This window comes from Borostomias antarcticus (assembly GCF_949987555.1).
Source record: "Borostomias antarcticus genome assembly, chromosome: 22".
Lineage (NCBI taxonomy): Eukaryota > Metazoa > Chordata > Actinopteri > Stomiiformes > Stomiidae > Borostomias > Borostomias antarcticus.
The window spans coordinates 19967785-20038624 of NC_140255.1; the positions used below are offsets into that span (position 1 = coordinate 19967785).

A 70840-nucleotide genomic window follows, 5' to 3' on the forward strand; every position below is an offset into this window, starting at 1 on the left:
ACACACACACTTACATACTACGCACAAACACCCGCCCCCACACACACACACTTACATACTACGCACAAACACCCGCCCCCACACACACACACTTACATACTACGCACAAACACCCGCCCCACACACACACACTTACATACTACGCACAAACACCCGCCCCCACACACACACACTTACATACTACGCACAAACACCCGCCCCACACACACACACTTACATACTACGCACAAACACCCGCCCCCACACACACACACTTACATACTACGCACAAACACCCGCCCCCACACACACACACTTACATACTACGCACAAACACCCGCCCCCACACACACACACTTTCAAACATAACTTACTAGTGTTGTTCTTTATTACGTAGATCCATGTACTATAGACTACTCCAACCTAAAATATACTGTTTGAAAAAGTGTGTAAAATCAGAAAGATAGTAAATATAACTCAAGCCCCTGCAGTGCATGTTGGGAGATGTTGTGATCCTCCTGGTGAATCCAGTCTACCCATGTATAACCTGACCATACACAGCCCTCGCTTCATCTAAACATGGCCTTGAACGAGAGCCAACGCCAGTCTCTCTGTTTCAACAGGCAGTTAAGAGGTGATGAAGTGGTGAGTTGATGAAGTGGTGAGTTGATGAAGTGGTGAGTTGATGAAGTGGTGAGTTGATGAAGTGGTGGTCTATTTACATTGCTAACGACAAGCTTTTCAAATCATACATGTCATCATGATTCACTAAGACCTGAGACAAGATGCTGGTTTTTTTCTTTCCAGACCCAAGCACAGTTAGTGCATGGTTATAGATGGTTATAGATGGTTATAGATGGTTATAGATGGTTATAGATGGTTATAGATGGTTATAGATGGATATAGATGGTTATAGATGGTTATAGATGGATATAGATGGATATAGATGGTTATAGATGGATATAGATGGTTATAGATGGTTATAGATGGTTATAGATGGTTATAGATGGTTATAGACCAACTAGCTCTAAAGTCCACTGTTTTCAAACAAAACTGAAATAGGCTGCAAGACAATAACAATGCAAGCTATACCTGCACTGCCGCTGGGCCATGCTATATAATACTGATCTGGGGTCTGCACTGCCGCTGGGCCAGAGGTACAGTCATGCTATATAATACTGATCTGGGGCCTGCACTGCCGCTGGGCCAGAGGTACAGTAATGCTATATAATACTGATCTGGGGCCTGCACTGCCGCTGGGCCAGAGGTACAGTAATGCTATATAATACTGATCTGGGGCCTGCACTGCCACTGGGCCAGAGGTACAGTCATGCTCTATAATACTGATCTGGGGTCTGTCACTGCCGCTGGGCCAGAGGTACAGTAATGCTATATAATACTGATCTGGGGCCTGCACTGCCGCTGGGCCAGAGGTACAGTAATGCTATATAATACTGATCTGGGGTCTGTCAGACCGTGACCATGTGTGGTATGAATTTGGGGCAAGCTTATTACCTGTGTTTGAGGTTATTACCTGTGTTTGAGCTCGTCTTGGGCTGTTTGCTGTGAGGGTGAATCACACCAGAGACCTGACGACCAGAGAACACTCACATGATCAGACAGCAGGCCGATCCTGCAATGAACACATGGAGTCATACTGTAGGTGGTTATAAACTTGTCCAAAAAAGTTTGGAAATGTGTGTTTGGTTGATCGTATCTCTGTTGTATTATTAGCATTGTATCTTATATCATTGGGAAGTCTGTTCATTTCCCTTTACGATGATGTCCCATATGTGGGCGTGGTCCCAAGTGACATGTCCCCAATCTCCCTGCCAATGTCAAACGGTTTATTCTGCTGTTGGTACGGACTCTCATTGATTTGAGTTGTTTGCGGGATTGGATGATTGAACTCTCTATCAGTAACAAGGAACAAACAAGACATATTGGTCATTTTACTCTTTATTTAACAGTCTTAGTAGCGGGTGGAAGATGGTTCACAACATCCTGGCACCTGCTCCTCATCCTGGCACCTGCTCCTCATGCTGGAACCTGCTCCTCACGCTGGAACCTGCTCCTCATGCTGGCACCTGCTCCTCATCCTGGCACCTGCTCCTCATGCTGGAACCTGCTCCTCACGCTGGTCACCCTGCGGGTCCTCAGTGATGTAGGGGGGATGAACCGGTCTTCTTGAGGTGTTGTCTTCTTGGGGTGTTGTCTTCTTTGGGTGTTGTCTTCTTGAGGTGTTGTCTTCTTGGGCTGTTGTCTTCTTGGGGTGTTGTCTTCTTGGGGAGTTGTCTTCTTGGGGAGTTGTCTTCTTGAGGTGTTGTCTTCTTGGGGTGTTGTCTTCTTGGGGTGTTGTCTTCTTGGGGTGTTGTCTTCTTGGGGTGTTGTCTTCTTGGGGTGTTGTCTTCTTGGGGTGTTGTCTTCTTGGGATGCCCGCTTCGCGGTCTGTCTTTGACATCCCAGGTTTCATGGAGCTTTCAGTTTGGAGATGGAGAGGGCTTACTGAGATGGTACCAGGGCTTACTGAGATGGTACCAGGGCTTACTGAGATGGTACCAGGGCTTACTGAGATGGTACCAGGGCTTACTGAGATGGTACCAGGGCTTACTGAGATGGTACCAGGGCTTACTGAGATGGTACCAGGGCTTACTGAGATGGAGAGGGCTTACTGAGATGGTACCAGGGATTACTGAGATGGTACCAGGGCTTACTGAGATGGTACCAGGGCTTACTCCAAATAATGCTGCAACTTGCTTCTGGGGAACACCAGCTTCAACCTGCCCTATAGCATGGGCCTTATCCAGGGTGGATAAACATGGCGTGCCAATGCTTGGAGCAGACACCAAATGAGAGAGAGAGAGAGAGAGAGAGAGAGAGAGAGAGAGAGAGAGAGAGAGAGAGAGAGAGAGAGAGAGAGAGAGAGAGAGAGAGAGAGAGAGAGAGAGAGAGAGAGAGAGAGAGAGAGAGAGAGAGAGAGAGAAGAGAGAGAGAGAGAGAGAAAGAGAGAGAGAGAGAGAGAGAGGAGAGAGAGAGAGAGAGAGAGAGAGAGAGAGAGAGAGCAGCACCCAGCAGGTCCCATATAATGCACCAGGTGCTGCCAATTAGGTGTCAATCAACCAATCCCCCCAAACCACTCAGGACAGAGTCACACCAACAGGAGAATTAACTGACATTGGCAGGGAAATTCTGCACATTTCACTTGGGACCACACCCACATATCAGCTGTGCTGCTCATCCCACAAATGCAGGATCCTTACAAATGGGACATCATTGTAACGGGAAATGAACAGGCTTTCCAATGATATAGGATACTACTAATAATGATATAGAATACTACTAATAATGATATAGAATACTACTAATAATGATATAGGATACTACTAATAATGCTAGTAATACAGTGGCACTGGCAACAGAAATATATCATGGGCCAAACACAAATAACTTTTTTGAAAGGTTTATGAAGCCTTTTGAAAAGGCCAGAATGTGATATTTGAGATTCAATCATGTCAAATTAAGAATCACAACATGAAACTATTACTAATATCCAACTTTAGGGCAGGTAGAGGAAAAAGAACGCACTTCTTTTTTGGTCTGTCTGAATGAGACCTGGAGCGACATTAAACCATGAAAACATCTTCCTTACCTCCTTACCTTACCTAAAATCCTCTACGTACAGTAGCCTAGGCTATACCTGTGTTTTTAGTGCATTGTTAGTCATACCTAATAAGACTACCTTTACGAACATGCTTTTTTCATTGTAATGAGGCAAATGCATGCAATCAAGTGTTTCCAGCGGGCTGCATTCTTCATCTATCATCTTTCATTCTTCATCTATCATCTTTCATTCTTCATCTATCATCTTTCAGTTAGATAAACAGTCTTCATCTATCATCTTTCATTCTTCATCTTTCATCTTTCAGTTAGATAAACAGTCTTCATCTATCATCTTTCAGTTAGATAAACAGCTGGTGTTACATGTGCACGTGGAGGAGACTTCTTCAAAAGTGATAGAAAGCTCGGAGTTAGAGATCGGCTGATTCACCCCAGAACCATGGAACTATACCCAGAACCATGGAACTATACCCAGAGCCATGGAACTATACCCAGAACCATGGAACTATACCCTGAACCATGGAACTATACCCTGAACCATGGAACTATACCCAGAACCATGGAACTATACCCAGAACCATGGAACTATACCCAGAACCATGGAACTATACCCAGAACCATGGAACTATACCCTGAACCATGGAACTATACTTTACGTCGACCATAAAAACTATATACCAGCTAACGTTAGTGATCCGTCAAATCAGTGAAAAGCGAGGCTTTAGAGATGCGCAGCTAACTCAGAACATGTGCTCGCCTAATGTCCACTTTCAGTCACATATTTTACACTTAAAACAGCAAGAACGTTATAGTCTAACCAGTCGGTTTCTTAGGAGAATAACAGGCAAACAGCTACTTGTTTATCTCCTGGAATACGTTAAGCTAAAGCTAGCTCACGTTAGCTAAATTGAATGTGTTTAAAATCGGCACATTCCGGTTTTCTGTTCCTACCTTCAACAGCCCGACCGCACATCTGGTTCAGGGTCTCCCGGAGACTGGGGATCAAAACATCTGGATGACCTCCGTCTATCCCGGGACAGTCCGCGTCTCTCTACTTCAACCCGTTTCTCTCAAACACGGTGACAACTCAACTAACGCGTGTAACTAAAGCGTGTCGCATCCACTTCAATGCAGATGCGCGCAGACCCGAGAAGTTATGCGAGTAAATCTCTGCTTGTGATGAACTCCCCAGCAAACACGCAACGTCAGGGAGACGTTCAGATCACGTCTTAATAACGTCCTGGTCCAGAACCCCGTGTGTTCGTCTGCTGGACCCCTCAATATTCACACGTCTGGCTTGGACCCCTCTAAGACGTCTGTGGACGTGCAGAACGGGTCCAATATCTGAACGACTAAAATAAACTTTCATTCTGGCTCCTAATTGGATGTCTTTGGACGTCCGAAAAAGACAAAAAAGACATCTAAAAGACGTGTCTTTGCTCAGTGGGTCACGAAACGTTTTCCAGCCAGATGACAGCAGAGCGAGCTGGTCTATCTGCTGGTCTATCTGCTGGTCTATCTGCTGGTCTATCTGCTGCACCGTCTATCTGCTGCACCGTCTATCTGCTGGTCTATCTGCTGGTCTATCTGCTGGTCTATCTGCTGCCCCGTCTATCTGCTGCACCTCACACACTAACCTCCTCCCTTCCCTGGTACAACTAGCTCCTATAAGATCATATGTCAGACAAACGAGATACTTTGAACATGCTTCTTTGTGTATTTTATGTTTAACATGTAGGGCTAGGGTATATTAAATAGCATTGGCCTGTTCTGCTTTTATAAACGTTTTATTCACCGGTCTGCCTAGATGATTTATCAGGGAATCAATATGAGGCTATATGCTACAAAAACAAGTAAGCAGGCTAAACATAAAGGAAATCAATCTGAAATTATAAACACTTACATTGCTACACGGGCATAACCTTTGTCAGAAGATGCTGCCAGAATGTATTTCTTCTTTCCTTCCACTTTCTACTCAGTGAAGATCTAACTATACTCCACAAAGACTCGAGAATAACTCAGGTCTTGACTTTTGACTTCACAGTAGGGTGATGGTGGTGAAGGAGGAGGAGGAAGAGGAGGAGGAGGAGGAGGAGGAAGGCTTTTGTACGTAGCCTAAGTCTGGTCAAATTCCTCCGGTATCAGCTATTGTTCGCACAGCTTTGTCTAGGAATTACATTTTTACTGTTCCTTCTTTAGAACCCGATAAAAGTTCTTAATGGTCTGGATGGTGACCGATTTAGTTCGGCCCTAACAAATCCCATCTTTAGGGAGGTGAACCTGTAAGGAAGGTGTGAGTCACAGGGTTGCTAACACAGACACACCCAGGGGCGGGGATCCTGGGGGGGTCAGGGGGGACATGTCACCCCCAATATTTGAGATCATTAAAATTGTCACCCCCAATATTTGAGATCATTAAAATTGTCCCCCCCCCCCCCCAATATTTAGATTGGGGTAGTGGCATTCAAATGACCATACAGCCGCGTAGAAAGATGACCCCCCCCCCCCCAAAAAAACTCTTGCAAAATGTCAATGTAGGCTTGGATACAGATCCTGCCACTGGACACACCCACTCTATGAGGAACTATGTCTCACGTTAAAATGTTATTTGATCGAGGATATAAGAATCAAATCAGAAGACCAACTCCTGGGAGACTTAGCCTTGTGTTTACCGTTTCAGAAAGATTTCTCATCAGAATGCTGAATTAGGCTATTGAGACCTAGAGTCTAGTGGATGAGATTGGTTTTGAATTTAGTCTACAGAAGTTTCATATCACAACCAGTTTGTGAACAGTAGGCTACTGTCTATTTGAGACTGAATGAACCTGGATGTCTCTACTCTCTATCTTTACCCCTATGCCTCAACGCTACCATGAATTGGAAATCCTTCAAATCAGACACCAGGGCGTATCGTCTCCTATCTCCATCTCTCTCGCTGTTTGCAAATTGACTGCTACTGAATTGCTTGGGAGTGCGTCCCAGAGCAATTAGCTTCACCTTTGGCCAGCTCTGCACATAGGCCTATTAGGCAGAGGGCAGGCAAGAGGAATCGAACACAGAAAGGGGAAAACACTTAGGAGCCTAATCAGACTGATAGCATTTTGGCGTCGGAAGCACAGGGTTCTAATTCAAAGTGACCTCTTAAAAGGCACAAATCCCTTGACTGAGTTATCTTGTACCTCGGAGGGAGTAATTGAATGGAAGGAAATCAATGGGTCATCCGCTGCCCAATCACCAGAGAGCATTGGCATTGGAAAGTGCTTCGACAAGTGGGCTCCCTCGGTTCTAGTGAAAGAGGAGGGGCACAGCGGATAAAGAGGAGGGGCACAGCGGATAAAGAGGAGGGGCACAGCGGATAAAGAGGAGGGGCACAGCGGATAAAGAGGAGGGGCACAGCGGATAAAGAGGAGGGGCACAGCGGATAAAGAGGAGGGGCACAGCGGATAAAGAGGAGGGGCACAGCGGATAAAGGAGACGCTACCTGGATACTGACAGGGAGAAAGGAGGGGGGGGGTCGCTACGGAGGGATGGCTGATCTTAAGAGATTTGATTTGTCATCAATCTTACGTTTTGTTGACATTAATCCGATTTTCCTTTCGATCACGTACGTCACCGAGGTCACCGACAACTGGATATTTTGCCACGTCTTACTCTGCTTATTTGACAACAATAGACACAGATTAATTAATTACAGGACCTCGAGGGCTTTATTAACCACACTGCAGTGATACACACAAATGAATGAGTGGTGACACACACACACACACACACACACACACACACACACACACACACACACACACACACACACACACACACACACACACACACACACACGCGCATTTCTTCTATCCAAGTTGGACAAGGAGAAGCGAGAACCAAGTGCAAGTCAAGTCAGTCCAAGTGCTGTTCTTCTGCATGTTAGGTTCTATGTTGAGGGAACCCGAGTGGGCACGAGGAGAACATGCAAACTCTCAGCCCATGCGGGAATCGAACCCAGGACCTCCTTGCTGTGAGGCTACGGTGTAACAGGAGCCACCGTGCCACCCATGAGCAATTTGGGGTTCAGTGTCTTCCTCAAGGACAATTCAGCACACTGCCAGGAGCTGGGATCGAACCGGGAACTTGTCGATTCCCAGCGGCCACTCTACCGGCTAAATGGCTAAAATTTCAATATCGATATAAAAGATCAATTCCAATTGAATCATCTGTGATCGGCTACAGTGTGAATTGGCGCAAATCAGAATAAGCCAAAATGCAAGAGAGATGAATAACTGTCTGTATTCTGTCTGAAAAAGGATAAGTTGTTACTATTAAATCTTACTATTAAGACTAGATATGTATGCCAAGTGGATTCACTCTGAGGAGAGAGAGAGCGAGAGAGGGAGAGGGGGGGGGGGGGCAGAAAATGACAGAAGACAGAATAAATAAACAGAACTATCACTCTCTAAAAACAGAGAATGAAGTCTCGGAGCAGAGTCAGTCTTGCTGAGTCCCACCAATAACTCTGAGTTCTTGTCAATAACTTGTTGGGTTCAGCAGCAGCCCAGCTCTCTTCAGAGTGCACACAGTGACACAGAGACACACAAGCACCACATGTCATCTGGAAGATTAAAACACGGGTGTGATTTCAGATCAGCAGTAGGCTATTGTTGACAGGGAGGATAACTACTTTATGTCATGGTAACGTGGAAGTTCTAATACTTTTTTTTGTAAGTAAAAGGTGCACACTCTGATTTTTGAATTTGACAGATGAGTCCACTTCAAAGAACCTCAATAATGTGTTTGTGATGGTGTGACCTCTGCTAATAATCTAAAACGTTTAATTTTCTGGTGGAAATATATTCATTTGGCGCCATCTTGTGGTTAAAGACCAAGATGACGTGAGAGGTCAGCGTTCTATCAAACTAGTTGCAAAATCTATGCAGCAGCTACTGCGTGCCCTTTTATCAGTGGGCAAATACACTGAGTAAGAATAAATTAAGACACTGAGTAAATACAACAAATAATGTTTAATAAAATCCCATTCTTCACATCCACATCTGTTGAAATGTGTTCCGGAGGGATCAACATTTCCTTTGTCATAGTGGTGCATAAAATGATTCATATACTGGCATTAAGGCACATCAAATACTTCAACAAATACTTCAACAAATATATATCAGTTTTCTTTGGGCTTTTCCACTCAAAAGAACAAGTTACAGCGTGAAGCAGATGTTGCCAACATCTGGTTCTGAATAGGGTGTTTATATGCTGCTTAATCGAGTCCAGCACCAATTCACTTGATTCAAACATGTATCAGGTGGATGACCTGAATGTGAAAACTATGAAGAAGTGAATAAAGGGAAGACACAGCAGGGTTTGAGGACGTGTTTGAGTAAAGAAGCAGTAAGAAAGAGAGAAAACAAAGACTTAGTTAGTTCATGGCTTTATATTCCTGTTATTATTACAATATTACATGACAGACATGATCTTATTAAGATTGAGTACACACACAGACACACACACACACACACACACACATACATACACACACACACACACACACACACACTAAACAGACTAAAATCTTTAGACACAGATTAAAACCTTAAAAACACAGCATTGAGTCTCTTTAAGTTGAACAGTGAGGAGGATCAGTTCAGTATTGCAGGAGGAGTAAATGCCGGTCAAAATAAGTATTGCAGCAGCTATGAAAGCCAAAACAAAAAAATACACACAAACACAAGAAACACAATCAATACATTAGCTTTGAACCTCCCTGATATAACACAAATAGGTATGTTTTTTTGTGTGGCCTGTAACACCAACATTCATATCACATTTCAGTTTGAAAACCTGAGGTCTTTCTGTGTACATTACTATTTGCCTGATAATCAGACAGAATTGTCAACTCGTTACCCTACATTTCAATGAATGCGGTGGAGTGGGCAGATTCAAAGGTCTGGCCAGGTAGCAGTACTGTAGCATTCTGTATAACCTTGTATTAACCTCATAACGACCAGCAGGGGGCGCAAAGGGGTGTGTTTTCCAGTAACAGGCAGGTTATTCTCTTCATGTCTCTGTAAACCCTCAGAGCACTCTGAGCTCATAAAACAGACAAGTCAAATCAAAGACAATCTTTGCAGTTACAGCCTCAGGCCAGTGATATCTTGTTGTAAGTTTTTTCCTTGTCATGTGAACTGACCGAGCAAACCTCATGACCCTTATTATACAGAACTATAATTTAATGACATCTTAATATTTTCTTCTCAAATATTAAATCAATGTGATTTACACAAACACAGTTAGTGTTTCACAGCAATGTAGGTGATATGATAAACATGCATATATGACCATTTCTATTGCTGTAATGAATTAATTGATGCTCAATATACCTTTCTCCTTTCCCTGAGAAACAAAAAGTGAGGTTTGATGTTACTTAAAATCTAGGAACTCTACTGCCACTATGGCCAGACTGTACATCTGCAGTAAATCCTTACTTATCAATGACAACACAACATCCAGTTTTGTTCGTTTTCATTAATTGAGAAAGCCTGTTTGATTTGATCGAACAGATTTGATTGGTTCAAGAGTTTTTGAAAAACCAAAGTATTCAAACGTTTTTGGAACCCAAACTCCTGTTTTGTTTTTCACAGCATTTCAGGACATTCAACACACGTCTTTCACACGGTTCGGATTACAAGTCGACTCTTGATGGTGACCTGAAAATACTGTTTGGATTAACGTGGACCAAGGCTGATAATCTTACTATCAATCAATCAATCAAAGCTTTATTTATTTATACTACTTTAGGGATTATAGGAACTAGTGTTAAAATAAGATAAGAGATAAGATATAACGTTAATCATCCCCAGGAGGGGAAATGTGACTGCTGTTTCAAAACCACTTTTGATTAAAGGTATTAGAATACAATGCAATACTATTTGAAATATCAAAGTTCAGTTAGGGCAGATATCTGAAGAAGCCATGCTTATTCGACTACAGTAGTAGGGAAACAGAGACGGACATACTTCTCATAAGGCTCTCACAGTGCGAGAGTGGACATGCCCAGAATACGGGGCCATAGTGCAACGTGTATAGCTAACATTCCCTTTGCATCTCAAGTCGGTGTGTGTTACCCTCATTAACATCAGCCTGTGTGTTGGGTGTCAGCGCGCGTGCCGGTGAATGTACCACGATGTCAGTGAGACTGGCTATCTTTGTGTCACCCTACCCCAATGTTCACTTGCACGTTGTCCGGGTTGGGGGGGGTGTACCTGTATGTGTGGACTTTTGTCCCAGACAGTGCTGGAACACCTGAGTCTGCTCGTCAACTTATCGACAAGGTCTCCACTAGACGGCCGGACCGCTTGTGTTAGTGCAGAACTGGGAAGGGCGAGCTGTAAACAGAACCCCCCCCAGGACTGTGAGTGAGGAACGCCGTCTGACCCCAGTGGACACCTAGACTTGGTCCTGGAGAGCTACTGGAAAGGTTTACTGGCCTTTCTTAACTTCCTTAGCATTGGGAAGGAACAAAAGCTCACACACACTTTAATCTGCCCAAGACCAATAGAGAAAAGCAGCGATCTACGCTATGTCAATAGTGAGGAGTTACAAACCCAGGTGTTCGTGATAAACCGGTTTATTCCAGGCTGGCACAAAATCATGTGATTAAAGCTAATCAACCAGTTATCAACACCGTTAGTGACTTATTCAGCTGTGTAGGCTTGACCACAACCCCGCACACTGCAGCTCTCCAGGATAAGGCTTTGGGGGACTAGTACTTCTAATTTCCACTCTCTCATTTCTCCCAACTCTCATCTCTCTCACTCTCATCTCTCCTCCAGCAGCTTCTTCAGGCACTCCACCACATCCTCGCCGTTGGTCCAGGGCACCACTCCGGCCTTGACGCTGGCCGGCTGGGTCTCCTGCATCTGGGCCAGCAGCCTGTGCATGGGGAAGCCCCTCCTGGAGAAGGCTGTGTCCCGGGGCCCCAGGGCCAGAGAGGGGCAGATGTCGTTGGCCCCGTCCCCCACGTAGAACACCCTCTGGAAGGGGCTGCCTTGCTCCTTCTGCCGGCGGCCCAGGTACTCCCGGAGGATCACTTGCTTGCACATGTTCTCCGGGCAGCGCGGGCAGGAGTGGGAGTGGAAGGGCAGCAGAATCAAGCGCCCCTCCGGGTCGAAGCTGGCGGGGTTGGTGAAGATCCTGTGGAAGAGTTGGCGCGCCCCGGTGTGATCGAGCCACGCCTCGATGAAGTACATGTTGGCGTCGGAGATGATGACCATCTCGTAATCCTGCTGGTGGGCGAGGAGGTACTGGAAGAGGGCCCGGAGGCCTGGCGTGGGCGGGATCTTCTCCACCATGGACCGGATGGCGTCCTCGGACACGCCCTGCTCGGCCATGTAGGCCAGGATGCGCTGCATTTGCTCGTTGTAGCGCCCCTCCCTGTAGGACCCTCTCAGCCAATCAGGGAGCTGCTGGCCGGGCGCCGCCCTGACCACGGCGTCGTCGCTGCTCTCGTTGACGATGGTCTCGTCGAAGTCGAAGAGCACCAGGAAGCGCTTCGGTGAGGACGAGGGATGGCCAGATGGGGCGGCCATGTTGGCTTTGTGATGTAATGGGGAGATGCCTGGCCCTCACCTGAGTGGAGACAAAATCATTTCTATTCACTTGGTCATATAATATACCACAAAATATACACAAAATATACACAAAATATACACAAAATATAGGCTATAGGTCTTCACACAACGATGTAGAGCATTTCCGATTTTGAGAACTGTGGTTGATGCAACAGTGACCCGAGCTTTAAAACTTCTCAAAACCTGCTCTAATTCACCATGAACAGATCATTCACCTGATCTTCAACTGCTACCTAATTCCCTATCGTTCTAAGGTATAATTGATATGGTTCAGTCAATGAGCTCTCTTTGCCATGCGCCTACATACAGCAGGGTCACTGACCCCACTGGGGTCACAGGGAGGGCAGGGAACTCATTAATTTGAACCAAGTCCTCAGGGACTTGGGACTTGCAGCATGTCTAGAGGAGGAACGGAACAGATGTGGAGTTGAGATAAAGAAAACGGGAGAATAGGAGACCAAACAGGATGTATACCAGGCAAAAGAAAAACAACGCTAAATTGTTCTTGCACATCTCAATGCTTTGTTGAGAATGCAAAAAATCATCATATCACTTAAGTTATAGGATATATTAGGCTACGTAATAGGCCTATATAATATATACTGTATGTATCAATGCAAAAACAACAACCACTGGTTGGTAATGTCCCAATGCTTATTCACTCATTCAACACACTGACTACTCCTGGCCAACACAGCCTAGATATGGGACTAGTGCCATTTTGACACAAGAGCCAGGTTCCAGGCACAAGGCATCCACTGTTGTAGACTTGCTGTAACTGAGTGAGTGGAGGCGCTGGACGTGAGGGTGTAAATTCACTGCATATCTTGACCATAAGCGGACGAACCAAGAGCTGAGATGAGGGAGACACTTGTCCAATATTCTCTGCCCTGCAGTTCGGGAATATATATATTATATATGTAGGCCTATATATCTTATGAAACTGAAATATAAACAAATAATTGGATGATAATCTTAATCGATATAGGCCTATAGTGATTTAATGAATCCAAAAACTATTCCAGTCCATGCCTGGTGTGTTCTCATAGGTTTAGAGCTCAGCCCGTATTCAGCCTATCCCCAAACAGGACCAGAATACGACTCGGTCTCATATGTCCCAGCAGGCACAAAGTGTGATTAACTGAACAGAAGACTCAAAGACTCATATTGTCATGGCTACTGACAAAATCATAATAACAATAGCCTAATAAAAAACGATCTGTGCGGTTTATTGCTTAAGTGTAGGCTACAGCCATGAGGCAGAAATATAGCACAGCCTACAGACCGAGAACAGGAATCGCATAGCATTACAAAAACATCCAAAGACCGCATACATAGATGTTGCACATGCCAATACAACTCCTACTCGTCTTTGAGATGACTGATGAACGCTCTCCGTTCTAAGTTGCTGTAGCCTAATTATTTAGCCTATTTAGGCGACTGACTAACAATCAAATCTAAATATAGCCTAGCCTACTCGGAGATGTATTAATACACGAGAGGAACACCCTTGAAAGTCCTTAGCGCAACCCACTCCGCTCTTGGATTTGATAATGAACTGATCGGGCATGTTCGCTCCAGCGCGCCCATTGGACCAGCAGACCAGGAGACCAGGAGACCAGGAGACCAGAAGACCAGGAGACCAGGAGACCAGGAGACCGACATGTCAAATCAGACGCGCACAGGAAAAAAAGACCATAATCAAAAGATATATACCGGAGAACATGGGTTTCAAACGGCCAGTTCTTGTCTCGATGGTTGGTGCCCGGCTACCGCATCCCGTGTCGGGACCTTAGCTTCGCCTCGCCGGGTAGCGGGGCCAGATGGATCAAGTGCACCCGACTCCCCCTCCACGCAATCAAGACCTGGGAGAGGACAGTCACGATGACGTCTCAGACCACGGCCCAATGACGCGACAAATGTCGGAGGTGACTCGTGTTATCCAATCAGCATTAGTTACAAAACAAAGTAGGCAAGTAGCCTATATAAAATATAGCCTGCATAACCCGTGTCATGTGCTAAATACATGTATGTTGGGTGCATGAAATACACACTAGAGGTATGTTTCATATTTCAGACAGTAGGCCTACTTGAAAATATTGCAATACAATATATCAATCTAGTAAAAAAAAAGAAAAAATTTGCAGCAAAGTATAATCATGAGACGCCTAGTCAGAGCATTATGACTGTTTAGGATAAAGAAGTCCGCATTTGCAAATGCAAACTGAGATGGGAAACTTTACATGAGATATCTGTTGCAGCCTCTACAACAGCTGAGAGAGGCAGGACGCATGTGTCCTTATGTTCATTCACATCAACACTGCTGGCATTATGATAACAGTCGCCATACAGGGTTGCCAAGTTTGACCAAAAGTTTGGAGTGAGATTTTTTCACTTAGTCACCGCCCCCCCCCCCCCCAGGAGCAAAGAGTGAGTGCGTGAGAGAAAGGGGGTGGGGTGGGGGGGCTTAGTTGTATACTAAAGATAGGTTGTTGAGCTTAGTTGTATACTAAAGATAGGTTGTTGAGCTAAGTTTAGCAGCGTAGCCTTTTGCCAACACAGTAAGCCAGGGAGGCTATAAATAAACACACGCAAGGTCCTGTGTGCTGCTGTGTAATTTGTCGCTAACTGTCACCCCTTAAGGAAATACACAGGAGTTCTCTCTGCTTGGACATTACATAAAATGTCATCTCTAAAAATAAATGGAACGATTTGTTTTTAGCTTAGCCAATGGTCAAAGGCCTATGGCATCTGTTACTGTCAGTTGAAGGCATCTAGGCTGTCTCACACATGCTCAGAGAGAGATCTGTCAACAGATTGTGGCTAATGGTATTGAGGTCATAGAATAGCTTCCTTCTCCCACCAAGATTCACCGTATCTATATATGTATGGGAAAACAAGATCTTATCCATTCTTTAGTTGGTCATTCAAGTTAATTGTGAATCAATATTGAGAGACCCAGTTTAATTTAATCGAATCAACAAAGCCAATTAGCCAAGAGCCCAGTTTATAAATTGATTAACTCAATTTGAAGGATAGAAACAGTGATTTAATTGGCTAGATTGAGTATCAAATTAACAATATCAATATTGTTTCAAAATTAGTTTTAATGCACTGAAATACAACTATTGAAGAAATCTGCTGTTGCTACAATAGTAGTGTCATATCTTGTGTCAAATTACGTTTTTAAATATTAAACTTAAAGCAGGAAGATAAGATAAGATGAACTTTAATAAGAAGGGGGTGGGTGGGTGTTTCAGAAATGGAAATTACAGCAAGGCTGGAAAAAGAGAAGAAAAACACTAGATGCAGAGAAGTGAGAATAAAAAAGAGGGGGAACAGAAAGTATATCCACCCATATGTACAGCATGGGTACAGTATAGAATAGAATAAAGAATATAGGACTAGGACTACACATACATACATACATACATACATACATACATACATACATACATACATACATACCAGTCCAGTTTGTCCCTGGGAGTGCACTCCCAAGAACTTATATGAGTCCACCATCTCAATTTACTCCCCCTGGATGGTAATAAGGGTTGGGGGCCTCATGATGGTAATAGGAAGGGAGTGGAATGGTAAATGGATCTCACTTATATAATTAGTAAGTATATTGTAAATATATTTAAAATGGCCTCTCATTGACACACACATTCACACACTAATGGCAGCAGCTGCCATGCAAGGTGCCAGCCTGCTCATTGGGAGCAATTTGAGGTTCAGTGTCTTGCCCAAGGACACTTAAACATGTGGACAGGAGGAGCCGGGATTCGAACCGCCGACTCTACCTCGTGAGCCACAGCTGCCCCAGTGCAATGAGGAAGTGCAATATATAAACTATAATTAAAGATTGTTTAATAGATTTCATTCAGTAAATACTTTTTCATAACCAAAATAACAAACATGTAAGAATGGCACAAAATAAACTGAAATTACTTTACTCAATGATAGATTTACCATGAGCAATACTGAATGGCAATCACTCACCAATCACTTGCCAATTGGTCCACAATAGATTAGCTATGTAATGGGGACCTCTTGTGGCAGAATAGGGTTACTATTTCACACTCTATCTCCCTTTCAAGGGCTGCAATTGAGAGAAAAACAACCATCAGGATAACAGACTAATTTCTTTGCCTTGTTTAAAACAATATTTTAACTTCTTTTAATTCTGTTTGTAGCCTATCTGTTATTTCCACACTGTCAACATGGTTACAACTCGTCTCTGACGTCATCACTTCCGCCCGTTCTGTCACTTTCATTTCTTGAGAACAGAAATTCTCTCAGGCTCGACGACAGGTAGGCTAACTCTACTCTAATAAAGTAAGATATAGTTCAACATACGTTTACCCAACAACTCATGCTCTTCTAATTACTTCGAAATGCTTTGCTTTATTATATGTTGTCGTTCAGTATGGATTTTGCCTGTTTGATAAACTCTTCATGTTATACCTTGAAGTGCCTAACAAAAGGCTCGGCTTATAGTCAGTGCTAATAAGACGGCATTTAAATGTTTTGTAAAATGAAAAAGAGTTATTAGCTACATAAGTGTGTCATGTTTTGCACAGTTCATAGTTCAGTCTTCTATACGTGGGGTTAATGTCGTAACCATGTTGAGGAAGTTAGCATTCTCAGAAAATATGCCAAATGAGCCTAAATGGAAGCCCACTACTTCAGTAGGTAACATCTTGAAGATAGCTCAATTTATTACAGATTGACTTTCAGATTAGATTTTTAAGGGATTAAACGTGTCTTGAATGGTTGAAATTCTACATTGCTAACACTTTATGCATGTCTGTGATCTTGCAGTTTAAAACCAAGGATGGCGAAGGATGGTGAAACCATCAGAGTATGTGGGTTACCCACAGACATCACCGAAAACAGATTATCAGATAAACTGTATATTCACTTCTTGCGGAAGAGGAATGGAGGGGGGGATATTTCATCTGTCACGGTTCCCAAGACAACACCTGGCTCCGCCTTGATTACTTTTGAGGACAGTGAAGGTGAGAGGCCAATTGCATTAAACCATTAAACAAGTTTTATGCTACATTAATATAAATTACATTAGCGATAGCCTACAGTGTGTAGATTCAATTTTGTTGAGGTTGTTTTAGTGCATTAGCATGTCAAGGCACATCCTGTGGTACATTGATACCTACACTACCCTGATGGTTGTAACTCCACTGTAAATGTATTATTTGAAATCTTTTGTCTTCAGTGGCTCAGAGAGTGATTACACACGGGAATCACACATTATCAGTGAATGACAAACAATATGCGATGACAGTGAGTTTGTACCAAAAAGAGATGGACCCAGATGAGGTATGTAGTGCAAACAGATGTAAATATAATGTTCAGTATTATTTTCTCTACCTAAGCTAGAGTCTAGGCTAATTTATTTTCATTCTATCTTCAGCTTTTCATTGACATAGCAGTGACAGTGGACTATAACAAATTGCCTGGAGGAAAAGCGGCACTATCTGACATACAAAGTAAATTCCCTGGCATAAAATTCAACTTTGACCCTCGAGATAACCTTTGCATTTTGAGAGGGCAGTACTCAGAAGTTCAGACACTGACCAAGTCTTTGCTGAGTGGCATCAACTCAAACAACGCTCAAGATGTCCAGTTTCCAAAATCAGAGGTCACCAGTGATCAGAAGAGATGTCACTCCAGCAAAGGACAAGTGGAAAGTCAGAGGGACTCTGAGTCCTCAGGCCAGGCATGTGGACTGGATCTCTCCAAATGTTCCAGTAGTACTTCTGAGAGGAGTCTCACCCCACCACACACATCTTACACCAACTACAGTGAGGTATCAGGGACACTGGAAGAGGGACCCTCACTAGAAGACTTCTCCATGATATTAGACACCGATATCTTCCGTTACCTCCAGCACTGCTCAGTGGAGTACCAGAGCATCCTCGAGAGACACGGAGTGGAGATCCAGGATGTCACCACCAAGGACATCACTACTCTATCTCTGCAGGTCCAGGCAGGAGTTGCGGCAGGGGGCATGGACAGCATCAAGAGAGCATATGTGGAACTGGGCTGGCTTTATCAGGAGAAAGAAGCCCAGCTTCGAAAAGTGCACTTACCCAAGGAAGGTCTCCACATTCAGCAGCTCCAGCAGGCGATTGAAGTTCTCACACAGACGTCCCCAAAGCTACTGATCAACGAGGACAAGGCCAATGTCTATTTAGTTGGTAGTGGAAGCAGTGTGTCAGAGGCCAAACAGTTCCTATTGGACATGGGGCCGACCACAGATGAGTACAGCCAAGATAAGAGCAAGCCAAATAATGTCATGTTTCAACCCTCAGGAGCTTCATCCCTATCTCGTATGCCAGATAAGCATTCCACAACAGGAGGGGCTGAGGGGATCAAAACGCCCAAATTGGCCACCACATTTGGGAGTGACGCCAGTTCTGATAAATCCATAATAGATAATGATTTTTCATTCAGTTCGTTGGGTGAAGTAAAGATGCCCGAGGGTGATCAGACGCATTCTTCCTGGTCTACGAGGCCCAATGGCAATGATGGTCAGAGGTTTGACAGTGGACTGACATCAGAGATCATGAGTTCACAAGTCCAACCTCCAGTTTCAAGATCCAGGCCAAAGGACCTCAAGGGTCCAGAAGACACCCTATTCAAGAGGAACAAACCTTTATCTACTGCCTCTATGAAAAGCCCCTCTCCTCCAAGCTTTGGACTGAGCAATCCAAACAAAACCAAAAATACAGCAAACCTCAGTGCATCTCAGAGTTACTCACTAGACTATACACCCCCTCTATCCATGGCCAAGGCAGCACCGACTGATTCAGTCAAACATTCCAAGTCAGGGTCCATTCTGAGGAAGACCAGCAGCTTCTCTGGGCGGGTCAGGGTTGAACAAGATGGGAAGGCGAGCACCTCAGATGTGGACACGGTCAAAAGCCTCAACAGCTCAGAAACAAAGGAAGTCTTCAGTGACGAGGTGACACTTCCCACAGCTCAATGGGTCTACATGAAAGAAAAGTACTGCACACAAATAGATAATCTAACCACTGACTTGCAGATGAGGGAGTCAGGAACCGGAGCAGGGAAAGAAGTCATCCTTCATCTGAAAGGAGCAAATGCTGCAAATGGCAGAAAGACTCACCAGGGACTGAAAGAACTGGTTGCCAAAGTAGCCAAGGACTTCTTGACTGAAGAACTGCCCCTAGTACATTTAGGCATGTCAGACTCGAAGAAAGACATTGTCGAAGCTTTGTGTAATGTTTTGAGGGAGAAATTTGAGAAAGTGCAAATCTTCCCGATGCCAAAGAGCATTTTTTTCTTTGGCCCTAAAGTGGATATTCAGAATGCACTGCATGCCTTGAAAGAATTGCTCCACATTGGGACTAAGGGGGAGATGGTAGCAGAGGAAAGACCCTTTTACCTTCGGGTTCCGTCCTCTACTCCCCCACGCAATTATGGGCTTTACCCTTCAGCAACTAATTTGGTCTTTGATGATAAAACCACAATGGACCAGACCACCTCTGCAGCCAACACATCTCTGCCAAATTACTCTACTGATAGCATCTCATCTGATCACCCACAACACACCAAAGCCGAGCAAAGAGACGGAGAACCAGCGCCAGAACACAGAGAAGAGGACAATCTGAAGAAAGACAATCTAAATCTGACACAGAAGATGCATGACGCCCAGCCGAGCTTTGAGGGAGAAGGTCCATCAGATGCACACAAAGCTCCTGTTTCAAAGCTCAGTCCAGCACCAGCTGAGTGTGTGGACTTAAAGAGTTTCAGAACAAGAACTCAAGGAGTAGACGCATCCTTGGGAGTTAAGGAAATTAAGTGTTCAACACCCTCATCTGACATTAGCTCCCAGTCGTTGACGAGGCCAAAGTCTGAGACCAGCCAAACACTTAGCACTAATGATCGGACTCAGACCAATGATGTTGATCTACAAAGCACCATCAATGAAATGAGAGTGTCTAATGAGCAGAAACTAGACAAAGCACTTACCAAAGAAAACACTGCTAGATCCTTCGAAGTTGGCACAAGGGGAGAATCTGCATCCAATATCTTAGGCCAGTGCCCTTGGTGCCAAGGGAAAGTCAATCCCTACTGCAGCACGTGCCCCAGATCGGAAACACTACCTCCGCAAAGTTCCAACGAGGAACACAGTGGAGTGAACCGACCCGAGGAACGTGGTCTGTTCTGTGAATGTGGGACCAGAGCGGAATCTGTGACGGCTTGCGGAGTCACCTTGTGTCTGGAATGTGAGGAGAAAGTCCATTCCAACTGTGGGGTATGTCCAAAAAATGCGGAGATGGTCAGCGGGATCAGGGGCACCATGGCCTGTACCGAGATGTCCTTCAGTCTGTCTGGGCACAGCAAGGATACAACACTGAAGTTAACCTATGATATTCCTGATGGCGTCCAAGGGGTAAGACACCCATGTTCCAAATTTGGTGAAACAGCGCTATGCCGCCCCAGATAGCTCTGAGTTCTGTTTGCAAACCCTCTGTAGCTTTGAGAATGAAAACATACTACATGGGTAGAGTCTAGAGCATTATTATCATTTGAAAGGCGTCTGTTGTACTACTTCAAACAGTTGGACAGTTGGATTATGACTTAAAGAATGACTAATCTTGAAATGTGTGTGTAATTCTTCCACATCATATTTAATGATCATAAGATATATGATGAAAATAGCTTGACTTGAACATTTTCACCGTGAGCACCAGTCATCAACACACTTGTTCTCTTTTCTTGATTCTTTCGCCATATCTGTTGTCATCAGTGATCACTTCTTTTTCCAGGCATTATAACATTATTTGTGACTATCTCTCAAAAGCTTCATAATTGGTGGTCAATGAAGGAAGTCTCATACCCAGTAACTTTTACTTCTTTGAACTGCTCCTCTCCATAGCCAGACCATCCAAATCCTGGCGCACCATTCCAAGGAGGCAAGTTCTACGCCTTCCTGCCCATGAATGACATCACCCGTAAGCTGCTTCCATCCCTGGAGCAGGCCTTGAGTAAAGGCATTACGTTCAGTGTGAAAGCATTGGACACTGGAGATGTGGTGACCTGGGGAAGAAGTGTCCCTCACAAGACCAGTATTGGAGGAGGAATATCCAGGTAAGTCTTGACTTGGTGAGGTTGGAATTTTTATGATCAACGAAGATTAAGTGGAAGATTAAAGGTCACCTCTGTGACTTGAAAATGATATACGGTATGAATTATTTCCTTTCTGTGCAGGAATGGCTTCCCAGACGCCGGCTATCTGAAACGCTTAGCTGCTGCACTGAAGTCTCAGGGTGTCGAGGAGAGTTGAAAAACAGGGGGGAAAAGTAATATAAACTGTCCAATCCATATAACAGTAAAGTGTAACAAAATATAATATACATACTGCATACACATGGCTTCACATCTTATCTCTGACAGTAATTTAGCTTGATGTGCATCAGGTGGAATAACTAACTTTAAGATGTACTAAGAAAACAGCTCTTAGAACAATTTTAATAGTCTTACACAATCTGCTCTTCCATAGTCAAAACAAGATCACTAAGAGTTTACGGCAGATAAAAGATTGAAGTTTTGTTTAGGTCAGGAGTTTTTGCAGTGATTTGAGGGATAAAATGAATGAATCACAACAGGGAACCTTAAACTTCACACTAAATCACATGATATTGTTTTTTGTTTTGATCATGTAATGTTAATGTTGCAATATGAAAATAAATACGTAAAATTAATACCTTTATTTATTTGTTGACTGGATTACAGTACAAATATCTGTTTACACTTCCTGTATTTAGTTTTTTCTTCTGGAGGAGTTAGTTACATTATCTGTTCCTATGACTTCACAGAGCCCCTTTTGGTCCTGTAGACGGACGACTAACCCGAGCTGATGCCCTCTGTACCTACAGTCTCCTATCCCACAGTCTCAGCTCATTGAATAAGTGTTGCAGAGACATTTCAAAGGTACTCACAGTTACACAAGGGTTTCGGGAACATAGGTGGGTTTTTAAAGTTCAGCATTGCTCATAAATATTGTTAATATTTTTCTGAAATACTCATTTATTTTCTTCAGCAGTTCCGCCCACACATGCGCACCACCCATGGCACAAACACAGAAGACCGGACATTTTTCGGTTCACTACTTTTGCAAAAGTCAAGGTAGCGTAGAGACAAATGAAATCCAAATATTTTTGGATGTTTGTTTTAAATGGATATGGCCTACATACAGTATAGACAGCAATAGTCAGACCATGATCACAATCGGAAAAGTCAAGCACAGTAATTAGTTGTATTATTGTTTTCCTGTTATAGTCTAAACAATCAATGGTGAAAAGTCATGGATTGACCACATCCATAATATAATGTATAGATCAGCTCTGGATTCAGCAGCTCCCAACCATCTGACCAAACCAAGTGGAGTAAAATCTTGCAGGATGTGAACACAGATGTCCATATAATCATCTCGGTTGACAAATTAGACTCTTGTATATTACATTTTAGTCATTTAGCAGCACACACTTTTATCCAAAGTGACTTCCAATATGTTTTTATTTATTTATTGTACCTTTATTTAGCTAGGAGAGCTCATTGACACCAAGGTCTCATTTCCAGAGGAGCCCTGGATTTTACAGCATACACCATAAAAAACATAAGTAAAGGATAATCGAGTAGATGTGTGTTATATGTTTTTATACCATGGCCTGGGTGAACGGACCTAGATTTGAAGCCTGCGGTACATCTTTTGTGACCTCCAAAAAAGAGGATTGCATAGAATCTAATCTCTGTAAACCTCTGGTATAGGCCAACCGAGGCTCGTCTGTGAAACGTGTACATCCCATCTTTCATCACTCATGACATTTAATTAAAAAACACAAATATTATATTTAAAATAGTTTTCTAAAGAGCAACAGTAGAAACATTTAAAAAGTACTTAAATCTTGACATTTAATAAACATACTGTATACCGTATATGATTAGGGTTGCAAAGGGGCAGACTTTTTTTACTAAAGTCATTGGTCATTAAAGTCATATCTTAGAAAGAATCCCATTGCTGAAAACCCATTAAAAAATAACATAGAACCAAAATAACAACATACGGCTACTGTTTCAAAATCTATTATTATTAATTTTTAAGCTTCCAATTACTTCACACTGGAGGTGGAACATTAACTTTGTTGTATATTTGCCTTGCACAATCTTAACAGGTAACAGTAAGCTTAGTGGTCAGAACAGAGTGTCTTTAGCCTGCTTACATGACTCAATCACACAGAACAATACACTCTGCTGACCTGCACTGAATGGATCAGTCAGGGTTGCATAATCCTGACTTTTTTTGAGTTTCTGATTGATTTTGCTGGGCTACTATCAGCTACAGTACACATACAAGCCTAAACAATGATGAAATCAGCCCACACATGATTAAATCATTAAAACACTCAGCCAAACTGCAGGTCACACTTGTAATCTACAAAGTAGCAGGAGGAAAAAGTTGCTAATTTGGACAACAAGAGAGGTGACGTGACTGCTTGCCTCCGCACACGCAACTCAGGGTTCTAGATGTCGCCCGAACTTGAATCAGTTCAGCCAGATAGTGGGGGACCAAACCATGTAGAGCCTTAAAAATAAACATTAAGACTTTAAAATCAATCCTGAAGCGAACAGGAAGCCAGTGGAGGGAGGCCAGCACCGGTGTGATGTGGTCTTGGTTCCAGTCAGGAGGCGCGCAGCAGCATTCTGGACCAATTGCAGGCGCCTCAGTGACCGCTGGTCAAGGCCCACATACAAGGCATTACAGTAGTCCAATCTTGAAGAAATAAAAGCATGGATGACTGTCTCCAGGTCCTTAAGAGAGAGGTATGGTTTCACTTTAGATAAGAGCCTCAGCTGGAAAAAAGAGCCTTTAACCACAGAGCCAATTTGTCGCTCAAAATTAAAACCAGTATCAAAAGTGACACCAAGACTTTTAATAAAAGAGCGATTCTTGGCAGCGAGGGGCCCTAGGTTGCTAACATGGCTGTCTTTATGACCAAACAAAATAACCTCGGTCTTCCCATCATTCAGACTAAGGAAGTTTAAGTCCATCCAGGTCTTGGTGTCATTTAGCACATATGTTACAGGCTTAAAGGAATCCTTACAGTTAAATTTCAGGGGGAGGTACAGTTGGACATCGTCAGCATAGCAGTGGAAAGACACATTGTGTTTCCGTAGAATGGAACCCAGGGGCAGCATATATAAAGAAAATAATAAAGGGCCTAAGATGGATCCTTGGGGGACACCGCAGGTGAGGGGGGCCACACTAGAGGAGAACTCACCCAGCTGGACAGAGAAGCTCCTATCAGTCAGGTAAGACTGTAGGAACATGAGAGCAGCACCTTTAATGCCAGCACACTGTTCAAGGCGGGTAAGAAGGGTCTTGTGCAGCCGGTAGACAAACATACTCCTGGAGCTTGCTCGATCGCCTCGTTGAGAGGGGTCAGGGAATAATTTTTACAGCTCACTTATCTGGCCCCCGGGTGATTACTGTTTTTTTGCTTCCCTCTGGAATATGTAGGGGTGGGATGTCTGCCCTCCTCCCTTGTTCTCTGTAAAGCGCATTGTGTTGCCTCTGGGTATGAAATGCGCTATATAAATAAAGCTTTGATTGATTGATTGATTGATTTAGTAGCCTAGCTCTTTTGGTGCTTGTTCTAAATGTTAGGATTTCTTTGATTGATTGATTGATTGATTGTGGTCCACAGTGTCAAAGGCCACGGTCAGATCTAGTGTAACCAGGATAGCAGCACACCCAGAGTCGACAGTAAGAATAATATCATTAAAAATCCTTGAGAGCCGTTTCAGTGCAGCATGGACCGTACTGTAACTACAGCATGGAGTTACAGTAGGGTCTCAAACAGCCCCTTATGAGAACAGCAGAGGGTTTCTCAGAGGGTTCTTTTGTTGTTAGAGAACACAGGGTTCTATTAAACATCCTTGTGTAGACCTATGCATTTGACAAGAAGGTTTCAATGACTGACTTTTTCAGTTTCAATGACTATTATTGTTTAAATGTTTATGAATGTGCATTTTGTACTTTGTACCTGGTCATGATCAAATAAAAAACTATATTTTTCACAACTTTGTTTGACTGGAACATAGTATTATCTGTTAATATAATCACACAAGCCACCTGCAACAACATAAATGACATACATATTTGGACTTTAATACAGGCTCAGATGGACGTGATCATGATTCAACCACATCAGATGATTTGATCTTGTTCTCATACTCTGAATCTGTGCAGTCTAGATCTAGATGTCACACCACTAGAGGGAAGAAAACACCCAAGTTCTTACTGTCCGTCTCCAGGGCAACACACCTAAATGTGGGAGGTAAGGAAGTTATGGATTTCAGTATTAATCTTTACTACTAGGTGGTATTCATAACTATCTAACTGTCTTGTGTTTGCTATCCCAACTCAGAACAAAAGTTTAGTTTGGTTGGTATACAATATACATTGCTTGGAAATACCTATAAATGTATCCCTTCTTGGTATTGTCTAGAACAAATTAAATATACGTTGTAGAATATTGTCATTTTATATTTTTGAATTAAATGAGCTGATTGTGTGGTATGAAGCTTTGTCTTTGTAGGATGAAATACTTCAGATTTTAACAAAAGTACAATCAATTTAATTGATAGAATATTGAATTTTCACAGAAAAATCATTTTACAACAATTTGGTTTAATGTTAGCATTAACGATTAGAAAGTATTCAGGACAGCGTCAGCTTTTTAGGCATTTTACATGATGGCCTACTACAGTCTACAGACCATGATCACAATCAGTAGTGACAGTGATTAGTTGTATTACATTGTTGTTTTCATGTTATAGTCTAAACAAACAATTGTGTGATGTCATGGATTGGCCACAGCCATAATATAATTTATAGATGAACTCTGGATGAACTCTGCAGCCTTCCCCAGCCCTTGATCAAACCATGTGGATCAGAATCTAGCAGCCTTCCCCACCCCTTGATCAAACCATGTGGATCAGAATCTAGCAGCCTTCCCCACCCCTTGATCAAACCATGTGGATCAGAATCTAGCAGGATGGTATTCCCCATCTCTCATCACTCATGAAAAAGAAAATCGTTTTCTAGAGCAACTGTAGAAAAATAAAGAAAAAAGTATGTAAAAATATTGACATTTGAAAAAGAAAATCGTTTTCTAGAGCAACTGTAGAAAAATAAAGAAAAAAGTATGTAAAAATATTGACATTTAAAATACATGTATTTCATGAGATCATATTACAGTCATTTAGCTGATGTTTTTATCCAAAGCGACTTACAATAATGTATTTAACATTGGCTTTTCCTATGTACTACTACTTGCCAGAACTCACAAGTGCATTTCACTTCTGGAAGAGGTTAATTTTGAGCCTGCGGTGATAAAATCAAGAAATACAAGTACTGTAGTTAATATGCATTTCCTGAGGCTTTAGAGAGAGGAGTCTTGTCATAATCCACTGTTTATGGAAAAGTACTTGTTCTTTATAGAAAAATATAATAAACCATCTCCTTAAAACTCCTTCCTTTTAGTTTCCTGTGGAACATTTCCACAGACAGGGCTGAGAGACAGGAACATTACAAAGAGTCAATCATCCTGGTTGTCACTACTATTCTCAGCCTGTTTTATTGAAGCCAAGTGTTGAATGTAAGCAGGGGTCCAGATCATACAGAAGGTCCATCATCACAGAACATGCGTGAGCACCTTTTCCCCGGACAATGTCGATGACGGCCCGCGCTCTCTCTGCTCTCACCTTCTCCACCTTCACAGAGTCTCTCTCTTCCTCATTGATCACCCCCTCCTCCAGAAGTCCGTCCAGCAGACCATCCATACCAGGCATGGTCACTCGATTCACAAGTTCCCTCCGTGCAGAACGTAGTTGCTCCTCTGCAGAGCCACTCTGAACGTGCTCAGTCTGCCTGCCACCCTTCAACAAGGCACCTGGTGCTGTAGAGGAAACCAAGACGTGTTCAGCAGTGTTCAGTCCAGCCATGTTTGCTGTGCCAGACCAGCGTTGATGAGAGAGACAGCTGATCACTGCTCTGCTCTCATCAGCTAAACCACATTACACATGAGTCTAGAGTCTCTCCAGCTAAACCACATTACACATGAGTCTAGAGTCTCTCCAGCTAAACCACATTACAGATGAGTAGAGTGGGGAGTGAGTCAGGTGCCTTTTATCAACACCTGGATAGTTTCCACTGCAAGTTTTCATCTTCACTCTCCAACAAGGGACAGATTCTGGCAATGGATTGGTGAACCTTACTGCCAATCAATGACACCAGTGAAGCAGAAAGCGTGAACATGAAAATGGTGAGGATGTACTTTACCTGGTAGTGGGATACGTGAGGATGTACTGTACCTGGTAGTGGGATATGTGAGGATGTACTGTACCTGGTAGTGGGATATGTGAGGATGTACTGTACCTGGTAGTGGGATATGTGAGGATGTACTGTACCTGGTAGTGGGATATGTGAGGATGTACTGTACCTGGTAGTGGGATATGTGAGGATGTACTGTACCTGGTAGTGGGATATGTGAGGATGTACTGTACCTGGTAGTGGGATATCTGCTGCCCACACCTGTTCTCCTCCATCTTTCTCCAGAAGCCTCAGCTTCACTTCCTTTGTGTCAGAACTCAGTAACACCTGGAAGGTGGGGTGGTAGTTTGGGCCGTAGCTCCAGTATATCTCAGTATGCTGAAACACCAAGTAAGCGCTGTTAACAGCTGAATCAATCAGAAATCTAACTGGTTTGGACAAGTCTAGGCCAGTGGAAAATGTGATTGTTATATGGGCTAACTATTCCTTCAAGACAATAAAAAATGTTTTCAATCATTAATGACTTTTGAATTCCCCTTGGGGTCTTGGTTCTAAATTGTGTTACTGTTAGTCAACAGTTCACAAGCTGACTCATTAGCTAGGTGTGATTGATGGGTGTAATTACTGAATGTGGCACATGGCTAGAGATGCGCATCGAAAACCGGTTCTTGTTGAGAACCGGTTCCCAGTGAATTGATCGTTAGCCAAAATCCTTAACGATTCCGCTATTGATTCCTGTCGTTGCTGCGCATGCGCGATGACGTTGCATGCACGATGCCTTGTTTTGTTTTTCTAGACCGCGGTAGAAGACGCCAGCAACATGTCGTCTAGGCATAAACGTTTGAAAGTGTGGTTACATTTCACGCGACAAGATGACAACACGGCCACTTGCAATGCTTGCAAAAAACGTATATCATCAAAGGGGGAAAATAGTAAAAATATGCAAAAACATTTGGCCACACAGCATGCGATAACTTTGCAGGAATGTCCCGTATTTGATGCTCCGGAGTGACGACATCAGCGCAGCTAACATTAGTGTAGTCGAAGGTAAACTCCTCCAGAGTTGTGTTAGTGCCATTTGTTTGTGTAAACCAGCTTTCACTATATGAATAATCTCCATTTAATTTAGATGACGCCGTTCAGTCAGGCTGGTGGCAGTCGGTCTGTCAGTTATGCCTTGCTGGGAGCTGATGTTTGCTCTGCTGGATTCCAGTGCAGATGGTATCGGCTACTGCCTTTAACACCTGGTCATGGCGCCATGTGTATGTTCCCCCTCCCAGTGCTTTGGGGCAGCAGCTCAGGATGTGCGCTAGAGAATCTCTTGCCAGACAGAGTGTGCATGCTGGGGTTTCTGCAAGATCCCAACTGTGCAGGTTGGATGGGCTCGGGAGAACACAATACACAGACTGGATAAGAAGTTTGAGTCTTGCTGGTTCCGATTTCCAAATGTCAGTCCAGGTGATCTTCTGAGCAGATGCATGGTCCCAGTTCATCTAAGCTCCTTGCTGACACATGGCCACTGTCCTGCTGCGGTGCTCCTCCACCTCTGCCCGGATCTCTTCCTGGATCAGCTGCCGTCTCTCTCTCCCCTGAGCTTTGTCGTAGCAAGGTCTTGTATACTACCAAGCCCAGCTGGTCCGACTGCCATAGAGCCCACCAAGACACCATGGCTCAGCCTCACTTCTGCTTGTTCCACTGCCTCACAAGCCCGCCACTTCCACCCAGTCTTCACGGTGAGGCCCGCAGACACTCTGGTGTCTGCGGAGTCTATGTAGAGTAGTACCTCCCTGGCTCTGGTGACCTTAAGCTCCTCTGTCAGGCCGGTAAAGGGGAGCTGGAGCTTGTTGTTGTGCCCATTAAGGGCAATAGTGCTGAGGTTCTTTCGCAGGCCAAGCCACCTGTGCAGGAACTGGCTGATGTTTCGCTTGAAGCCCTCCACTGTGGTTATCGGGACTTCTTATATTAGCAGTGGTCAAGGAAGTCTTGGCAGGATCCCATGCTGATAGATCTATGCCTTGAACTTCCCTGGGAGCGTTTACTTGTCCATTGCTGATAGCCAGGTTCTTAGATCTTTGCGAGTTGACTGGACAGCCGCTGTGACTGTCAGGGTTCCATCGAAGATCTTCCCCAGACTTTTCACCGGCTTCTCAGACACTGACAAGATTAGTACTCCATCCACAGAGAAGCGGTGCTTGTCCTCCACCTTCCCTTTCCTCAGGACCAGGGATCTGGATTTGGCCAGCTTGAAGGTCATTCTCGTCCAGGTGATGAGCCTCACCAGTCCACAGAGAAGCCAAAGGCATCCTGTCACTGATGTAGATGTGACCTTTAGATCATCCATGAAAGCTCGAATCGGGGGTTGGCGAATGCCAGATCGAGACAGGGGGCCTTGACATTCCACCTCTGCCTCCTTGACGAGCATACTACCGTAGTAGTCCCGAATAAGCTCTTGGATCTTCTCTGGTACATGGTATGCCGCCAAGGTTGTTGTGACCAGCTTGTGTGGAATAGATCCATAAGCATTGGCGAGGTCAAGCCACAGGACTGACATGTCTCCTCAGTTCTCCTTTGCCTCACAGATCAACTGGGTGACCACTCCTGTGTGCTCTATGCAGCCTGGCATGCCTGGAACACCACCCTTTGGCACTGCAGTGTCGATGTAGGAATTCCTCAAGAGGTACTCTGTGAGCAGGTTGGCAAGGACCTTGAAAAAGACTTTGCCTTCCACACTGAGCAGGAAAATGGTGCGGAACTGCGTGATGTCACTTGCGTTCTCCTCTTTCGGTATCCAAACACCTTCAGCATGGCGCCACTGCTTGGCTACCTTCCCCCTCCACCATACTACCCTGATGAGTCTCCATAGCCTCTGCAAAAGGCTTGGGCAGTGTTTGTAAACTTTGTATGGCACTCCACTTGGCCCTCGAGCTGCACTGGTCCGTGATGCTCTGACTATATCCCTGATTTTGGCCAGAGTGGGCTCTTTGGTGTTAAATTGGGTGGAGGGTTCCGGTAGTGGAATAAGCCCTCTGCAGGGAGACCGCTCTGTGAGCGCTGGCCTCTCTTCCTCACTCACCTTCTGGTATCGCTGCTTTAGAGACCTCAGCTGTTTCCTGAGCTCGGTGATCTTGATCTCACGCCGGTTTGGCCTCACAGTCGTGCTGGCATTCGGTTGTCATGACAAATCTCTCCACACCGATGCTGATCAGGGTAAACATCAGCTGAAGTTGCTGATCCACTTCTTCCCTTGATGATGCTTCAAGAGCTGCATCAACATCCTCATTAAACTGGCGCCACTCAGCCCTCTTATGTGCGGCAGGTCATAAGACCGGGCGATGTTCGGACGGTTTGCTCTTGTGGCATACGGGGCATGGAGGTTCTGAACACTGTGGGGTGACTCCGGTCTTGCTCCATCTCTGTCTCACCAGGGAGACATCATTTCTACGTGACATCATTATTATGTGGGTTATGTTAGAATCTACCTCTGATTATTTATAATCTACTGGCAACATCATTATTATGTGGGTTGTGTTAAGAGTACCTCTGGTTATATATAATCTACTACTGGCAACATCATTATTATGTTGGTTGTGTTGTCTACCTCTGGCTGTATCTTTTCTCCCTTTTTTGGTTGTATATCATCTCTCTCCACCCCATCAAAGCAGAGACTGTACGTTTCCCAACGAGTGAGAGTGCAATAAGGACTGACAGACATATAACTGCTTGTTCTATGCTGCTCCTTCACCTGAAACAAGATCAGACATGATTATCAAGGACAGGAAACACTGATATTAAAGCTGCAAACATTGATTAGGGCCCGAGCACACTGGCGGTGCGAGGCCCTATTGTATTTCGAAGGATTATTCTCCTTCTCCTTCTTCTCCTCCTTCTTCTTCCAAAACAAATGCCTTTTTGGCGGCCTAAACATCGATGAAAACGGATTAAACTTTGCAGATACGTCAGTCCCGGTGAAAAATTTGATAATTCATGGGTGACGGAAATGGGCGTGGCAAAACGGCTCAAGAGCGCCCCCTGGAAAATCTAAAATGGCGAGCCCCACCTTTCAGTTTGATGTAGGCGAACGAAATTCGGTGGGCATATGTAGTTCATCGAGACGCACTAAAATGTCTCTTGGAGCTATACCCAACATGCAACAGGAAGGCCGCCATCTTGATTTTAATGTGCCATTTTGTCCTTGTTTTGACCATTTCCATGCCTTGTACTTCGACGAACTCCTCTTACAGATTTCATCCGATCAACTTCATATCGGGTCAGCTTCATCTTAAGACCTTTGTGATCAAAAGTTATCAAAAAAATTGAGTTTTCACCAAACACCCTTGCCGTGGCGCCCCGCCAAAGTTTGACATTTCGCCATAAAACACGAAGTCCTCATAACTCCTCCATACATTATCCAATTTGTCCGATATATCTCACGCTTCATGACGGTTCTGTCCTGAACACATCTATGTGTCAGTATTGCATCATACTTATAGCGCCACCTATTGGTGAAACAGGAAGTCCTCATAACTCCTCCATACATTGTCCAATTCGTCCGATATATCTCACGCTTCATGAAGGTTCTGTCCTGAACACATCTATGTGTCAGTATTGCGTCATAATTATAGCGCCACCTATTGGTGAAACAGGAAGTCCTCATAACTCCTACATACATTATCCAATTTGTCCGATATATCTCACGCTTCATGACGGTTCTGTCCTGAACACATCTATGTGTCAGTATTGCGTCATACTTATAGCGCCACCTATTGGTGAAACAGGAAGTCCTCATAACTCCTCCATACATTATCCAATTTGTCCGATATATCTCACGCTTCATGACGGTTCTGTCCTGAACACATCTATGTGTCAGTATTGCGTCATACTTATAGCGCCACCTATTGGTGAAACAGGAAGTCCTCATAACTCCTCCATACATTATCCAATTTGTCCGATATATCTCACGCTTCATGACGGTTCTGTCCTGAACACATCTATGTGTCAGTATTGCGTCATACTTATAGCGCCACCTATTGGTGAAACAGGAAGTCCTCATAACTCCTCCATACATTATCCAATTTGTCCGATATATCTCACGCTTCATGACGGTTCTGTCCTGAACACATCTATGTGTCAGTATTGCGTCATACTTATAGCGCCACCTATTGGTGAAACAGGAAGTCCTCATAACTCCTCCATACATTATCCAATTTGTCCGATATATCTCACGCTTCATGACGGTTCTGTCCTGAACACATCTATGTGTCAGTATTGCGTCATACTTATAGCGCCACCTATTGGTGAAACAGGAAGTCCTCATAACTCCTCCATACATTATCCAATTTGTCCGATATATCTCACGCTTCATGACGGTTCTGTCCTGAACACATCTATGTGTCAGTATTGCATCATACTTATAGCGCCACCTATTGGTGAAACAGGAATTCCTCATAACTCCTGCATACATCATCCGATTTGCACCAAATTACTGACGCTTCATGAAGGTCACCTTCTGAACACATCTATGCATCGGTATTGAGTCACACTTACAGCGCCACCTACTGGTGAAACAGGAAGTACTCATAACTCCTACATATGTTATCCGATTTACTCAAAATTGCTCATGCTTGATGAAGGTCTCATCTTCAACACTTCTGTAAGTCAGTATTGCGTCATTCCTACAGCGCCGCCTGCTGGTGAAACAGGAAGTCCTCATAACTCCTACATATGTTATCCGATTTACACCACATTGCTCACGCTTGATGAAGGTCGCGTCCTGAACACATCTGTGGTTAGTATTGAGTCCTACTTATAGCGCCGCCTACAGGTCAAGCAGGAAGTCATCATAACTCCTACATACATTGTCCAATTTACTCAACATTTCTCACGCTTCATCAAGGTACCGTCCTGAACACATCTATGCATCGGTATTGAGTCACGCTTAGAGCGCCACCTACTGGTTACAGGAAGTTTCTCTCAGTACCGGACACCGAAATAGCACAGCCTCTAACGGCGCCACACCCCGACACGCGTGGGGTGCGAGGGCCCGCTCAATGCTGCTCGCAGCCCTAGTTTTATTTATATTGTCAAAACTAATTAAAACCACCTGATATCAGATTGTTTCACTGAGCCATAGCATTTTACTTCAATGACTCATCCCTACCGGTCATCCGTCAGTTGTTATTCCAGCATTTCTGCCTGTGTTGTCAATAGCCTGCCCGTGCCTTTGCTCGTCACGAATGAGGGGCGTTTTAAACCCAAGTGAAATTGAACTGAAATTTAAGATTCCAGTTTCTCCAAAATTGATATATTTAATGTTTTTATTGTTTCTTCAATGTCCTCTTGTGCAAATGGCACTTACAAAACTCAAAAAATTGCTATGATATACATTCTATAGCTTCTATAGCTATATGTATACTATGTATGTATTGATTGTGCCTGCTCAAAATTAGTCTATATACCGTGCACTGTTTGCTACCACCTGAAAAAATTCAGTAAAAAACTGGTCACAAAATATCATATTTTATGTTGATAAACAACACATGACTGAAGTTTTACACTTCACACATTTTTGTCCAGATTTATTTGTTCAATAGTCTTTCACACATTTTGACATGATCAAGCTCTCTGGGGTAAAAACAACATCGAACAACATGAGATTCATGTTTTGGACGTGGTGCAAAGACTTGGGGACTGTACCTTTTCAATCAGGACATTCGCTGGCACTACAACCAGGTTGAGAATTGGAATAGGACGTAGGGAGCTTCTGGATTCGAGGAAGGGCAACACCTGCCCCCTGATGGTGATGAAGGGGATATACCGTCTCACAAGGCCCCATAGAGACAGGTCTGTCACCTTCACCACCACATGTGTGTCAGTTACCCTCAGGGGTGGTAAAAGCTCCACACTGTCACCACTGACATGGGCCACAGACAGGGACCCAAGACCCTCTCCTGTAAGATAGAAATGTTTTATTGTGTTGTATAACTGTGTCTTTGGGGTAATAGCATAGTATGACTGAGTTATGAGTGGTGTGAAACTTACCAGGGACAATCTCACAGTGGGGGAGGTGCAGCTGACAGACTGACCCCTGAGGACAGTCGATGCTGAACAGGGGTCCTGCAGGGGTCTGGCCTGTGGAGGCCAGGAGATCGTCGTCCCATTGGTCAGTGCTGTACAGCACCTCCCCCTCTCCCTCCATCTGAAAGCCCAGACCTGTCAGACTGCACTGGAACAGACCAGCATGGGGACACTGGAGCCTGGGGGACACAGGACAAAAGTGATCATTACTATCACAATACAAATAGAGGGAGGTGAAGATTAAGAACAGCTCTGATACCATAGAAATGAGCTGTGACCTGTAGGAGCAGAGTTCAGGCGTCACAATAGTTGGGGTCTGGAAAGAGGAGACAAAAATCAACACTAATAATAAAGTGGACCAATAATCTACAATATTCTCAAACACACCACTCCACGTGGTTGGGTGTCACTTGTATGAATCCAGATGTCCGGTATTTCAATCCAATTGGATTGTCATCTTTCATAGAGCCTTAACATCAAATTGATAGATTATCTACAGGAAGTGGTTGATGATGTTCTCTGATGGAGCTGAACCTCTGGAATATGAAATGAAAACATTCTACATGAGCATATAATCTGGTAATCTACATACTGGTCCCTGTGGTGTGTATGTCCAGCTGTGTGCAGGTCTAGGGTTTAATCTGATTTGTCGAGATCTCCTTGTCTCTTTCTCTGAGCTGTGGTCAAATGCTGGTCTGGATCTCTTGGAGCCGCAGCCAAAACTTCCCTGACATGGGACATCCGATCTGGAGCTGGTCTGGGACTGGGAGCCGTAGCCAGAGCTTCCCTGAGACAGGATATCCGATCTGGAGCTGGTCTGGGAGAAGTACCCAGAGGTTCTTTGAGACAGGACATCCGATCTGAAGCCGGTCTGGGACTGGGAGCCGTAGCCAGAGCTTCCCTGAGACAGGATATCAGATATGCCACCTCCCCACTCTGTACACAAACACAACCAGGTCAGACCCACTATGGTTAACCTCCTGCACGGGGACATTTATGGGCCACAAAACTGACAATACCATCATAAATCAATATTTAAAGAATCTAGATAGAATCGTAAGTCGTAAGAATTTAAATAGAGTACAGTCGATTCATAGCTAGAAAGCCAGTTAGATTAACCTACAGTGACACTCTGACATCTTACTCTCAGGTCTCAGTGATCCAGACACAGATCCAGCCTCAGATGTCTGCTCAGAATCACAGCCCGTCTCAGCTCTGCTTTCTCCACTCACTGCACAACACAACATACCAGAAAGAGTGATTCACAGGGTATGATGTATTTGTCTGGAAACAAAAATGAAATATTCTAATGATGTATGTTCAACTGTTTTACTATAGAATATCTACCTGATCTATTGTTAAAAACAGTAGATAAACAGTAACAGTCAGACCATACTCACTGCTTGGAGGAACATCGATGCTCATTGTCGATTTTAATGACGACTTAAGAAACTTCTCTTCAAAACTCATTCCTTCTCTGCCATCAATCTCAGGCTAAATCACATCTCCAATCAATATCCTTATCTGTTAGGGCTAGTGGAGGAGGACCCAAGAGCAGACACGACAGGCGTATGGGGACAAACCCACGTTGGGGCACGTTGATTGGCGAGGGTCAGGCAGGGAACGTGGCAGTCAGACAGGCGAGGGTCAGGCAGGTACGTGGCAGTCAGACAGGCGAGGGTCAGGCAGGTACGTGGCAGTCAGACAGGCTTGGGGTCAGGCAGGTACGTGGCAGTCAGACAGGCGAGGGTCAGGCAGGTACGTGGCAGTCAGACAGGCTTGGGGTCAGGCAGGTACGTGGCAGTCAGACAGGCGTGGGGTCCAGGCAGGTACGTGGTTCTCCAGGCAGGCAAGGTTCAGGCAGTGGCAGGGAGGTCCGAAGTAGTTCCGGTTCCTGAATCCCCTCTGCGGATTGATCTACACATCTACAACGGTGGCTTCAATACAAGTCGATGGATTTCATAAAATGATCAATAAAACCCTACAGGATTCATACTTTGCGGCATTGCCGAATTTGATGTCAGAACACCAACGGACACCAATTACCCCCTCGGTGAGCTTCTTGTCTTTGAAATCGAGAGTTTATCATGTTTTTGAATGATTTTTCAAGATGCCCACCCACATCCATTGTATGACCAAAACGGTGGTAGAGCAATTTCAACTTTCTCGAAAATGCTAGCTTTGTCAACGTTTTGATCTGAACCATTGTATATGATCACAAGTAACCTTAAAACAGGGCTAAACATGCATTTCCCTTTACTACTCCTTTAAGTAGCGTACTTTAGCCTGACAGGGAGAAAAAAATAGAGGCCGTTTTTATGGTCCCCCGCGCTCTGTGATTTATGAAGCTAGCACGTTAGCCTAGCTAGCTAATACAACACTACAACCGATAGTGCACCCCCCCCCAACACACACACACACACACCCCCCACCCACACACACACACACACACACATTTACACTCACCCGTCAAATAACTGGGTAAATCTATGGACTTGAAAGCGTGTTCCAGACTTTATCCGTTGCAGTAGCTGTATTGACAGCTAGATAGGGACCAGCGCTACCACGTCTTCAGAGATCTCTAGGGAGCTGAAATCAGAGCCTCTGAACAGTTATGCATAGTTATAGTTATGCATAGTCAACTTTGCAAAACAAATGATCCGAGTGATTTTCCCTAATGCAAGCTCTGGGTCGGAGTCCTACACCTGACCTGTCCAGTGCAACGTGCATTATGGCACTTCCTATTCGCGCACGCTTTGAATTGCGCTTTACAGGTTAATTATTATCCGACTTGAATTCTCGAGGAGGCAGACCATTCAATTAGCAGACCATTCAATTAGCAGACCATTCAATTAGCAGACCATTCAATTAGCAGAATAAAAGGGCAACAATCGCGCAAAAAAGTAGCCTAACTGCCGACTGAGTCATTATTCGTCCAATCGCCTCTGATCCATCAGTCCATTCTTGACACAACTTTCATCAGTAGGCTACATGCCTAACCATTTGATCACAAGTTTTGACGTTTTTGACGATCCATTGAGGACCATAAAGAATAGGGCTTGGGAAAATGTAGTCCCAGACACAATCTTCTACACAGGTGTATCTATTTGTCTGATTGGCTCTTGTGTATAGAATCCTATGCAATCAGAGAATAGATAGCCTACACCTGTGTAGAAACAAGAGGGTCGTGTCTGGGACTACAGTTTCCCAAGCCCTATAGGCTATATTATCTTTTACTGACACATATTTATAAACTTTTATCTATAGCGGAAATGAAGGTTCTGTGGATTTCTGCTTCATCACCTTGACCTTCCTATGTTTGCTCTTGTTCTTCTCCGTAGTTTTATCTTCTCCAGTTTCTCTCTGCAGTGGCCTGTTTTCTGCCACCATCTTGTTCAACAGCTCAGTGACCTCAGTGCCATCCCTGTTCTCATTGTTGAGGACATGATACCGGTTCCCACATTTCTCAAGCCACTGGTGGGCCTTCCTGTAGCCAAAATGGTTTGGCCCGATAATGGCCCGATAATGGCCCAAATCCAGCAGAGGCCGCAATAACTAACTCGGCCCTGATCTGGCAAGAATGACGCCACAGAACCCAAGAGGCAGAACCAGCATCTTCCTTATCAATGGCGTTATTGTGGGTCCCGTCAGTGGCTGGAGAAACACGAGATTCTGATTGTACGGCACTCAAAGTACAATAACGTATAGCTTATTATAGCCTAGTTATTTCAGGGTCCATGAAAGGAAGAGTGAACTTGGAAAAGGTGAGGATGTACTGTACCTGGTAGTGGGATGTGAGGATGTACTGTACCTGGTAGTGGGATATGTGAGGATGTACTGTACCTGGTAGTGGGATGTGAGGATGTACTGTACCAGGTAGTGGGATACGTGAGGATGTACTGTACCTGGTAGTGGGATATGTGAGGATGTTCTGTACCTGGTAGTGGGATACGTGAGGATGTACTGTACCTGGTAGTGGGATATGTGAGGATGTACTGTACCTGGTAGTGGGATATGTGAGGATGTACTGTACCTGGTAGTGGGATATCTGCTGCCCACACCTGTTGTTCTCCTCCATCTTTCTCCAGAAGGCTCAGCTTCACCCCCTTTGGATCAGAGCTCAGTACCACCTGTGTGTGCTGGCTTGCATACTGCAAAATACGACCGGATGTAGTACAGTAATCACACCGCCCAGTTTGACCTCCACCCTGCCACTGCTCCTCAGCGCCCTCTCCGCAGCCCTGTCAGCCTCTCATTCCCCTCCAGCCCCACATGGGCAGGGACCCACACAAACCGCACCACCAGCCTCAGCTGCCGGATCCTGTACAGCGACTGGAGGATCTCATACATCAGGTCCTCTCTGCTCTCAGATGTCCCAGACTGCAAGCTAGCCAGCGCTGCACAGGAGTCCCACGCCATCGCCACCGGCTCAGGCCGCACCTCCTCCACCCACTGTAAAGCCAGCACCACGGCCACCATCTCACAGGTGAACACAGATATGTCATCCGTGGGGGGGGAACTGTCACAAAGTCTGAGTGCCATAAATGCACCAGTGGCTGTAATAGGCTTTGTGCACCAGCTTCACTACTTCCTGAAAGTCACTTGGCTTCTTTATTTCCTGTCCAATATGATTGGATCAAGTGATTAATCAGGTGTGCGCTGGGTCTGCCGCACACCTGATTAATCACTTAATCCAATCATATAGGACAGGAAATAAAGAAGCCAAGTGACTTTCAGGAAGTAGTGAAGCTGGTGCACAGGGCCTATCGTGTTGTCTTGTCCCTCCCGAGCCACTAGGTGGCGCCAATTCGCTTCAAGATGGAGAAAACATCCCTGGTCGAGCTCCCATAATGCATCGCGCTCTCAGCTGAGCCAGGAGAAGTGGGATCTCTCTATTAACACATCCCTGGATCTCTCTCACCTTCCTCAGAGCAGACATGGACTTTGTTGTTTTGTTTCACATTCAATAATTTGCTGCTGAAATATTTGAGCTAGAATACTGAGCTAGAATTCTGTCCTGAAGACAAACACGTCGAGAAAAGTAAGTACCTAGCCTAGCTAACCCTGCTAGCTCTGCATGCTAATCTAGCTAGTCTGCTAGGCTAATATAAATTGTACTAGCTAGTCTGCTTGGCTAATATAAGTTGTACTAGCTAGTGTGCTAGGCTAATATAAGTTGTACTAGCTAGTCTGCTAGGCTAATATAAGTTGTACTAGCTAGTCTGCTAGGCTAATATGAGTTGTACTAGCTAGTCTGCTAGGCTAATATGAGTTGTACTAGCTAGTCTGCTAGGCTAATATAAGTTGTACTAGCTAGTCTGCTAGGGTAATATGAGTTGTACTAGCTAGTCTGCTAGCCCCAGAACAGCACGGGGAGGACCTGGCCTTGCTTTCTGATCATCTGTTATGGATCACCTGGATAGATGGCACTTTATTCACCCCCGAGGGGAGATTGTTGACATGTTAGTGTGTTTGAGCGTGTAGCCAGATAGCCAACACCAGCACAATACGCTTCTCAGACTAGTTATATGTCAGTTTGTGTTTAATGTTGTGTTAAAGACGTCTTTGTTCTGTTATTAGCTTGATTTACAGATCGTATGTAACATAATGTCCCAGTTCCTGCTGTGAAATGTGTCATGGTCTCTGGAATGTCCTCTTTGGGCACACACGCACGCACACACACGCACACGCACACACACACGCACACACACACGCACGCACACGCACGCACACACACGCACGCACACGCAGTACAGAGGAGATAACTTCCCTAAGTCAACACTCAACCATTCAGGATCACTCGTGACTGCTGTGTCACTGTCCTGTCACTGATAATCCAGACAGATTACAGTCCTAGTCAGCGGGTTTGAGTAGGGAAGTCAGATAGATAGACATGCAGATTATTTCTTCTGTGGAGGTAGGTTAGCCTGTTGCGTGCTACAAACCTATTGGGGATATTTTGTTGTTAATGTTCCAGTTTGCCATGTGGGAATGATCCGTCTCTGAAGGCACGATGCTCGCCACACACACCCCAGACAACAGGCCGGCCAGAGATGCCAAACAGGTGAATCCATTCCACACTGAGAACTTGTAACCTAAATACACACATACTGTAGATGCATGTACACACTCTTGACAAGTGTCCAAATATGGCTCGCAGCATTTTTAATATCTGTTTTGTTTATGCTTATTTTGTATGTGAATTTGAACATAAGGCCACTGTTCTAGGGATTCACACTGAGCGTCCATACAAACAGGTTGCAGTGCCATGTTTGAATGGTCACATTCATATGCAGTCAAGTGTGCCAGACACGTTTTGTTTATAACTATTCTGCCAAGCGAGCGGAATAGTTATAAACTACTCACCTTGTTGTCATAAACTACTTACTTTGAAGCTTATACTCTATTTGATGTCCACAATCTAATCACCTGTAAATGTTCTATTTCCCTATTCATGTACCAAGCTACTGTTAGAGAGCTACAGCAGAATCTCAGAGTGCCAGAAAGAATAGCAGTTTGCTTTTTACAAGATCTATTTAAAACTGTTCACCAGCGCTTTTCAGAACCCCATGTTGACATGCTGCTAGCCCTGCAGCCCAATGTTGTTATTGCTTAATGTTTTCCGTCTCTTAGACTGATAATCAGCTGACATCAGGTGACTTGCATGTCCTTAGGGTCGCCTATGTTTCATGTTCCCTTGGTAACGGATCCTCTGAACCAAGTGATGACACATCTCTTTTTCTTTGCTCTGCCATGCAGTTGTGGCATGAAGTACATTCAAGTTGTGTCACTTGAAATAGATAGATTGATATAGATACATTGATAGATACAGATAAATACATAGGTAGTTAAACTGTAATAATCCCCATGTGGGGGCTGTTACCACAGAAGAAGACCAGAAGAGAAGCTGCAGAATAGATCAAGAGTAAAACTACATAATAAAATGGTGCATGCAATACAACAATAAGAGTAAAACAGTAAAAATCCGGAGGAATAGTGAAGCACTGAAGAAATAACTATAAAAAAAAAACTAAAAACTATAAGGCTATGAATAATGATATCCAATGTAAAGTGTCAGGGGGGCAGGCACTGTTAGAGTCTGATGGCTGCTGGCACAAAGCAACACCTGAAGCGCTCTGTATTCCTGGGAGGGATGAACCTGTGACATCGTCACAGAGGGGATGGCAGCTCGTCACAGAGGGGATGGGAGAGGGCAGCTCGTCACAGAGGGGATGGCAGCTCGTCACAGAGGGGATGGGAGATGGCAGCTCGTCACAGAGGGGAGGGGAGATGGCAGCTCGTCACAGAGGGGAGGGGAGATGGCAGCTCGTCACAGAGGGGATGGGAGATGGCAGCTCGTCACAGAGGGGATGGGAGGTGCAGCTCGTCACAGAGGGGATGGGAGATGGCAGCTCGTCACAGAGGGGATGGGAGGTGGCAGCTCGTCACAGAGGGGATGGGAGGTGGCAGCTCGTCACAGAGGGGATGGCAGCTCGTCACAGAGGGGATGGGAGGTGGCAGCTCGTCACAGAGGGGAGGGGAGATGGCAGCTCGTCACAGAGGGGATGGGAGGTGGCAGCTCGTCACAGAGGGGATGGCAGCTCGTCACAGAGGGGACGGGAGATGGCAGCTCGTCACAGAGGGGATAGGAGATGGCAGCTCGTCACAGAGGGGACGGGAGATGGCAGCTCGTCACAGAGGGGACGGGAGATGGCAGCTCGTCACAGAGGGGATGGGAGAGGGCAGCTCGTCACAGAGGGGATGGGAGAGGGCAGCTCGTCACAGAGGGGAGGGGAGAGGGCAGCTCGTCACAGAGGGGACAGGAGAGGGCAGCTCGTCACAGAGGGGATGGGAGATGGCAGCTCGTCACAGAGGGGATGGGAGAGGGCAGCTCGTCACAGAGGGGATGGGAGATGGCAGCTCGTCACAGAGGGGATGGGAGATGGCAGCTCGTCACAGAGGGGATGGGAGATGGCAGCTCTGACAAAACAATAAAGAACAAAAGGAAGTATTCCAGTTTGAGACCAACCAATCTTTTTTGGTCACGTTTTTCTCTACATGAATGAAAAAAAGAGCCAAACATTCAAATTCTTCCTGTAGCCATGTACGGCTGCTAGAGTGTATCCTACATCTGATAGACATTGCCATAATGAAAGCGGTGCAGTATGATATGGTCATCGTTCTTTAATATCTCGTGTCAGCTGGTTCGAGACGAGGTTGTTAGTTTTAAATAGTTCCTCCCCGTGTTCCCCTCGTATCCACAGTGGATCAAGGAGAAGCTGTCGCTGTCACTCAAGGCCCTGCAGAAGCGCTACGTGACGACTGACGCCGTGGTGACGAGCGAGGACGCCGACGCCAACCTGCTGTGCTGCGCCCTGGAGGCGGTGTTCATCCAGGGGATCAGGAGCAAGCACGTCCGCTCCGAGGCAGGTGGCCGGGGCAAGAAAGGGGGGTCGCGGCTGGCCCTGCCCCAGCCGGTGTTCTGGAGCTTGCTCAAGACCGTCACCCACCGGTGAGCAGGAGCCCCATCACCTCCACAGAGGTTCCATTAGAACCTGACAATATTATCTCCAGATATCATGTAGAATTATACAAGTAGGCCCTACACACAATACCATAACTGATCATAGTGTTTTAATGAGACCCTCCCTCCCTCCCTCCCTCCCCTAGAGACGTGATCAAAGAGCTGGAGAAGCTGAGCTTCGTGAGCACCGACGTGGGCCGCTGCCGCGCCTGGCTCCGGCTGGCCCTCAACCACGGCCTGGTGGAGTGCTACCTGACCTCGCTGTTCCGCGAGGGCTCCAAGCTGCAGGGCCACTACCAGCCCTGCGCCTTGCTCCTGGACCCCGAGGAGCGCGAGGTGCTGCTCAGCTACCTCCGGGGCCTGGCCTCCCTCACCTTCGACCTCTCCTACAAGTCGGCCGTGCTCAACGAGTGGACCACCACCCCGCTGGCTCTCTCCGGCCTCTGCCCCGCCTCCCAGGCCGACGACGCCCTCGACCTCTCCCCCAGCGGGGGCGGGAGTAGGAGGGGGCGCACAGAGTCCTGGGATAGCGTGTCCCAGTCGTCGTCGGGGGGGTCGGATGCAGTGGAGGTGCAGCGTGGGGGTCAGGGGTCGATGCTGGTGGGGAAGGGGGCAGGCGGGGTCAGGAACCACCTCAACTCGTCCAATTTGAGCCTGGACACCACGGGGTCGTCCCATCTCTCCGACAGCCTGAGCTCCGACAGCCTGCTACAAGGTCACGACCCCAGGAGCCCGGACAAGGAGCCCTGGTCATGTGACCTGGACATCGCCGGCGCCAGCCTGGAGCAGAGCGTCAAGAGGCCTCTTAAAGAGTTAAGTCATGCATGTGTGTGTGTGTGTGTGTGTGTGTGTGTGTGTGTGTGTGTGTGTGTGTGTGTGTGTGTGTGTGTGTGTGTGTGTGTGTGTGTGTGTGTGTGTGTGTGTGTGTGTGTGTGTGTGTGTGTGTGTGTGTGTGTGTGTGTGTGTGTGTGTGTGTGTGTGTGTGTGTGTGTGTGTGTGTGTGTGGTTGGTTGTGTGAGTGTGCTTGGGAAGTTGCTCTTTGATTCACAGGCCACTGTGAGATCTAGTAGGTCAAAATAAGTTAGCAATTAAAAAATATGATGTGGTTTGTGGAATTAAATCTGCATCTATTTGTTGTGCGGTTGTCATCACAGTTGAACCATTGGAACCAATATGCAGCACAGAAATGTGAAAGTCTGCTGAAGAAACGCTGTTTCTAGATTCTCCATGAGAGTTTAACATCTTACAACTACGTTTTAGTCATTTAGCCGGCGCTCTCACCCAGAGAGACTTGCGTACAATAAAGCACATTTGTCTGGAGTAAGTTGACCAGCTGTACATCCCAGTCATCCCAGTCATCCCAGTCAGAAAAGCCTTCAATAAGAACCAGTGCCACCAGCAGTCACAGTGCTGAAGAAAGGACGATGTCCAGTCAATTTGTTTATCCATTTTTTTATTTCATAAAAATGTTTTTATCTAACCTTTATTTAAGCAGGGAATCCCATTGAGACGAAGATCTCTCTCTTGCAAAGGAGCTCTGCACAAAACACACACACATAAGCACACAATAAATCAGTTCTCTCTTCTTCCCCTCCAGTGTGCTTGCTGACTACAGAGAGGGCGGCCATTCCAGCCAGGACTCCATGCATGAAGACTCGTACGTCTCCAGCTCTGGTCCGGACGCCGCCTTCAGCGGCTCGGACAGCGAGACGCAGGGCCCCGCCGCGCCTTTCCCAGACCCCGCCTCCCACCTTCCGCCTCGGGTCCCAGACCAGGAGGAGCCGCCCTCGGAAGTTCACTTTGACGTCCCCTCCGAAGGGCCCTCCGGTCTCGGTGAGGCCGCGAGCGAGGCTGAGGTGACGCCCCCCCACCTTCCCAACGTCGAGGAGCCCCAAATGGAGAGCGAGGCGGAGAAGAAGACGGAGAATCCCACTTGGAGCGCCTCAGACTCTGTAGGGAACGTAGGATTGCTCCGTTCTACTAGTATGCTTAGCAGGAAAATGTCTTCAGACTCTCTTTCGGTGAGTACAATCTCTCCCCTCCTCTCCTCCCTCCCTCCCTCCCTCCCTCCCTCCCTCCCTCCCTCCCTCCCTCCGTCTGTCTATCTGACTCCTCGTCATATGATGGAACTGACCTTGTGTTCTTTTGAGTTCTGCTTTAACCCCTTGTGCAGTGTGGCGTGGAGCGTTGTCCCCTTCTCACCCAAGTTCATGATCTCATAAAAGTCTTTTTCCAACTCAGCAAAGTTCCCATGACACGCACAATGATAACCAGGGTAACCAGCGAAGGGTGCTTATTTTTTCCAGGACCAGGTTTCATTGGAGTCACAATACCAAATATTCTAGCAAAATGAAAACTTGATGGTCTATTTCTGTGAAGAGCCTGTGCTGTAAACGTATTTATTGGCTATATAACATCCTCGCAAGCAAGTGTTCAAGAATAAATGTGTCTCCTGGTTCATAGTCAGAGGAAACTGAAGGAAGTATCCACTGAGAAGCCTTTTTAAAGATGGCCTTAGAACAGTGCCAGTAGGAATATGCTAGTAATTGACCGAGCACAACATGGAGGAGTCTTTTTTTGTCTCAGTGACTCAAGAGATCTTCACTTCCTGTTCCCAGCATTCCCATTCCTGGATCACCGAGGACGACATCTACAAGCCTCACCTTGAGGAACTGCCCAACCACGACGAGTCGCTAGGCTCGGGCTCGCCTCAGGTGAACGGGTTCAGCTCCCCGCCCCCAGAGCCCGACACCCCCCAGTCACCGCCCAGCGTGGTGCACCGGAGGCAGATAGGTATGAGCACAAGGTCCAGCCTAAAACAAAGAAGCCAGATGGGTATGAGCGCAAGGCCCAGCCTAAAACAAAGAAGGCAGATGGGTATGAGCGCAAGGTCCAGCCTAAAACAAAGAAGGCAGATAGGTATGAATACAAGGCCCAGCCTAAAACAAAGAAGGCAGATAGGTATGAATACAAGGCCCAGCCTAAAACAAAGAAGGCAGATAGGTATGAATACAAGGCCCAGCCTAAAACAGGCAGAGGCTGCCCCTCCCCCGTGTCGGTTAGGGTGAGCACTGAGGTGAGGGTTAGGGTTAGCACTGAGGTTAGGGTTAGGGTTAGCACTGAGGTGAGGGTTAGGGTTAGGGTTAGCACTTAGGTGAGGGAAGCCAAGATTTTGATGGGCTTATTCTTCATTAGATTGATTTCAGTACAGATTGTATCATCAATAGGCGGAGGATGTGGGCGCCTAGACCCTAGTCTAGGATATTACCTGAATACCATGATCTGAACATGCATTGTTCTAAAAAGAAAGAAAAAAAGTTGTTGTCAAGCATTGTGTGTTGGTACTGTTGTGTACTCAGTCATGAGGTAGGACAGTCATGAGGTAGGATAGTCATGAGGTAGGATAGTCATGAGTAGGACAGTCATGAGGTAGGATAGTCATGAGGTAGGACAGTCATGAGGTAGGACAGTCATGAGGTAGGATAGTCATGAGGTAGGATAGTCATGAGGTAGGACAGTCATGAGGTAGGACAGTCATGAGGTAGGACAGTCATGAGGTAGGACAGTCATGAGGTAGGACAGTCATGAGGTAGGACAGTCATGAGGTAGGACAGTCATGAGGTGGGACAGTCATGAGGTGGGATAGTCATGAGGTAGGACAGTCATGAGGTAGGACAGTCATGAGGTGGGATAGTCATGAGGTGGGATAGTCATGAGGTAGGACAGTCATGAGGTAGGACAGTCATGAGGTAGGACAGTCATGAGGTGGGATAGTCATGAGGTGGGATAGTCATGAGGTGGGATAGTCATGAGGTGGGATAGTCATGAGGTGGGACAGTCATGAGGTGGGACAGTCATGAGGTGGGACAGTCATGAGGTGGGACAGTCATGAGGTGGGATAGTCATGAGGTAGGACAGTCATGAGGTAGGACAGTCATGAGGTGGGATAGTCATGAGGTAGGATAGTCATGAGGTAGGATAGTCATGAGGTGGGATAGTACTGAGGTGGGATAGTACTGAGGTGGGATAGTACTGAGGTGGGATAGTCATGAGGTGGGATAGTCATGAGGTAGGACAGTCATGAGGTAGGACAGTCATGAGGTAGGACAGTCATGAGGTAGGATAGTCATGAGGTAGGATAGTCATGAGGTGGGATAGTCATGAGGTAGGACAGTCATGAGGTAGGACAGTCATGAGGTAGGATAGTCATGAGGTGGGATAGTCATGAGGTAGGACAGTCATGAGGTAGGACAGTCATGAGGTAGGATAGTCATGAGGTGGGATAGTCATGAGGTGGGATAGTCATGAGGTAGGACAGTACTGTTATGTCAAAGTGTGCTGTTCCCGTTTTCAGTCCCTTGTTCACCAGCCTTTGTGACAAGTTCAGGGAAGTCATTACTTGTGTTTGCTCTGCGTTATTTAACATTTTGAAATAATGAGTATTTCTCTTGAACCAACCCATTTTTACATATTAGTTCACTAGAATTGTGATTATCTTGCCGGCACTTCCTCAGGTTATTAACCGTATCTATAGGCCTTAGTAATATAACATAGTAATATAGACCTGCACATATTTGAACCTTCTGAAATTTGTTTCGTTTCATTTCTTGAAAACGAATCCTCAAAGGCCTGTAAAACAACATGATGACGCCTCGCACACTCATCCACATGTATTCAGTCTCTCAACATTTACATTTCATTTTAGCAGACATTTGTATCCAAAGTGACTTGCCATTACGAGCCGGTGTTGGGGTTAAGTGCCTTGCTCAAGGGCACAACAGTCTGCAGTGATTGATCACTTGTCGCACAAGTGGTCTCGAACCGGCAACCTTTTTGTTTACCGGTCGGATGCTTTAACCACTAGGCTACCGACCGCGTCCTCAACTTCTCCTGGCGTTTCAACCCCCTCCCCCCTCCCCCCCCCAGGCCTGTTCAACCCCTTCCGCGGTCTGCTGAAGCTCGGCCACCTGGAGCGCCGCAGCGCCGTGGGGATGTGGCGCGACCACTACTGCGAACTCTCGCCCTTCGAGTTCCGCCTCTACCTGAACGCTGAGGAGCGCGCCTGCTGCGACAACTGCTCTCTGCTCCGCTGCGAGGACGCCCGCGTCACCTCGCCCGAGGGCCGCTTCGAGCTCGCCTTCCCCGGGAAGCGCCTCTACCTGCGGGCGGCCAACCGCGGCGAGGCGGAGGACTGGGTGGACCGCGTCGCCGAGGCCGTGGACAAGTGTCGCCCCCGGCCGGACGACCAGTGGGAGGTGCTGCAGCTGCCCGGTGCCTCTGCCGCCGGCGAGGGCGCCTCTTCTGTCGCGACCGAGCCGCCGCCGCCGTCGTCCTCCCTGTCGTCCGCTTCCTCCGTTCCGTCCAGCCCGGAGAGGACGACGGCTCCGGAGGAGGAGCCCACGCCGCCGCCACCGCTCGACCTGGACTGGACGAGGCCGGCCGCCCTGGAGCCGGACTCCATCAAGGAGGCGGTGCTGTACCTCTCCACGGACCCCGAGGGCCGCGTGTGGGTCCCGCTGGTGTTCTCCCTGTCTCTCGAGGCCCTGAGGGGCTTCGGGGTGCAGGAGGGGAGGAAGGTGCCGCGCCTGTCCCAGCCCATCGAGGGCATCCGCGACGTGGTCCCCGACGTCTCCCTGGGGGGGCCCGCCTGCTTCAAGCTCCTCACCTCCAGGCAGACGCTCAAGCTGAGGGCCGAGAGCGCGGAGGAGGCGCGCTCGTGGAGGGCCCTGGTCCGCGGGGCCCTGGACTCGTACCTGGAGAGCGGGGAGGACGCAGCGGGAGGAGGGGGGTGCGAGGGGCCGGGCGGGAACATCCACAGGCTGGTGCAGCACCGGCTGAAGGGGAACGGGGAGCTGCTGGCTCACCTGTGCACCGTGCCCACCGAGAGAGGCCTGGACGCACAGGGCTTCAAGTGCGCAGGTGACTTCCATAGGACCAGTGACATGCCTTCTTCTTTTGTCGTCTGTGATCTTGGTAGTTGGGCAAATGCGCTGAACGGCGATGAGTATAACGAGAAATAGATTATAGATAGCTTGTTCTCAAAAGCAATACTAACAGTAACGGTTTAAGCATTACGTCCGCCTTTTTGCAATTCTTCAAAGCCTAGATTGAGGAAGGTGTTTTGTTTTAAAAGGGCATACATAATATACTTTGTACATGTGGCATGTAGTGTGTGTGTGTGTTCTTACTCCATGGCTGTCTTATGTACAGGATGTCCTAAGCAGATCGGTGTTCACCTGGGGAGAGCCAGACTGTGCGAGTTCTCAGGACTATACTACTGCCACTCCTGTCACCACGGCGACACCAGCATCATCCCCTCTCGTATGGTGCACAACTGGGACCTCACACCGCGAGAGGCGAGTCCTCCCCCACACACACACACACACACACACACACACACACACACACACACACACACACACACACACACACACACGCAGTACGAGTCCCCTACTGGCCCAAGACACACACACACACACACACACACAGTACGAGTCCCCTACTGGCCCAAGACACACACACACATGTTGCATAGGTTGTGTGATGTGTTATTAGTGTGTGTTATTAGTGAGGCTGTGTGATGTGTTATTAGTGTGTGTTATTAGTGAAGGGCTGTGTGATGTGTTATTAGTGAGGTTGTGTGATGTGTTATTAGTGTGTGTTATTAGTGTGTTATTAGTGAAGGGCTGTGTGATGTGTTATTAGTGTGTGTTATTAGTGTGTTATTAGTGAGGTTGTCTGATGTGTTAGTGTGTGTTATTAGTGAGGTTGTGTGATGTGTTATTAGTGTGTGTTATTAGTGAGGTTGTGTGGTGTGTTATTAGTGTGTTATTAGTGTGTTATGAGTGAAGCGCTGTGTGATCCCGGGGGATGGTCTCCATGGCTGAGCTGCTCTGGTTCTTCCCTCAGGTGTCCAGGAAGGCCCTGCAGCTGCTGGGGGAGATCCAGCACGAGCCCCTGCTGCACCTGGACCGGCTGAACCCTGACCTCTGGGAGCACTCCGAGGCCATGGGCCACACCCACAGCCTGCGCGAGAAGCTCCGCCTCCTGGGGGTCTACCTCCTCACCTGCCGCAGTAGAGTCTGCAAGAACGTCCAGGCCAGGTGTGTGTGTGTGTGTGTGTGTGTGTGTGTGTGTGTGTGTGTGTGTGTGTGTGTGTGTGTGTGTGTGTGTGTGTGTGTGTGTGTGGTGCATGCACAGTTCAAGGATCTTTACTTGTCATATGTACAAGATATGGAGCGGAAGTGCGTACCATGTACAATTGCGTGCGTGTGTGTGTGTGTGTGTGTGTGTGTGCGTGTGTGTGTGTGTCCGTGCGTGCGTGCGTGTGTGTGTGTGTGTGTGTGCGTGCGTGTGTGCGTGTATGTGTGTGTGTGTCCGTGCGTGCGTGCGTGCGTGCGTGCGTGTGTGTGTGCGTGCGTGTGTGTGTACTGGTATGTATCCCTGATGCTGACAGGCTGCTATAGCTTCCTTTAGGATTTTAAATTGAGGTCTTTTTTCCCCCCCCATTCTGTCCAGACTGGACCAGCGCACCTACCTTTTAGAGTCAAGCCATCTCTACAGCGTCCTGGACTTAAGACAGGTACACTCACAAACACTTCTGTTCACGCAAGTGTTCATTTAAGTCTACCTGCAAAATCCCACCCTAGGTTAACGAAGGCTGGTTCTGTGTGTGTGTGTGTTTGGTTAGGTAGCAGAAGGCCAGTACGCTGCCTGGCTGAAGGGCTGGTTCTGTTGTGTGTGTGTGTTTGGTTAGGTAGCAGAAGGCCAGTACGCTGCCTGGCTGAAGCCTGGTTCTGTGTGTGTGTGTGTTTGGTTAGGTAGCAGAAGGCCAGTACCCTCCCTGTCTGAAGGCTGGTTCTGTGTGTGTGTGTGTTTGGTTAGGTAGCAGAAGGCCAGTACGCTGCCTGGCTGGACGCTCTGATCCAGTTTGCCTGCAGCCACGTCCACAACTGTGACCTGTGCACACAGAGGGGCTACATTTGTCAGATCTGCCACGCCCAGGACATCATCTTCCCCTTCCAGTTTCACGCCACCTCCCGGTAAGAACCTCCCGTCACTTCCAGGACCCGCTCAGGCCTGGTCACACGGGCGCTATTAAGGACGGACTGAGTCATTTCTTGTTCTGTGCATTGAAAGCTGCTGTAAGCTGGGTAAGAAACGCCACCGTACTGTAGTTGGCGAGTCTTATAATTCACACATGGTCCGTGTGGGTAAGATGTTTCAAGCAGTTAGACGCTGCATTTAAAGGGGTAGTTCAGAATTCTGGACATAGCCTCATTTACGACTTACCCATAATGTTGTTGATTGATGGAGAATATTTTCATGCAGTCTCTCATTCGGGCGTTAGCGGCATGCTAATGCTAGCACAATCGAACTGAAAGGGCTAGCATTCAAAGCAACCTCACAAACATTCTAAACCAGTAAGGATCGGTAGATAAACTAAACTCCTCATCAATGTCGGACATATCCCTTTCGAACGTGGCCATTGCAACTTGTTGTGTTAAAGGACAATGCTCGTTTTTGACAATCTGGACCTTATTTACGACATATTATAAGACGTTTGACTCACCGAGATCACTTTGGTGTAGTTCGGAGGCCTGTAGAAGAAATTTAAAATCCAGCGCGAGCCAGTATATCCATGTAATGGCGGTGGTGGGGGCACCGAGAATGCAGTTTCTAAAAATCTATTTTCTGCCGCGAAACGGTTGTTTTCATCAATCTGTCTTGATGAATCGCTAGTTGTGCTTACATAGAGCATAACTGTTGTGGTTTTCACATGCCATGATCTTTAGAAACGTCTTTCGAAACGAAATAGCTTCCTCACTTGCTCCAGCACGCATTCGCACAGCGCGCAATCGTTGCTCCAGCACACTGTGCGCATGCGTGCTGGAGCAAGTGAGGAAGCTATTTCGTGTCTAAAGACGTTTCTAAAGATCATATTACAGAGGCATGGGAAATACCACAACAGGCCTATGCTCTCTATGTAAGCACAACTAGCGATTCATCAAGACAGATTGATGAAAACAATCCGTTTCGCGGCAGAAAATAGATTTTTAGAAACTGCATTCTCGGTGCCCCGATCACCGTCATTACATGGATATACTGGCTCGCGCTGGATTTTAAATTTCTTCTACAGGCCTCCGAACGACACAAAAGTGATCTCGGTGAGTCAAACGTCTTATAATATGTCGTAAATAAGGTCCAGGTTGTCAAAAACGAGCATTGTCCTTTAATAGTAAGAGAATGGTCCACTCTTCTGTTCCTTGTTGTGAAGACAATAGTGCCGGCTAGTTACATATCGCTCCGCCTCCCTATTTACAGAGAGAGACATATAGGACAAATGAATGGGTTCAACAATAGTTTGGACTTCAAAAATTATGGGATAAAAACTCAAATGAGCCCCCGACAGACTGTCCTCATATCTGATCTGGGTGCACTGTGGAGTGATTAAGTGAGTGTTCTTTGAATGCTAGCTGCTTCTACTGCATTGCGCTAGCATTAGCATGCCGCTAACACCGGAACAAGAGACAGGATGGAATCAGCTGGACATGTTCTCCATCAATCACCAACATTATGGGTCAGCTGTAAATGAGGCTCGATGTCCAAAATTCTGAAATACCCCTTAGAGATATATACCATTTAGATTATATGAGATATACCATTTGGATTATATGAGAGATATACCATTTAGATTATATGAGAGATATACCATTTAGATTATATGAGAGATATACCATTTAGATTATATGAGAGATATACCATTTAGATTATATGAGAGATATACCATTTAGATTATATGAGAGATATACCATTTAGATTATATGAGAGAAATACCATTTAGATTGGACCACAGCTATTCATCCGTATTTCTAGTCTGGTTGTTTTCTGACCACTCTTCATGGCTGCAGGTGTCAGCAGTGCAAGGCCATGTTTCACTCTGCCTGCAAGGAGCGGTCGCCCTCCTGTCCACGCTGCCTGCGTCTGCAGCGCTACCTGGAGAGAGATCTACAGGACTGACCCTGGGTCTGCGTCTGCAGCGCTACCTGGAGAGGGATCTACAGGACTGACCCTGGGTCTGCGTCTGCAGCGCTACCTGGAGAGGGATCTAGAGGACTGACCCTCTACCTGGAGAGGGATCTAGAGGACTGACCCTGGGTCTGCGTCTGCAGCGCTACCTGGAGAGGGATCTAGAGGACTGACCCGCTACCTGGAGAGGGATCTAGAGGACTGACCCTGGGTCTGCGTCTGCAGCGCTACCTGGAGAGGGATCTAGAGGACTGACCCTCTACCTGGAGAGGGATCTAGAGGACTGACCCTCTACCTGGAGAGGGATCTAGAGGACTGACCCTCTACCTGGAGAGGGATCTAGAGGACTGACCCTCTACCTGGAGAGAGATCTAGAGGACTGACCCTCTACCTGGAGAGAGATCTAGAGGACTGACCCTCTACCTGGAGAGGGATCTAGAGGACTGACCCGCTACCTGGAGAGGGATCTAGAGGACTGACTCGGCCTAAAAACAACAGACAATGAAAGAAACAACAAATATTCTGCCCAATATTTTTTTGTATATTATTATTATTATTATTATTTTTTTCTGAACTAATCTCAAGTGCAATTAGAAGTGTGACTATACTGAGCACACAGCAGAGCTGGATGGTGGGAGAGTGTCAGGAGCGTAGACCGTGGCCTGAGCTGTCTGAGCGTTTAACCATGGAAACATGACGCACGACGCCATCAACCTGCTTCAGGCTCATTTTTTAAAAATATACTTTTTTTTTTATACATGAATGTTCATCAGCTGACAACATGCAAACACTTTTCTACCCACTGCTTGTGTTTTACCGGAAACACTTTGTGTACCGTTTGTAAAAATAGGAGCAAGTGAAACAAAAGGAATATTAATTTATACTCCTGACCTACAGAATACATACAGTACAAAACACTTGCAAAAACAGTTTTGCAAGTTGTTTCACTTTCCCCTCATTATATTGTGCCTTCATTTTTATTTAAGGTGAACTGTGAAAACATGTTTGTATTGATGGTAGTTGTTCAGCATTCATTGTTGCAAAAACTGTGCCAAAAAGCAATGAAAGAGACGTCTATAAATAATATGCTGAAGGCGATACTGTTAGCAGCTCTCACACCAAAACAGATACTTGAGTGGTAGATGCCAACATTGTGAATACTTACACCTTAATGTAGAAATACATTCAGTTTTACCAAGATAACAATGTTTTTGTTGAATGTATTGGTGTGAATGCCATAAATTGACTGCAGAATTTGAATTTTCTGCATTTAAGTTATGCTAGATTAAAACAACGAAGTCTGGTCATTTACATCACATTCTCAAAAAGGAAAATGGAGGCTGTACAGACAACTATTTTGATGGTGTGCAGCAAGTATCACAAGCCATAAGAGTTAGTGGCAGAAATGCTTAAATCGGGCAAGAAAATAAGTAGCATGCTAATCACTAGACTTTTCTGTTTCTACATTATAATATCTATTGTGAGTTTCTCTTTCTTAATTGCATATTTGCACTTTAACACTCTGGCACGACTGTTTAACATGTAACGAGTGAAATAAATGTAATTTCCAGGACTCAGGTGAACCCTCTTCCAGATGGACTGAAAGGATAGTTTCCATTGAAAGAGCCAAGTGGTCACGGACCTGTTAGAATGTTCTAGAAATGCAGCCCAACTTCCTCGCCTCCTTGAAGTCAGATTGGATCTCCTGTGATGGGATGGGTGAAAGCATGTGCTTCTCTAGACAGCTGTGACCTATGAGATGGTGGTTTCCCCAAGGAAATAAGGTTATATTGAGGGGAGACTAATGCCCATTACTCTCATTATCTGGTCCCTTTCTCTCTTTCCCTTCAATGGGATTTTCCTTTTTTTCGAATCCTGAATGTCCTGTCTTGGAATTCAGATCATGAGAAATACTTCCCCTTTTGATTTCTGAACATCTGTTTTCCCAGGTAGAAATCTAGTCTTAGAAAGTATAAAAAGTGGGCCCACAACCATTCATTGGGATTGGAAAAGTAGCCTTTACATGCTGGTAGCCTATGTATCGTAATATGTTTCTTTCTTATGACTTGAACATTTTATATATGTACATTATTTTGATCGATGTATATGAATAAACAGACACGTCTACATGTCATGTTGGAAGGACTGATTGATTGTGTATTGAACTGATGTCTCCACTTGGTGGCGATGATGAGCCAACAACCTCCCACCAATGACGGGACAGAAGAAGACGGTGGAGGAGAAAGGAGCCCCCCGTGAATCTATCACCCTTAAAATGTCCGAAATCACGCTGTTAAAAGTATTGTTCTCCGAGCGTTTAGCTGCAGTTGCTGCTGAGATGTTTGATGCAGTTGAAAAAACCTTTGTGAAATACCAGGAGGATCTGAACCGCTCGTATGAAGAGAAGTATCGCCTCCTGCAACTGTACTATGTTGCTCATCCCGACAGAGAGAAGGATTCAACCTCAGGTGGGTCTGTTAGATCGTTTCGGGTGCAGACTAGCCTGTCCCAGTCCACTTAGACACGCAATTGTGTAATGTTAATTGTGTAATGTTAATGGTTCGTATGTGGTGTTCCTGATGTGCGTCAGTAGGTGGGCGGGTTTTTGAACGAATATTATGATTAACTCGAGTTTCATTTGCATCCGCACCCATCAGGCCTGGATCACACTAGCGGGGAGGATCACACTCAGGCCTGGATCACACTAGCGGGGAGGATCACACTCAGGCCTGGATCACACTAGAGCAGAGGATCACACTCAGGCCTGGATCACCCTAGAGCAGAGGATCACACTCAGGCCTGGATCACACTAGAGCAGAGGATCACACTAGCCTGGATCACACTCAGGCCTGGATCACCCTAGAGCAGAGGATCACACTCAGGCCTGGATCACACTAGAGCAGAGGATCACACTCAGGCCTGGATCACACTCAGGCCTGGATCACACTAGAGCAGAGGATCACACTAGAGCAGAGGATCACACTCAGGCCTGGATCACCCTAGAGCAGAGGATCACACTCAGGCCTGGATACACTAGCGCGGAGGTCCTACGTTTCTGAACGAGGAAAACGATCCGCGATTACACGCGAAATTGCAAACGCATATAGGGCACCACATCAAACAGGTGATTTACGAGTTAGAAAAACGCAGAAAAACGTAGAGGTGTAATCGGGGTCTGAAATGACAGTAGAAATGCTTTAAAGACTGTCACCGCCAACCAGGGGCGTAGTGGAGGGGAAGCCCAAGTAAACTCAGTTTACTCAACTCTTTAAATTAGGCTGAGAGTTTACTCAGCTAACTGTGTTGATCAGTGAGGGAAAACAAGGTGGGTAAACTCTGCACTTGACAGAATGAACCCACCTCTGTATTTACCAGTACACCCCGACCCCCGACCCCGACCCTAACCCTCAGACAGACCGTCTCCCTGAGCATTAAAGCAGGATCAAATGAAGCTGCCAAGGATGCACTGCACCAGAGCTAGAGAGAGAGAGAGAGGGAGAGAGAGAGAGGGAGAGAGAGAGAGAGAGAGAGAGGGTCTTAAAGATCTTAACTCTTCAAATGAGTACTCAAAAGTGAAACGTCAACTTTTATCTACTTGACAATTGATTGAAGGGAATGGCACACATGTATGTAGCTCAAAAGCTTGTAGATTTTGAAACAGTCTGATTCAGATGTCAGCGTTGGAATTGTGTGATCATGTTTCACGATTCAAAAAGGAAATTAATGTGTGATATTATTCATTTCCTTTTCCCCCAGATCCCCAGCAGAGTAGTATCCCTGCTTCTGAAGAGGAGGAGGAGGAGCCGGAGTTGAGCCCCGGTCTCCAGCAGGACCTGGAGCTCCCACACATACCCGGCCAAGTGCTCTGTACTACGGTGAAGGAAGAGGAGCTAGAAGGGCCGGAGGCCGACACAGACGACTTTATCAAACTCACCCTTCCCTATGTTTCGAGTGAATGTGATCACGACAGCAAACCTGCGCTCCCGCAAGGATCCCAAAGCCGCTCTGTGGAGAAGAGCAGGGGAGGACCGTCCCTCATCACCAACACAACTGAGAACATTACAACCCGGTCTGGTGGAGAGAACCATGACACACCCGGGCCGGCCAGCTTATCTCAGGCCTTCTGTGTTGTGACTGTTGAGAGTTTTGAAGACAAGAAGAGTTGTGGATTTCCGCCTGAGACGAACTCTATCAAATCCAAGAAAATGGAGGTGAAGAAAGAACGGAGTGTTGATTGTGAGGAAATCAGCGAGTGCAAAACGCCAGTGGAGACCGTGTCAGGGCCGAGACAACGACACGGGTGCCAAGAATGTGGCAAATGTTTCGGTCGGAGTGCTCAACTTGTCGCTCACATGAGGCAGCACCGAGGGGAGGAGCCGCTCAAGTGCCTGGAGTGTGGCAAGTGTTTTAGGACCGAGCTCGGCCAGGCGTTGCACATGAGGAGGCACACAGGCGAGAAGCCGTACCAGTGCAAAGAATGCGGAAAATGTTTTGTTCGTAATGGCCATTTGTCTCTTCACATGAGGAAGCACACGGGAGAAAAACTCTACAGTTGTCAGGAATGCGGTCTAGATTTAAATCACATGTGTCGACTAATCGATCACATGAGGAGACACAAAGGGGAGAAACCGTTCAAGTGCCAAGAGTGCCTGAAGTGCTTCTATAGACGTGGTGAACTGACGGTGCATATGAGGACCCACTCTGAGGAGAAGCCTTATGAATGCTCCGTCTGTGGAAAGTACTTCAGTTTCCCACAAAGTCTGAGGAGACATTTAAGGACTCACAACCAGAGTGGCTCTGGCCCATGATGGAATATAAAAATGGGAAGGAACAAAAAAAGAATTGTGTATTTATTTTATTTTATAAGTTTGACAATGTTAAAAAATACACCAACAAGACTTGTGTGTGACAAAAGTAATTGAAGATGAACACAATCAAATTAAAAACGTTTCCATTGCGGTCCAGATGGCACAGCAGGTTGGCAGTGTCGGATTAAACTGACAGCATTACAAGAACTGTAGCGTGAGTGGCAGTTTACAAACAATGCAATTCATATTTACAGACACCATATGGCAATGCAATATCATGGAAATTGAGTAGTAGTATGACTGTTTTTCATGATTTATTAATTTGAAATTAAATAAAAAGTAAGAATACATTCTCCCACTTGCCAAGACTGTGTCTCATCTGTCTCTTCTGACTGTGTGTCTCATCTGTCTCTTCTGACTGTGTGTCTCATCTGTCTATTCTGACTGTGTCCCTCTCATCTGTCTATTCTGACTGTGTCCCTCTCATCTGTCTATTCTGACTGTGTCCCTCTCATCTGTCTATTCTGACTGTGTGTCTCTCATCTGTCTATTCTGACTGTGTCCCTCTCATCTGTCTATTCTGACTGTGTCCCTCTCATCTGTCTATTCTGACTGTGTCTCATCTGTCTATTCTGACTGTGTCTCATCTGTCTATTCTGACTGTGTCTCATCTGTCTTCTGACTGGAGGGACGGGGCGCGACTGCGCTGATTATCTCCACAATCACCAAATGAATGAATCAACTAGGCTACGTACATTTCTACGGTCCTCAGGTCCCAGACGAGTGCAGTGTTTCCTGGGGATTTGTTTTGATCACTTGTTGCAAAGCTTTGATCGCTTGACTGCCGCTTCTGTGCAGTGCTATGGTTTACCTACAGATCGACGGGCGCTACATCATTGACCAGGTTTATGCACATATTCCACCATATTCCGATTAAGTAACCAATAAATATGCTGGAATATGTAATATTCTGAATAAGGTGTTTCCATGCGCTGGGAGTCACCAGTATGAGGTGGGGAGGGCGGTGGCTTACATCTTAGAGTGTGAGGGTCTGGGAGGGGTGCAGTACCGTGTCTGGCCAGGGGAGGCAGCAATACGCCACGTCGGCGTCTAGCCTGCCAGAAACCAGAAGAAGAAGACGTCGCGTACGTCATCCACGTGCGCTCACATTCCTCGGAAGCATGGCTGGGATGGTGACAGGTTTCCCCAAACATGGGTTACCCAAACCTAAACATGTTGCTCTGGCAACTTTACAGTCATTGAATGGACTTTTTGCGATTTATAAAAAGCGAGGACCCACATCTGCCGATGTGCTGAACTCACTCAAAGAGGTGCTTCTGAAAGGTAGATCACTCATATGGACCAGCAGCTTGTGGATGTTGAGCTGCTGTTCATTCAACATCATTCATTGTTATTTACCTCTCCATCTATCTATTTACCTCTCCATCTATCTGCAGCGAGATAATCTATGTGAATTGATATTATCGATTACCAGACTCAAGGCTAGTTGCACTTGCCCAGTAGAACCCCGAGGTCCTCCTCCGAGACTCTTTTAATAGCCCCTAGATCCAGACTGAAGACCAAGGGTGGCTGGCCCAAAGCTCTGGAACAGCCTCCCTCCACACATTAGACACACAGAACCTAGGGCTCTTTAAGTCTCAGCTTAAACGCACTTGTTCTCACTGGCTTTTGAGGCCTGATAGCCTACATCCCCTGTCCTGTTTTGTGTCCTGTCCTTTTATTGTTCTGTGATTATGTGCACTTTATTCTGTTGTTTGTTTTAGTTTATTTTATATATTGTACAGCACTTTGGTGCAACTTCGGTTGATTTTAAACGTGCTTTATAAATAAAGTTGACCTTGACCTTGACCTAGAACAACTCAAATTAGCTGACGTTAGCTATTTATTTTTGTCTAAAGGACCAGATGTGCATAATATGGCCGGTGTGACCTTTAATCAATGTTGCTCTACAGCTATCCATACCATTTTACAGTCTGCCTATTTTGGATGTATATGGATGTAATCTTTGCTTCAGAGGCGGGTGTTCAAAACCCCAACCCCCGCAAGAGGAAGAAGCAGGCTCTGAAGATGGGTCATGGAGGAACCCTGGACAGTGCAGCGTCAGGAGTGCTGGGTAAGAGAGCTCCATCCAACCAGGAACAAACAGAGAAAACCACGTCTTTATACAGCTCGGTTTGGCTCTGACATTATAACCATTATTAGGATTTGTGGTCGGACACCGAGCAGAAAAAACAAGACGTTCAAAACCTAGTATGTATCTGGACCGTGAGTATGTACCTAGTATGTATCTGGACCGTGAGTATGTACCTAGTATGTATCTGGACCGTGAGTATGTACCTAGTATGTATCTGGACCGTGAGGCTTCTAGCACAGAGCAGCCGGTTCAAAGAGCGCGCATGCGCAGGTCCCATCAAGACAGGGCATTCTCCCATGGCCTTATGGGAGTGTGTTTGTACCCAAAACCACAAACCCTGAGAGAGAAGCAGCCTGAAGTCACCCTGCCAGAACTTTCTCTCACTGCTGTCTTGCATCTACTGCAGATTTCATGATGCCATTTTGATTAACTGTGTTTTCTGCCTCTTTCAGTCGTTGGTATTGGAAACGGTACGAAGATGCTCAGCACGATGTTGTCTGGCTCAAAGGTACGTGGTCAGTGTTAAAGGAGTAGTAAAGGGAAAATGCATGTTTAGCCCTGTTTTAAGGTTACTTATGATCATATACAATGGTTCAGATCAAAACTTTTGATTAAGTCTGATAATTGCTCTACCACGGTTTTGGTCATACAGTTGATGTGGGTGGGCACCTTTAAAAATCTTTCAAAAACATGTTAAACTCTCAATTTCAAAGGCAAATTATATGTCAGAACGCCAACTAACACCTCGGTGAGTTTCTTGTTTTTGAAATCGAGAGTTTAACATGTTTTTGAATGATTTTTCAAGGTGCCCACCCACATCCATTGTATAACTAAAACGGTGGTAGAGCAATTATCAGACTCTCAAAAGTGCTAGTTTTGTCAACGTTTTGATCTGAACCATTGTATATGATCATAAGTAACCTTAAAACAGGGCTAAACATAGTGTCATATTGTTCTTTTGTTTGTGCAGAAATACAGAGCTGTTGGTGAACTGGGGAAAGCAACAGACACGCTGGACGCCACAGGCAGTGTGGTCCAGGAGAAGAGCCATGGTACGTATGGAGCAGGACCACCTGGGAGTGGACGGGATTGGGATTATTCTGTCTCCAGTTAACACTCTGCTGGTACATGTTGGTATTGTACGTGTTGTCCAGATGCTGAATCTAGTAAACGTTTCAGAATGCAGAAGCTCTCTGTCAGTGATGAATAGTATCATCAAGTTATTACATTTTGAAACGATGGAAAACTACTGAAAAAAGTCTTGAGAACATAGTAGATCTTTTGGTGAATGAAGTTGAGATAGGATGTTATAGGCAGGGTGAACACAGCCATCATGTGGCCCATCCAGGTGTGCTTCATGGGGTTTTAACAGGTATAATAAAGGGCTCATTTCCTCACCTGATGAATACAGACATCTGTCATCTGAGTCTCAGTCTGTTGTGGTTTCTGCTCTAGATCACATCACCAGAGAAGACTTTGAGGAGAAACTGAAGAGCTTCACAGGTGACATCATGCAGGTCCCTCCACTGTGAGTGACACACACACACACACACACACACACACACACACACACACACTCTCTCTCTGGCTCCATGATGAGTAAAGGTGATGTTGATAAATAAATGAAGTGCCCTTTGACCCTGACAGCTACTCTGCGTTGAAGAAGGACGGTAAGCGTCTGTCTGTGCTGCTGAAGCAGGGTCACCAGGTGGAGGCCAAACCAGCCAGACCCGTCAGCGTGAAGTACCTCTCCCTGCTGGAGTTCACGCCCCCTCTCTTCACCCTGGGTCAATCCTCCTTTCTCTCCGTCTTCATCATCAATCATGTGCTCATCACACTGTATAGATTGATTATTACTAGGCTAGCAGTGTTGGGCAAGTTACTGAAAATTAGTACGTAGTTACATTTGCTAGTAAACCTATTGACTTTTTTCAATATTTCAACTGGGATTTTTCAATGGGGGAAATGAACACAGCTAAAAACTACAGGTTTTCAGCTTAATGTTGATGCAAAGGCCTCAGAGATGATAGAACAGTCAACTTAGCCCGCTGCATGCTGTAGGCACCGCGGGCGCATACAGAATATAGTCACTAGTGATCACTTTTGAATAATGTGTAGTAGCCTAAATGAAGTGAATAGTGAAAGTAAAGTCCTATTTTGCAAAAACAATGGGCATTTTTAACTTGTGTCCATCCACAATGATATGAATCAACTAGAAATGGGGCTCACAGAGCAAAGACCTCCGCCCCTGAATGCATTTCGTGGCTTTGTGCCAAAATTGAATGGGTTCTAGATTGTCCCATGCTACACCCCTCCACTGAGTTTCATGAAAAGCACTTGGGTAGTTTTTGTGTAATCCTAGTCAAATGAATGGAGGTGAATGTCTGCCAGGCCCGTGTTTGGGCAGCTCCTGGATCCTCCCTGAGCTTTGGATCCACTCTCAAATTTAACGAGTTCTAGGTTGGACCATGCTACACCCTTCCACGAGTTTCGTGAAAATCGGTCCACTAGTTTTTGTATTATCCTGCTAACAAACAAACAAACACGCACAAACAAACGCACACACGCCACCGAAAACATGACCTCTCACCCTGCGCTGTCCGGAGGTCATAGCTGATGCAGCTTCTTGGCGACGTGTCCGTTCGTAGCAACTCCAGACAGCTGTCAGCCGTGATGGCTGGGGATTGTTGATGCATTGCGCACGGACGTTGACGTTAGATCATAAACAGGAAATGTAGGCTATTTGTCCATTGCACAAAAGTAACGAGCTCATTTAAATGTCAGTAACTGTGTTATTTTAATTCGAAAAGTAATTGGTTACTGTACATTACTAGTTAAAAAGTAGTGGAGTTATTGTAACACAACACCCAACATGGCAGGCTAGTCACTGATGAGGAGCTGTGTGTTTTGTGCTGGTACAGATGTCGAATGTGGAGGTGGATTTTACATCAGGAGCTTGGTGGACGACCTTGGAAAAGGTTTGAACTTGAACATTTGATTGTCATTGGATCTGCAGACGTTATAATATATGTTGGTAATGTCTCATTATCTCTCTCTTCCTCCCTCTCTGTTTCTCTCGTCTGTCTCGCTCGCTCTCTCCCCCTCTCCTTCTCCCCCTCTCCCTTCCTCCCTCTCCTCCCCCCTGTCCAGCGCTGTCGTCCTGCGCCCATGTGAAGGAGCTGACCCGGACCAAGCAGGGTCAGTTCACACTGGACCAGGCGCTACGGGAGGACCAGTGGACCCTACAGCACATCCTGGAGGTCATGCAGCCTTGCCCCGAGGTCAACCAATCAGAGCAGCCCTGTCCAGTGGTCAACCAATCAGAGCAGCCCTGTCCAGCGGTCAACCAATCAGAGCAGCCCTGTCCAGAGGTTAACGGGGGTGACGTTGGCAGAGAGGAGAAGGGGAATTCCTAATCTGTCCATCCCCTCTCTCCAGATGATGCAGTCAGAGGGAGTGGGACAGGAGGCAGTGACCCCCCTGGCCCCCTGGCCCTCCTGCTGGAGTCACTGGACCACTGTAGCCCCCCTGGGTTGAGCCCCCTGTGCATGTGGAACTGGAGAGGTTGGAGGAAGGGCCAGAGTCTGAGCAGCCAGGAGGCTGTAGTCATGTAGTCTGTCTCTCACCTCACATGCAGTCCTGAACTGTTCATAGTCGGGACGGATTCCATCTGGATTCCTTATTTCTTCATCATTTTGTAATGATTTTGTTCATCATTTCCTAATGATTTTTGTTATATGAGTAAGAGACAAATGTATTGTTTGTTTGAGTGTATTTATTTTTTCATAAAACCATCAAATTATATATTGCTCCCATTCCTTTCTTTTTGTTTGTACTTTTTGGAGTTTCCCTTGTTTCTACTGGACCAGACACACAATCTGGCACAGATGTGTTTTCAACCACTACAGGAAACACTAACCTGTTTAACCTTTGACCCTAACCCTGACTACTACAGGACACACTAACCTGTTTAACCTTTGACCCTAACCCTGACTACTACAGGAAACACTAACCTGTTTAACCTTTGACCCTAACCCTGACTACTACAGGACACACTAACCTGTTTAACCTTTGACCCTAACCCTGACTACTACAGGACACACTAACCTGTTTAACCTTGGACCCTAACCCTGACTACTACAGGACACACTAACCTGTTTAACCTTTGACCCTAACCCTGACTACTACAGGAAACACTAACCGGTTTAACCTTTGACCCTAACCCTGACTACTACAGGAAACACTAACCTGTTTAACCTTTGACCCTAAGCCAGGACTGCCCTCACTATGACCATGATGATCTCTGGAAGAATCTGACCCAGGTTTGTGACTGACTGACCTGCCAGGACATAGCAGGCTCGTGTTGATGTTCCACTATGGCTGTGAATGTGAAGCATATGTATGTATGGTAAATGGTACATGACTGCACTTAGATAGTGCTTTTATCCAAAGTGCTTTACAATGGCCTCTCCCATTCACACACCAATGGCCTCTCCCATTCACACACCAATGGCCTCTCCCATTCACACACCAATGGCCTCTCCCATTCACACACCAATGGCCTCTCCCATTCACACACCAATGGCCTCTCCCATTCACACACCAATGGCGACCAGCTGCCATCAAGGTGCTAGTCTAATCATTGGGAGCAATTAGGTGTTCAGTGTCTTGCTCAAGGACACTTCAACGCGTATATATATTGTGGCATCCTCCTGCCCGCCGGGCGGCACAAGTCTGCCATAGACGCACCGAGAGTTTAACATGTTTTTGAATGATTTTCAAGGTGCCCACCCACATCCATTATAACCTAAACGGTGGTAGAGCAATTATCAACTTTCTCAAAAGTGCTAGTTTTGTCAACGTTTTGATCTGAACCATTGTATATGATCATAAGTAACCTTAAAACAGGGCTAAACATGATTTTTCCCTTTACTACTCCTTTAAAGTTGCCGCTGTTGCGTTGGAGACGTATACAATGACGAGACGTGGCTCTGGTCGGTGGAAAGGCAAACAGGTTTGCGGAAGGTTCGCAAGTTGAACCAGTTGAACCAGTTGAACCGGCACCAGCACCGGCCCAGAACCAGAACCAGGTTCGGATTGATGGAAAAGGGTAGAATGGAGTGACCCTATCCAGTTCTATTAATACATCAATCAGTATCTGAGACACTGGTATGAGTGCCTTTTATAAGTCGTTTTTTGAATACTGTAATCTTTTATTTGTGTCATTTTAATGTTGTATGTTCTTTGAATGGGCCTGTGCCCGCAATAAAGTTTATATATACAGTATTCATTTTACCTTTCAGAATTGCGTGTTATGCTAATTAGTTGATTACGTCATCTAGCTACTTTTGAGAGAGCCGCCAGCTTCCCTTCCAGGATCTAAGTAGATTTATTATTGATAATATTGACCCTGATTTCACTCTATGTCTAGAGAATGTTTTGTTTGGTTTCATTAAAGATATTGGCAGTAAAACCAAAGAATATTATATTATTAACCTAGTTCTTTGAGCAAAATTTCACATTCACAAATCCAAATTTACTAACTCTAAACCCCTGTTCAAAATTCTAGAAAATGAAACCAAACAATACATAAAGACAATTTTTTCCTCCAATAAGAAGGCTACGAAGACAGTGAGTTTGTGCACCTGCTTTGATTTGTTTGTGTGAAAGGCTTGATATATGTACCCTGGCTCTTGTATTATTTTTTTATTTGTTTTATTTCATTCTTTGTATTGATTGATTGTTGCTAATTTGTATTGTTTTGTACTGTACATTTTGTACTGTTTTGTACCTTGATTAATAAAGATTTATAAAAAAATAAAATAAAAAAGACAGCTTCCGTTCCAGAGGAGTTCACAACACCGGAAGCGTCCTGGAGCTAGAAGGGAAGCATGTCTGGATCTGGATCTATTAAGGGAAGCATGTCTGGATCTGGATCTATTAAGGGAAGCATGTCTGGATCTGGATCTATTAAGGGAAGCATGTCTGGATCTGAGGCAGGACCGTCCGCACCTCAACATGCTTCTCTGGAAACTTTACGGTCATTGAATGGAATTTTTGCGATTTATAAAAAGCCAGGACCCACATCTGCAGCGGTGCTGAGCTCTCTCAAACAAGCGCTCCTGAAAGGTAGGAAGATGTTGATGCTGTTCATTCAACACCATGCCTCGATATAGTATCGAGATAATGCATGTGGATTGAAAGATGAAAGCCTTTTCTCCTAAGTCGCTACAGTTTGTAGTCCCCCACCTTTCAAATAAAAGGTACATTTGTACACTTAAATGTTTTATATCCACAGCGCATCGACTGTCTTCTTCTACCGGCGAATCGGCGCTCTCCGCTTTGTTTAGCCTACTCACTGCTGCCGCCCATGTCGGGGATGATGCATTACATCTTAAAGTCTCTCAACACCATTTAAGATGTAATGCATCATCCCCGACATGGGCGGCAGCAGAGAGGACCAGGTCTAGAGCCACTACCATCTTACAGTCTGCCTAGTTTGAATGTACATGAATTTAATCTTTGCTTCAGATGCGGGTGTTCAAAACCCCAACCCCCGCAAAAGGAAGAAGCAGGCTCTGAAGATGGGTCATGGAGGAACCCTGGACAGTGCAGCGTGCGGAGTGCTGGGTAAGAGAGCTCCATCCAGCCAGGGAACAAACAGCGAAAACTACAGCGCGGTTTGGCTCTGACATTATAACAATCAGGGTTGCCAAGTTTGACCAAAAGCTTGGAGTTAGATTTAAAGGACAATGCTCGTTTTTGACAACCTGGACCTTACTTACGACATATCATAAGACGTTTGACTCACCGAGATCACTTTGGTGTAGTTCGGAGGCATGTAGAAGAAATTTAAAATCCAGCGCGAGCCAGTATATCCATGTAATGGCGGTGGTCGGGGCACTTAGAATGCAGTTTCTAAAAATCTATTTTCTGCCGCGAAACTGTTGTTTTCATCAATCTGTCTTGATGAATCGCTAGTTGTGCTTACATAGAGCATAGGCCTGTTGTGGTTTTCACATGCCATGATCTTTAGAAACGTCTTTCGAAACGAAATAGCTTCCTCACTTGCTCCAGCACGCATTCGCACAGCGCGCAATCGTTGCTCCAGCACGCTGTGCGCATGCGTGCTGGAGCAAGTGAGGAAGCTATTTCGTGTCTAAAGACGTTTCTAAAGATCATATTACAGAGGCATGTGAAATACCACTACAGGCCTATGCTCTCTATGTAAGCACAACTAGCGATTCATCAAGACAGATTGATGAAAACAACCGTTTCGCGGCAGAAAATAGATTTTTAGAAACTGCATTCTCGGTGCCCCGACCACTGCCATTACATGGATATACTGGCTCGCGCTGGATTTTAAATTTCTTCTACATGCCTCCGAACTACACCAGTGATCTCGGTGAGTCAAACGTCTTATGATATGTCGTAAATAAGGTCCAGGTTGTCAAAAACGAGCATTGTCCTTTAATTTTAGATTAGGGGGTGGGGGGGTGCTAACTGAGATTTTTTATTTTTGACTTGGCAACCCTTTGAAAAATGATTGAGGTGATTAGGCTACAGGGCATGCAGCTCACAGACAGATTCTTCCATCAGCGGTCAACTCGCGCACGCTAGACTTCACACAGCAGCTGAATCCCAAATCGCGCACTTAGGTGAAAGTGCAGAGCGCTCGCGGCCTTGTGGCCTTACATGCGCGTTCCCGCCAAGTCCACAAGGGCTCAGGGTCCCAAAACGGAATTGCTAGGTCCACAAGTGCGCCACTGCCGCCATTTGCGCATTTTAACCGCACTTACCGAAAGTCCGCAATTTCGCGGACTTAGGAGCAGAAAATACCCACAGTCCACCGCATCTCATGTGACACAGTGCTTGAGTGCATCCGAGTCATGATCCGAGTGCATCACACATAAATGATGACATTTGCCGATAACACAACATTTATCTTGAAATCCACATGCTGCAAACATATCCCACCCCAACATAAATTTTAAATCATTATTAATTTAAAACAGACGTCAATTTGCAGAGCCGAGCGGAAATGAGGAGGGCGTCAGAGCAGCCTCTGCGTGGAGGGACGCGGCAGCCAATGAAAACGAAGTGGGAGGGGCATTGAGCTAAACTGGCTTGGGAATCGTTGGCACGCCGCTGGAAGTGCTGTCCCAGTTAATTCACGGCCCTGCACCCTCTGGCCCTTCCAGCTGACGTCAATTAAGTGCTCAGGCCGCAAGGGTGGTTTGCGCACTCAGATTGGGATTCAGCTATCCTCTTCTATAGCTCCATGCTGCACACCGACACAACAACCAATAGGCATGCAGCAACCAACACGCGAGCAGAAACTATCTCAAAGGAATTTCAAACTAAAAGTCCTGCAAAACAATTTTGTGGATTCATTAATCTGCATGAGAAATGTGAAGTGTGGCGTGTGAGAGTGTGAATTAGTTGAAATGCGTGTGTCTCACGGCCAATGCGTGAGACTTAGCAACACTGTAACAATTATTCGGATTTGTGATTGCTGGTCGAACACCAGAGCACAAAAAACGAAAAAAAACAACAACCATAAAACTGTCAAAACCTAGTATATGGCTGGATCATGTAGGTGTGCAAAATTGGCCAATTTGCATATATCTGCATCCGGCCGACCAATGTACCTTCATCACTCAGTCACAGACATTCGCTGCTGTTGTGGTCCAGCCAAGAAGCTCGGAGCTCAGGCTTCTCTCACAGAGGCCTCGCCTGGTTTGAAGCGTGCAAGATGGCCATGGCCTTATGGGAGTGTGTTTGTACCCAAACCCACAAACCCTGAGAGAGAAGCAGACTGAAATCACCCTGCCAGAACTTTCTCTCACTGCTGTCTTGTAGCTACTGCAGATTTCATGATACCATTTTGATTAACTGTGTTTTCTGCCTCTTTCAGTCGTTGGTATTGGAATAGGTACGAAGATGCTCAGGACCATGTTAGCTGGCCCAAAGGTACGTGGTCAGTGTTAAAACCTTCTCCTCTGATGTTTGTGATATAGCTGGCACTGGCTCTGGTATAGCTGGTCCTGACTCTTGTATAGCTGGTACTGGTTCTGGTATAGCTGGTTCTGGTATAGCTGGTACTGGTTCTGGTATAGCTGGTTCTGGTATAGCTGGTACTGGTATAGCTGGTACTGATATAGCTGGTTCTGGTATAGCTGGTTCTGGTATAGCTGGTACTGGTTCTGGTATAGCTGGTACTGGTATAGCTGGTTCTGGTATAGCTGGTACTGATATAGCTGGTTCTGGTATAGCTGGTTCTGGTATAGCTGGTACTGGTTCTGGTATAGCTGGTACTGGTATAGCTGGTACTGATATAGCTGGTTCTGGTATAGCTGGTACTGATATAGCTGGTACTGGTATAGCTGGTTCTGGTATAGCTGGTACTGGTATAGCTGGTTCTCTAGTGTCATATTGTTCTTTGGTTTGTGCAGGAATACAGAGCTGTTTGTGAACTGGGGAAAGCAACAGACACGCTGGACGCCACAGGCAGTGTGGTCCAGGAGAAGAGCCATGGTACGTATGGAGCAGGACCACCTGTGAGTGGACGGGATTGGGATTATTCTGTCTCCAGCTGGGTCTTTGAAATCGAGAGTTTAACATGTTTTTGAAAGATTTTTCAAGGTGCCCACCCACATCCATTGTATGACCAAAACGGTGGTAGAGCAATTATCAGACTTTCTCAAAAGTGCTAGTTTTGATCTGAACCATTGTATATGATCATAAGTAACCTTAAAACAGGGCTAAACATGCATTTTCCCTTTACTACTCCTTTAACTGTGTCAAACTGATTGTGGCACTAGGGATGCGCATCGAAAACCGGTTCTTGTTGAGAACCGGTTCCCAGTGAATCGATTCCTTGGAATCGTTGGCCAAAATCCTGAACGATTCCGCTATTGATTCCTGTCGTTGCTGCGCATGCGCGATGACGTTGCACGCACGATGCGTTGTTTAGTTTTATTAGACCGCGGTAGAAGACGCCAGCAACATGTCGTCTACGCATAAACGTTTGAAAGTGTGGTTACATTTCCCGCGACAAGATGACAACACGGCCACACAATGCTTGCAAAAAACGTTTATCATCAAAGGGGGAAAATAGTACAAATATGCAAACACAAAGGTCCGGGGTTCAAGCACCAGTGTGGGAGAATTTTTTTCGTCACTGGATGTAATAGAAGCTGTAAAAATATGGTTACCTGGTGGTGCTATTGAATGTATGTGCAGTAATTGAACATATGAAATACTAAATGTGAAATTATATCTACAGTATAGGTGTCTCGGTAATTACCTATTATATATTAGGCTATACTTTGCATGTATTTACCAGATACATTTTTAGTTATTGGGGGACTATGAAAGGAAGGGTTACCTAAAAAATGTTCAGAATAAATTAATTTAGCAATAGAAATCCATAAGCCTAGGGTCAAAGGGCCTAGGATATAGACAATAAACTACCGGTGGAATGGTGGTGGAGCAATAGCGGGAGCATTTCGGATTACTAGCGGACCGCTGTCCCTGACGTCAATAATCCACCAGAGGTCCGCTTGCCTTTCAATGTGCAAATGGACAGGAACCCGCCAGCAGCCGGAGGTCCGCCAGCTCGTCCATCAGGGACCC

The 70840-nt window shown here is 45.7% G+C and overlaps 6 protein-coding genes across 6 annotated transcripts in view; 4 read left to right on the top strand and 2 right to left on the bottom strand.

Moving 5' to 3' along the window:
* Positions 1–11411: 11411 nt before the first annotated feature.
* On the bottom strand, positions 11412–12182 carry LOC311323880 (putative phosphatase phospho1; the record flags this gene model as incomplete). Its single annotated transcript, XM_084456180.1, has 1 exon — positions 11412–12182. The coding sequence occupies one exon, from the start codon at positions 12180–12182 to the stop codon at positions 11412–11414; it is 771 nt and encodes a 256-aa protein (XP_084312306.1).
* Positions 12183–18793: 6611 nt separating this feature from the next.
* Positions 18794–21848, top strand: LOC311324288 (uncharacterized protein). The gene is made up of 3 exons (XM_084456722.1): positions 18794–20667; positions 21154–21365; positions 21486–21848. The coding sequence occupies exons 1-3, from the start codon at positions 18814–18816 to the stop codon at positions 21559–21561; spliced, it is 2142 nt and encodes a 713-aa protein (XP_084312848.1). The 5' UTR covers positions 18794–18813; the 3' UTR covers positions 21562–21848.
* Positions 21849–26678: 4830 nt separating this feature from the next.
* LOC311324121 (uncharacterized protein) lies at positions 26679–35332 on the bottom strand. The gene is made up of 7 exons (XM_084456525.1): positions 35279–35332; positions 34965–35002; positions 34651–34865; positions 34306–34559; positions 31211–31354; positions 27846–27990; positions 26679–27238 (listed from the first exon to the last, which is right to left on the bottom strand). The coding sequence occupies exons 3-7, from the start codon at positions 34805–34807 to the stop codon at positions 26907–26909; spliced, it is 1032 nt and encodes a 343-aa protein (XP_084312651.1). The 5' UTR covers positions 34808–34865; positions 34965–35002; positions 35279–35332; the 3' UTR covers positions 26679–26906.
* Positions 35333–39597: 4265 nt separating this feature from the next.
* Positions 39598–55268, top strand: plekhm1 (pleckstrin homology domain containing, family M (with RUN domain) member 1). Its single transcript, XM_084456272.1, has 12 exons — positions 39598–39727; positions 40664–40750; positions 42951–43198; positions 43357–44022; positions 44808–45231; positions 45829–46003; positions 48137–49129; positions 49421–49566; positions 50120–50313; positions 50729–50792; positions 51095–51252; positions 53122–55268. The coding sequence occupies exons 2-12, from the start codon at positions 40700–40702 to the stop codon at positions 53228–53230; spliced, it is 3228 nt and encodes a 1075-aa protein (XP_084312398.1). The 5' UTR covers positions 39598–39727; positions 40664–40699; the 3' UTR covers positions 53231–55268.
* A 4087-nt stretch (positions 55269–59355) lies between these two features.
* LOC311324128 (pseudouridylate synthase TRUB1-like) lies at positions 59356–63752 on the top strand. Its single transcript, XM_084456534.1, has 8 exons — positions 59356–59391; positions 60083–60181; positions 60655–60710; positions 61173–61254; positions 61658–61730; positions 61850–61989; positions 63124–63180; positions 63353–63752. Exons 2-8 carry the CDS (start codon positions 60136–60138, stop codon positions 63616–63618), a joined length of 720 nt encoding a protein of 239 aa, XP_084312660.1. The 5' UTR covers positions 59356–59391; positions 60083–60135; the 3' UTR covers positions 63619–63752.
* A 2380-nt stretch (positions 63753–66132) lies between these two features.
* The window catches only part of trub1 (TruB pseudouridine (psi) synthase family member 1), a 7213-nt gene continuing 2505 nt past the window's right edge, over positions 66133–70840 (top strand). Inside the window, exons 1-4 of the mRNA XM_084456533.1 lie at positions 66133–66331; positions 66734–66832; positions 69120–69175; positions 69658–69739. Of these exons, the coding sequence (XP_084312659.1) occupies positions 66154–66331; positions 66734–66832; positions 69120–69175; positions 69658–69739 (415 nt within the window). The 5' untranslated portion in view covers positions 66133–66153. The remainder of the gene's footprint in view (positions 66332–66733; positions 66833–69119; positions 69176–69657; positions 69740–70840) is intronic.

Bases quoted from the DNA above. Each gene is read 5' to 3' on its own strand.
- plekhm1 (XM_084456272.1), top strand. From the start codon at position 40,700: ATGCTCGCCACACACACCCCAGACAACAGGCCGGCCAGAGATGCCAAA. The intron at 45,232-45,828 runs GTGAGTACAATC...TCCTGTTCCCAG, and splicing joins TGTCTTCAGACTCTCTTTCG to CATTCCCATTCCTGGATCAC. The intron at 46,004-48,136 runs GTATGAGCACAA...TCCCCCCCCCAG, and splicing joins GGTGCACCGGAGGCAGATAG to GCCTGTTCAACCCCTTCCGC.
- LOC311324128 (XM_084456534.1), top strand. From the start codon at position 60,136: ATGGGTCATGGAGGAACCCTGGACAGTGCAGCGTCAGGAGTGCTGG. The intron at 60,711-61,172 runs GTACGTGGTCAG...TTGTTTGTGCAG, and splicing joins CGATGTTGTCTGGCTCAAAG to AAATACAGAGCTGTTGGTGA. The intron at 63,181-63,352 runs GTTTGAACTTGA...CCCCCTGTCCAG, and splicing joins GGTGGACGACCTTGGAAAAG to CGCTGTCGTCCTGCGCCCAT.
- LOC311324288 (XM_084456722.1), top strand. From the start codon at position 18,814: ATGAGTTCACAAGTCCAACCTCCAGTTTCAAGATCCAGGCCAAAGGAC. The intron at 20,668-21,153 runs GTAAGACACCCA...TCCTCTCCATAG, and splicing joins TTCCTGATGGCGTCCAAGGG to CCAGACCATCCAAATCCTGG. The intron at 21,366-21,485 runs GTAAGTCTTGAC...CTTTCTGTGCAG, and splicing joins ATTGGAGGAGGAATATCCAG to GAATGGCTTCCCAGACGCCG.
- LOC311324121 (XM_084456525.1), bottom strand. From the start codon at position 34,807: ATGGAGGGAGAGGGGGAGGTGCTGTACAGCACTGACCAATGGGACGAC. The intron at 27,991-31,210 runs GTAGACAACACA...TTGGTGTTTCAG, and splicing joins GAGAAAAGATACAGCCAGAG to CATACTGAGATATACTGGAG. The intron at 27,239-27,845 runs GTACAGTACATC...TTTCCTCTACAG, and splicing joins AGCAGATATCCCACTACCAG to CACCAGGTGCCTTGTTGAAG.